Source organism: Coregonus lavaretus, assembly GCF_964263955.1.
Source record: "Coregonus lavaretus genome assembly, chromosome: 30".
Lineage (NCBI taxonomy): Eukaryota > Metazoa > Chordata > Actinopteri > Salmoniformes > Salmonidae > Coregonus > Coregonus lavaretus.
In genome coordinates this window covers 6,932,999-6,997,679 of record NC_140017.1, presented here as the reverse complement: position 1 = coordinate 6,997,679, position 64,681 = coordinate 6,932,999, and the positions used below count along the sequence as shown (strand labels likewise).

The following is a 64,681-nucleotide window of genomic DNA, read 5'->3' as shown; positions in this document are numbered from 1 at the left end:
ACACGGGCGCCCGGGCGAGATGAATGGAACCCCCTCATTGATGATTTGTTGGATATGAGTGACAGAGTGAAAAGAAGGAAGCCAATGGTGATTTTGAAACAGTTACAGAGTTTAATGGCTGTGATAGGAGAAAACTGAGGATGGATCAATAACATTGTAGTCACTCCACAATACTAACCTATATAATTGACAGAGTGAAAAGAAGGAAGCCTGTACAGAATATTCCAAAACATGCATCCTGTTTGCAACAAGGCACTAAAGTAATACTGCAAAAAATTTGGCAAAGCAATTAACTGATAGTCCTGAATACGATGTGTTATGTTTGGGGCAAATCCAATACAACACATTACTGAGTACCACTCTCCATATTTTCAAGTATAGTGGTGGCTGCAACATGTTATGGGTATGCTTGTAATCGTTAAGGACTGGGGAGTTTTTCAGCATAAAAAATAAATGAAATGGAGCTAAGCACAGGCAAAATCCTAGAGGAAAACCTGGTTCAGTCAGCTTTCCACCAGACACTGGGAGATTAATTCACCTTTCAGCAGGACAATAACCTAAAACACAAGGCCAACTCTGCACTGGAGTTGCTTACCAAGAAGACAGTGAATGTTCCTGAAAGGCCGAGTTAGTTTTGACTTAAATCTATTTGAAAATCTATGTCAAGAACTGAAAATTGTTGTCTAGCAATGATCAACAACCTTCCCTACTCAGTTGCTTGAAGAATTTTGAAAAGAATAATCGGCAAATGTTGCAAAATCCAGGTGTGGAAAGCACTTAGAGACTTAGAGACTTACCCAGAAAGACTCACAGCTGTAACCGATGCCAAAGGTGCTTCTACAAAGTATTGACTCAGGGGTGTGAATACTTATGTAAATTAGATATTTATATATTTCATTTTCAATACATTTGCAAACATTTCTAAAAACATGTTTTCACTTTGTTATTATGGGGTATTGTGTGTAGATGGGTGAGAAAACCCCCCAATTTTATCCATTTTGAATTCAGGCTGTAACACAACAAAATATGGAGTAAGTCAAGGGGTATGAAGACTTTCTGAAGGCACTGTATATGAATCTGAAAAGTTTTTCACATAAACGTTTTTCCATTTTATTTTATGACCCCAAACCCAACCTCTAACTGTTTTATGCGCTCTTTATCTTATATATTTGTTGCTTTCCCCCCACCGATGATGTCATGAAGCGCTTCCCGGGTGCAACAAAGGGACAAGTGGGAACGGCTTACAACAGTAAAATGGCTGAATTGAGAATTCAATAAATGTTTTAGTGTTTAGTGTTTTTTTTCTAATGTTTTATTACCATGACTACAAGTATCACTGAAATAATGCTCCCGTAACATATGTTAACACATATTGTTAACATGTATTGTGATATATAAGGGACATATATGTAATAAACATTTGAATAATATGAGTCAAACATTAGATGAGCATATAAGGTAACATACATTATGACATACAAGGGACATATGTAATAAACATTTGAATGTGTCACATATAAGAGTATATAAGTATTATACACTACCGGTCAAAAGTGTTAGAACACCTACTCATATTTTTTTTTTTTTTTTTTTTTTACTATTTTCTACATTGTAGAATAATAGTGAATACATCAAAACTATGAAATAACACATATGGAATCATGTAGTAACCAAAAAAGTGTTAAACAAATCAAAATATATTTTATATTTAGCCACCCTTTGCCTTGATGACAGCTTTGCACACTCTTGGCATTCTCTCAACCAGATTCACCTGGAATGTTTTTCCAACAGTCTTGAAGGAGTTCCCACATATGCTGAGCACTTGTTGGCTGCTTTTCCTTCACTCTGCCGTCTGACTCATCCAAAACCATCTCAATTTGGTTGAGGTCGGGGGATTGTGGAGGCCAGGTCATCTGATGCAGCACTCCATCACTCTCCTTCTTGGTAAAATAGCCCTTACACAGCCTGGAGGTGTGTTGGGTCATTGTCCTGTTGAAAAACAAATGATAGTCCCACTAAGCCCAAACCAGATGGGATGGCGTATCGCTGCAGAATGCTGTGGTAGCCATGCTGGTTAAGTGTGCCTTGAATTCTAAATATATCACAGACAGTGTCACCAGCAAAGCACCCCAACACCATAACACCTCCTCCTCCATGCTTTACGGTGGGAAATACACATGCGGAGATCATCCGTTCACCAACACCGTGTCTCACAAAGACACAGTGGTTGGAACCAAAAATATCAAATTTGGACTCCAGACCAAAGGTCTAATGTCCGTCCATTGCTCGTGTTTCTTGGCCCAAGCAGGTCTCTTCTTCTTATTGGTGTCCTTTAGTAGTGGTTTCGTTGCAGCAATTCGACCATGAAGGCCTGATTCACACAGTCTCCTCTGAACAGTTGATGCTGAGATGTGTCTGTTACTTGAACTCTATTAAGCATTTATTTGGGCTGCAATTTCTGAGGCTGGTAACTCTAATGAACTTATCCTCTGCAGCAGAGGCAACTCTGGGTCTTCCATTCCTGTGGTGGTCCTCATGAGAGCCAGTTTCATCATAGCGCTTGATGGTTTTTGCAACTGCACTTGAAGAAACGTTCAAAGTTCTTGAACTTTTCCGTATTGACTGACCTTGTCTTAAAGTAATGATGGACTGTCATTTCTCTTTGTTATTTGAGCTGTTCTTGCCATAATATGGACTTGGTCTTTTACCAAATACGGCTATCTTGTCACAACACAACTGATTGGCTCAAACACATTAAGGAAGGAAATTCCACAAATGAACTTTTAAGAAGGCACACCTGTTAATTGAAATGGATTCCAGGTGACTACTTCATGAAGCTGGTTGAGAGAATGCCAAGCGTGTGCAAAGCTGTCATCAAGGCAAAGGGTGGCTATTTGAAGAATCTCAAATATTTGTTTAACACTTTTTTGGTTACTACATGATACCATATGTGTTATTTCATAGTTTTGATGTCTTCACTATTATTCTACAATGTAGAAAATAGTAAAAACAAAGAAAAACCCTTGAATGAGAAGGTGTGCCCAAACTTTTGACTGGTACTGTATATGAAAACGGCAAATTCTTGTATATATATATACTTATATGTACCTATATGTGTGGATACATATACAGTTGAAGTCGGAAGTTTACATACACAGCCAAATACATTTAAACGCAGTTTTTCACAATTCCTGACATTTAATCCTAGTAAAAATGCCCTGTCTTAGGTCAGTTAGGATCACCACTTTATTTTTAGAATGTGAAATTAAGAACAAAAGTAGAGAGAATGATTTATTTCAGCTTTTATTTCTTTCATCACATTCCCAGTGGGTCAGAAGTTTACATACACTCAATTAGTATTTGGTAGCATTGCCTTTAAATTGTTTAACTTGGGGCAACATTTTCAGGTAGCCTTCCACAAGCTTCCCACAATAAGTTGGGTGAATTTTTGCCCATTCCTCCTGACAGAGCTGGTGTAAGTGAGTCAGGTTTGTAGGCCAACTTGCTCACACACGCTTTTTCAGTTCTGCCCACACATTTTCTATAGGATTGAGGTCAGGGCTTTCTGATGGCCACTCCAATACCTTGACTTAGTTGTCCTTAAGCCATTTTGCCACAGCTTTGGAAGTGTGCTTGGGGTCATTGTCCATTTGGAAGACCCATTTGCGACCAAGCTTTAACTTCCTGACTGATGTCTTGAGATGTTGCTTCAATATATCTACATAATTTTCCTTCCTCATGATGCCGTCTATTTTGTGAAGTGCACCAGTCTCTCCTGCAGCAAAGCACCCCCACAGCATGATGCTGCCACCCCCGTGCTTCACGGTTGGGATGGTGTTCTTCGGCTTGCAAGCAATCCCCTTTTTCCTCCAAACATAACAATGGTCATTATGGCCAAACAGTTCTATTTTTGTTTCATCAGACCAGACCACATTTCTCCAAAAAGTACAATCTTTGTCCCCATGTGCAGTTGCAAACCGTAGTCTGGTTTTTTTATGGTGGTTTTGGAGCAGTGGCTTCTTCCTTGGTGAGCGGCCTTTCAGGTTATGTCGATATGGGACTCGTTTTACTGTGGATATAAATACTTTTGTACCTGTTTCCTCCAGCATCTTCACAAGGTCCTTTGCTGTTGTTCTGGGATTGATTTGCACTTTTCGCATCAAAGTACGTTAATCTCTAGGAGACAGAATGCGTCTCCTTCCTGAGCGGTATGACGGCTGCGTGGTCCCATGGTGTTTATACTTGCGTACTATTGTTTGTACAGATGAACGTGGTACCTTCAGGCGTTTGGAAATTGCTCCCAAGGATGAACCAGACTTGTGGAGGTCTACCATTTTTTTTCTGATGTCTTGGCTGATTTCTTTTGATTTTCCCATGATGTCAAGCAAAGAGGCACTGAGTTTGAAGGTAGGCCTTGAAATACATCCACAGGTACACCTCCAATTGACTCAAATAATGTCAATTAGCCTATCAGAAGCTTCTAAAGCCATGACATCATTTTCTGGAATATTCCAAGCTGTGTAAAGGCACAGTCAACTTAGTGTTTGTAAACTTCTGACCCACTGGAATTGTGATACAGTGAATTATAAGTGAAATAATCTGTCTGTAAACAATTGTTGGAAAAATTACTTGTGTCATGCACAAAGTAGATGTCCTAACCAACTTGCCAAAACTATAGTTTGTTAACAAGAAATTTGCGGAGTGGTTGAAAAACAAGTTTTAATGACTCCAACCTAAGTGTATATAAAACTTCTGACTTCAACTGTATAAGCTTATATTGGCATACTGTATGTTTCCACCATATACTGTATGCCCATATAAAACATATAAGTAATATATATGTACAGTGAGTGAAAAAAGTATTTGATCCCCTGCTGATTTTGTACGTTTGCCCACTGAAAAAGAAGTGATCAGTCTATAATTTTAATGGTCAAAAGTTTTGAGAATGACACAAGTATTGGTCTTCACAAAGTTTGCTGCTTCAGTGTTTTTAGATATGTTTGTCAGATGTTACTATGGTATACTGAAGTATATTTACAAGCATTCCATAAGTGTCAAAGGCTTTTATTGACAGTTACATTAAGTTTATGCAAAGAGTCTTTTTCAAGACCTCTGCAATCCGCCCTGGCATGCTGTCAATTAACTTCTGGGACACATCCTGACTGATGGCAGCCCATTCTTGCATAATCAATGCTTGGAGTTTGTCAGAATTTGTGGGGTTTTGTTTGTCCACCCACCTCTTGAGGATTGACCACAAGTTCTCAATGGGATTAAGGTCTGGGGAGTTTCCTGGCCATGGACCCAAAATGTCAATGTTTTGTTCCCCGAGCCACTTAGTTATCACTTTTGCCTTATGGCAAGGTGCTCCATCATGCTGGAAAAGGCATTGTTCGTCACCAAACTGTTCTTGGATGGTTGAGAGAAGTTGCTCTCGGAGGATGTGTTGGTACCATTCTTTATTCATGGCTGTGTTCTTAGGCAAGATTGTGAGTGAGCCCACTCCCTTGGCTGAGAAGCAACCCCACACATGAATGGTCTCAGGATGCTTTACTGTTGGCATGACACAGGACTGATGGTAGCGCTCACCTTGTCTTCTCCGGACAAGCTTTTTTCCGGATGCCCCAAACAATCGGAATGGGGATTCATCAGAGAAAATGACTTTACCCCAGTCCTCAGCAGTCCAATCCCTGTACCTTTTTCAGAATATCAGTCTGTCCCTGATGTTTTTCCTGGAGAGAAGTGGCTTCCTCGCTGCCCTTCTTGACACCAGGCCATCCTCCAAAAGTCCTCACTGTGCGTGCAGATGCACTCACACCTGCCTGCTGCCATTCCTGAGCAAGCTCTGCACTGGTGGTGCGCCGATCCCGCAGCTGAATCAACTTTAGGAGACGGTCCTGGCGCTTGCTGGACTTTCTTGGGCGCCCTGAAGCCTTCATTACAACAATTGAACCTCTCTCCTTGAAGTTCTTGATTATCCGATAAATGGTTGATTTAGGTGCAATCTTACTAGCAGCAATATCATTGCCTGTGAAGCCCTTTTTGTGCAAAGCAATGATGACGGCACGTGTTTCCTTGCAGGTAACCATGGTTAACAGAGGAAGAACAATGATTTCAAGCACCACCCTCCTTTTAAAGCAGGGGTGTCAAACGTACGGCCCGCGGGCCGGATCAGGCCCGCAAACGGGTTTAATCCGGCCCGCGAGATGATAAAAAAAAATTAAAAAAAAATTGTAAAGTATAAATATGCGCTGCAATTTTTCAATAATATAAACTGCTGTTCCAATTGCGTCCACTGGATGGCGCAATAGCAATTGTGTTAAGCAAGCAAACTGTTTATACCGGGGCAGAGCAAGTAGGTCAAGCACGTGCAGCCAATGAGCTACTTTGTTTTGCCCGCGATATTTATTACAGCTTCTACTTTTAACATTATGTGCTTTGGCACCCTCATTGCCCCAATATGTCTCTGTCAAAAAATAGAAAAGTGGACGCAGAGTGCAGAGTGTTCCAAGAAAAATGGTCATCCTATTTAATCACGGAATTGAATGGGAAAGCTGTATGTTTGGTGTGTTCAGAGCATGTTGCAGTGCTGAAAGAATATAACCTTTGTCGCCACTATGTGAGTCTTCATGCCGACAAATATGACAACTTTCAAGGACAGCGGAGATGAGAGAAGGTGAATGAACTGTTGGCGGGTCTGAAGAAACAGCAGTCTGTGTTTACTCACAGCCGAGACATCAGTGACGCTGCAGTGAAAGCTAGCTACCTCATTGCTAATGAAATCGCAGTGGCTTCAAAACCATTTAGTGAGGGTGAATTTGTAAAAACATGCATGATGAAGGCAGCGGAGATTGTGTGCCCTGAAAAGCGGCAGGCTTTTGCAAATATCAGCCTGACAAGAAACACAGTTGCAGACAGGATTTCCGATCTTTCAGTGGATTTGGACAGCCAGTTGAAGCAAAAAGTAAAGTCATTTATTGCGTTTTCGGTTGCAATTGATGAAAGCACGGACATTACAGATGTTGCACAACTGGCCATTTTTTCATCCGCGGAGTTGATGACACATTGACCGTCACCGAGGAGTTCGTGGAGTTGGTGCCGATGACAGATACAACGACAGCAGCTGATATTTTTACCGCACTCGTCGGCGCGCTGGACAGGGTCGGAGTGGACTGGTCCCGCGCTGTCAGCCTGGCTACAGATGGTGCGCCCTCAATGATCGGGAAAAAGCAGGCGTTGTGACAAAGTTCAGAGAGAAAGTGCAATCTGCAAATGGAGGACGTGATTTTTTGACTTTTCACTGTATTTTGCACCAGGAGGCTTTGTGTTGCAAGTCATTAAAGATGGATAACGTCATGAAGGTGGTCATCCAAACTGTTAATTTCATCCGATCCAGAAGCCTGAATCACCGTCAGTTTGACAGCCTTCTCAGAGAGAAAGACCACATCTATGGCCTGCCATACCACACTGAGGTAAGATGGTTAAGCCGAGGTGCTGTGCTGAGGCGTTTCTTTGATTTACGAGAAGAAATTGAACAGTTCATGGAAGAAAAGGGCAAACCAGTGTTAGAATTTCATTCCGCAGAATGGATGCCGGACCTTGCATTTATGGTGGATGTTACAGAGCACCTGAATAACTTGAACAAACAGCTGCAAGGGCGCAACAAAGTTGTCACGCAGTATTATGACAGCATACGTTCTTTCAAGTTGAAGCTGTCATTGTGGGAGACGCAACTTGCCGGTGGTGATGCAGCTCACTTCCCCTGTCTGAAAAATGTGTGCGCGACCCAACATGTGGCAGACATGAAGCGGTTCAAAGATAAAATAACGGGACTGTTACGGGAGTTTGAGCAACGCTTTCAGATTTATGTTTATATGTTTTTATGTTGATGTGCTATTGTTTTTAATTGATTTTATTTTATTTGTATATTTAACCTATTCTTGACTCTGTGGTTCTTGCACTTGTTTGGGGAACAGGATTTCATTATTTTTTATCTACATTTCTGCCTGAGAAATGACACCCTGATATAGTTCTGTGATCTGTGATATACTTCTGTGAATCACTGAGGCATTGTGTGTTTGTGTGTTCTTTGTCCTCAGAACTTTCAAATAACTTGAGGTGTTTTATGATTAATAGTGATGTTGTGCTTTTGGACACTGTCCTCAGGCTCCAGCTTTATGTTTATATGTTTTTATGTTGATGTACTATTGTTTTTAATTGATTTTATTTTATTTGTATATTTAACCTATTCTTGACTGTGGTTCTTGCACTTGTTTGGGGAACAGGATTTCATTATTTTTATCTACATTTCTGCCTGAGAAATGACACCCTGATATAGTTCTGTGATCTGTGATATACTTCTGTGAATCACTGAGGCATTGTGTGTTTGTGTGTTCTTTGTCCTCAGAACTTTCAAATAACTTGAGGTGTTTTATGATTAATAGTGATGTTGTGCTTTTGGACACTGTCCTCAGGCTCCAGCTTTATGTTTATATGTTTTTATGTTGATGTGCTATTGTTTTTAATTTATTTTATTTTATTTGTATATTTAACCTATTCTTGACTCTGTGGTTCTTGCACTTGTTTGGGGAACAGGATTTCATTATTTTTATCTACATTTCTGCCTGAGAAATGACACCCTGATATAGTTCTGTGATCTGTGAAACAGTTCTGTTAATCACTGAGGCATTGTGTGTTTGTGTGTTCTTTGTCCTCAGAACTTTCAAATAACTTGAGGTGTTTTATGATTAATAGTGATGTTGTGCATTTGGACACTGTCCTCAGGCTCCAGCTTTATGTTTATATGTTTTTATGTTGATGTGCTATTGTTTTTAATTGATTTTATTTTATTTGTATATTTAACCTATTCTTGACTCTGTGGTTCTTGCACTTGTTTGAGGAACAGGATTTCATTATTTTTATCTACATTTCTGCCTGAGAAATGACACCCTGATATAGTTCTGTGATCTGTGATATACTTCTGTGAATCACTGAGGCATTGTGTGTTTGTGTGTTATTTGTCCTCAGAACTTTCAAATAACTTGAGGTGTTTTATGATTAATAGTGATGTTGTGCTTTTGGACACTGTCCTCAGGCTCCAGCTTTATGTTTATATGTTTTTATGTTGATGTACTATTGTTTTTAATTGATTTTATTTTATTCGTATATTTAACCTATTCTTGACTCTGTGGTTCTTGCACTTGTTTGGGGAACAGGATTTCATTATTTTTATCGACATTTCTGCCTGAGAAATGACACCCTGATATAGTTCGGTGATCTGTGAAACAGTTCTGTTAATCACTGAGGCATTGTGTGTTTGTGTGTTCTTTTTCTTTAGAATTTTCAAATAAACTTGACGTGTTTTATGATTAATAGTGATGTTGTGCTTGTACTATTTTGGACACACTGTCCTCAGGCTCCAGCTTTATGTTGTATGTTGATCGTATTAAAACAAAGAAAACAATCTGAAGTTGTTGTTTTTAAGTTATATATACCATGATTTTTCCGGTCCGGCCCACTTGGGAATAGATTTTCCTCCATGTGGCCCCTGAGCTAAAATGAGTTTGACACCCCTGTTTTAAAGCTTCCAGTCTGTTATTCTATCTCAATCAGCATGACAGAGTGATCTCCAGCCTTGTCCTCATCAACACTCTCACCTGTGTTAACGAGAGAATCACTGACATGATGGCAGCTGGTCCTTTTGTGGCAGGGCTGAAATGCAGTGGAAATGTTTTTGGGGGATTAAGTTCATTTCCATCGCAAAGAGGGACTTTGCAATTAATTGTAATTCATCTGATCACTCTTCATAACATTCTGGAGTATAAGCAAATTTCCATCATAAAAACTGAGGCAGCAGACATTGTGAAAATTAATATTTGTGTCATTCTCAAAACTTTTGAACACGACTGTATATTGCCATATATTACTTTTCCGTACCGATGCACCAAGTCTGGAACCAATAGGACCCCGAACAGCTTCTACCCCCAAGCCATAAGACTGATAGTCCAGGCTATTGGTTAACTATTTAACTATCTGCATTGACCCTTTTTGGGTCTTTTGACTCATCACATACGCTGCTGTTACTGTTTATTATCTATCCTGTTGCCGAGTCACTTTATCCTTACCTATATTTACATATCTCAATTACTTCATAACCCTGCACATCGACTCGGTACTGGTACCCCGTGTTACTCGTTGTGTATTTATTCCTTGTGTTCTTATTTTTCTATTTTTTTCTCTCTGCATTGTTGGGAAGACCCCGTAGTAAGCATTTCACTGTTAGTCTTCATCTGTTGTTTACAAAAAATCTGTAAGGGTATGGCTTCTAATTGATGAAGTAGCTGAGATGAAAGTGCAAAATGTTTTTGACAAATAGTTAACAGATTTAAAATTAGATTTATTTTCAACTGCACAATATTTCTCTTTCTGCCATCTGAAATAAGGAATGTATCATAAATTACATAATATTGTGTTATACAGGTGATTAAGTTATAGTGTAAATATAGTTTAAGTAATGACTGTTATACACATAAATGATTAATTAACTATAATCAAAGAAAGACTGTTAAAATTATTGTAATTGAAGTATTTCAGAATGTCCTGTGTGTTTCAGGTACAATTGCAGGTGCATTGCACCTATTTAGCACTTTAAAATGTAATTAAAAGTCAAATTTTTCATAGCAGACGAAAACAGTGTTAATAACTGTCTTGTAAAATGTTGTTGTAGCAATTTATGCTTTGCGTTTTCATAATTTTGGCACCAATCATGATCCATGGCTGACCTACCTATGAGCACGGTCCTTCTGTTCATGTCAGGTTGTTTATGGGCAGTTTTACTAAATAAAGCAGCCTAGCTACTTTATGATAGACATTAAACCACGTGTATGTGTAGTCGCAGTTATATTTTTTATTGTGTTAAATACCTAGCTAGTTGTTTCTTTCAATTATTGTATAGTTAAGAAAACGATATGAAAATTGATCTATTTTTGTGGCAGTCGCCACACTTTATAGCTAACGTTAAAACGTGGCTAGCCAGCGAGCTTGCTTCGACCACGTCACGTTGTAAGACATGAAATGTAGCTAGCTAGATAATTTAATTTCCAGTCTGCCATTTGGGATTTGTCAACTAAATGTAATTTATGTATATTGGCATAGCTGTTAAATTAAAAGTTAGCTAGCTATGCTCTCTCTGATCAGTCTGACTGCCTGCGAGTTCGTGGCTTGCCAGTTAGCTGGCTGCTACACATGTTTTATGTGGACTAACGTTGAATGGGATCATAGAATTAGGAATTTAATCGGATCTCTGAGATTGATCAAGCATCAGTAGCTAAGGACTGTTAGGTGTTTTTCGGGGCACGGCCCTGGAACCTGTTTAGTTCAGCTATGGCTATAGACGGTTTGACTAGAAACGTTGAAGAAATGCATATTCTGTGCCAATGTATGTCCACCCCGCAACATGGATACGGATGTTTTTCATCGTGGTGAGTGGCGGTGGATTATGGGATATGCTGGTTCAGGGCCACGCCCACTGAGCGCTCTGATCTTAGGGCAGACAGGCAGAGTGTAAAATGGCGCACAGCTGTCGGTGGCGGTTCCCCGCTCGGCCCGGAGGGAGCAGCAACTTAGGCACCGGGAGGAGAGCAGGCCGAATCCGGGTCTCTGCCTCCCTCCGAAGTGGCACGAGCACCCACCCGAACACGCTTGGGCTCCGTCCCGGCTTTGATGCTGCGTTACAGGTCTCATCTGCTATCGGTTGCAACCTGCAGACATTTCGGGATGTTTTGGGGGAGTCGAGTGGTTCAAGCAGCGGGGAGGTAAGCGAAAGACCAACTTGATTGTGGTTGGTTGTTAGCTAACTTATTAACGTTAAATAGCTGCAAGGTGGAAGGTAACATGAAGTGCGTACACCCGGTAGCAATGTTATACAGTAACGTTAGTACCAAGGAGTTGGATGCTGCTGCCTCCGTATTCGGTGTTAGGAGTGTGACCTAACTTGTCAACGCCAAGTAGCTAACTTTTTGTTTGGCCTTGATACCCTCACTGGGTATCAAGCCCATCAACATGCTTCAATCCATGTGCTGCTGTTACTACCCATTTCACAGTGATACACCACACAAGTCACAACAAGGAAGCCCGTTTAGGATCAGTAGCTAACGTTAGCTGAGTAGCACCAACGGTGTTGATGTTGCGAAGAGTTAAAAGTTGCCTGGTGGCTTTCTAGCCACAATTTGGCCAAAGTGAAGAATTGATCGGCTCTCTAGTTGTCCAATATTGCCACAGAGGCGAAAATAGAGATATGGGATATAGAGCTAGAGTAGCTAGTTAGCGGCCATCGTTGGCTTAGTTGTGGAGTGCGGTGACTTGTAGGGATGGAGCCTCATATCTCACCATCAACTCATCTTCAGAGGTCAGAATTAGGTCCTACGAGCCAGTTTACAACAGTAGCTAGCTAACTTGGTCGTTATTTAGCTAACGTTAGCTCAGTTTTAGGTTAATGTCTGATGTTACATTGATTAAAAGTAACAGGGGACCTCCCGGTTCGCGAGCGAGGCTCCTGTTTGAAAACAAAACATGTCAACTTGGGGAGGACAAGGAACCTGAACTTCATATTTTTGATTCTTGCTAAGGCATCTAGCTAGCTAACATTATTTATACTCAATAACTCGTTTGAATTGCCCTAGCGTAGTAACGTTTTTGCAAGCATTAGTTAGCTTAGCATTAAACGCCTATGAAGAGTTGAAGAAGCTACCGTTATCACTAGCTTGCTGCGAGGTGTCAGTGCATAATGCTAATATTGGCTAACCTTCGAACGAGGCTATTTACCTTGCCTAAATTATCAGCTAGCTAGCTATTATTCGTCTTTCTGCCTTGATCCACGCATCTAAAGTTACTAGGTAGACGCTAGTTGGAAACAACGTTATCGAATTAGCAATTTGGGTATGACTAATGGTCTGTTTAGCTTGCTAGGTGATGGATGTAGCTTGTAGTAGAACTCGCACATTTGGCTAAGTGTTTAGCTCGTGAACCTCTACCATGCTACGCACTACGCAACGGTAACTAGCTATTGCTGATACATAGGAAAATGGGAGGTGGACATGTTTCCCCCCCCCTTTTCACAGTGCGTAGTACCAAAATAATGTTGGAATTGTGGACATCTGATGACGTTGCTAGCGAACTACAATTTCTGGTGGGATTCGCCAGTATCATGTATGTTTGATGTGTGTTACGCCAAATTCCATCGTTCTAGTACTGACGGTGAGCTACAATAACGAGCCTTTTGACGGACCTTGTGATGTGGGAGTGTGTTCGGTTTAGCGAGCTACCATCTTTATTTTTTCATGATGAGCACGCGTTCAATGCAGTGGGAGTAGACCCTAGTGTTGTAGTAGATCATACATGGAGGTTAACTCAACACTTTATGAACATTGTAAGATGTACTGTTATATTAGAGTACTTATTGGTGTTATTCAGGTTTGATGTTTAGATCACATTTTGAATGTTCTCCAGTCAATTACTCCCTCATGTGTATGATTTCAATGAGCCCATTATCATGATAAGACCTATTGGGGAAACTGGAAACACTGTTTCTGCCCTGTGTACACATCTCCTACCATCACTAGTAGATTAGCCGAAAGGTTAATAGAATCTACTTTGATGTTGGCAAGTGCTATTGAAATTAGTCCCTCTGCCTGGGCTAACACTTTTTAGGAAGGGGGATAAACATGCCCCCCTCCCTCTATCCCAAGACACACAAGAGGGGGAGGGGGGGGGGGGGAAACGCACTATCTGGGATGCGGTGGGACAGACTGCCAAAATCCCTGTGGAACTTGCCGCTCATGGAAGTTGCAGACACAGCGTTGTGATTTCATTCAGAGTGGATGTTGTGCCTGGGTAGGATTGTTCTGGCTCATCACAGCCTGCTGAGCTCACAGAGCAGCCGGACACTGAGCCCCTCCTTCCAGGCAGACCCAAATCCACTTCAGCCACACAGGGGCCGTCTGAGCTCAACTTTTCTTCTGACAGCTGCCACTTTGGAATAGATTAGCCAAGCCTTTGAGATCCCTCAAAAGAGGGTTTGTAGACTATTGTTGTTCAAATGGCAGCATTTGTAGGCTATTGAATTTGGTGTCAAAGTATTTATTTTATTGATCCAGACAAATGATGGTTGTTTATTTAAGCGCCCATCTGTCAAAGTTGTCTTTTTGGGGACATTTGTTTGTCCTAAAAAAAAAAAGTCACTCACTTTTGTTTTGTGTTTCTTAGAATTGAACCCCCAGCTCTCTTGACTCAGATTAAGACCAATGTCAATCCCTCACACAAGTGCAGCTGAATAGATGTTATCAAACGGAACGCTTTGCCCCACTGGTTTTTGCAAAATGTTGTGTTTTGGTGAAAGGGGTCCAGCAGGTGTTTGCCCTATTTATATGGCTGAGCTTTGTCTGCTTTTATTCCAGCTTTCATGAAGTGCAGACGGCTGAAAGAGCACAGGCAAGGATATCAAAGGGTGAAGAGGGAAGCCTCCTCCCCCAGGGACTACGCTGGGGGGAGAATTAGTCACAGGCCCTCCCATCCACAGCTTTATTCTGCTCTAACAGGCGGCCAAAAGGTTTTCACCTCTGCTTTCAGAGCTGTGAGAAAGCCGTCAATTGTGTGTGTGTGTGTGTGTGTGTGTGTGTGTGGGGCTGGTCCCCCAGATGTTATGTACCTTATTGCACCTCGCAGGAGGTGCTTCTTCAGCTTTGTTTTGATTAGGGTGCCGGTGGAGCTGCCTCTCCCTGCCACTGTGGGTGTGAGGTGTTGGGAACATGAGCCATCAATCCTAGCAGCATCAGTGTTTTGGCACCCGAGAGAGACTAATATCAACCTTTTTGTGGGACACTCAGAATTCCTCCTTTTATTTCTTGAATTCTTCCGAGACCAACCATTGCAGTCATTGGCCAGAGCAATCTGAGAGGAATTCCCCAGTGGCCTTTTAGTAGGAATGTGTCACCGGAAGGGCAGATACAGTATGATCTCCCCAATTGAAATTCAAAGGAGGGGTGAAGTATCCATAGTAAATCGGAGTGAAGCTTCTAGCCGTTCATTTGGTTGTTCAGAGGTATCAGTGTGGATTTAGAGGGACTGCTGCTCCAAATTACTATCATAATGAGAATATGATCAGGAGGCGCATTTGTCTGTACCCAGCTCCAGGCCATTTTGAAATATTTTTTTTTGGGTTGGATTTAGTCTTGTAGCCGACATTGAATAATACAGTTGAGTAGTACGAAATATCATGTGATTTAAAAAATAAGAATAATAATCTTGCCCTACATTCATTGGATCAATCTCAATTGTTAAATCAACAGATTTTGAGTTCTCCCTGTGCTCGTAATCGTATTCCCTGACCACATTCACAATTTCGAGACTTGCTTTGCACAGTTTCTCGACATATATTTATTTTCTGACATCTCTCGCCATTGACTTGGGTTTAAACATCACAGTCCCGCAGTGAAGGACTGTCTGAAACTTCAAACGGCAGATTTCTTGCAAGATGATTATACAGCATGGAATTCTTTAGAATTCTGATGAAAGCGTCAGTTAGAAACTGTAACTTAACAATGCTAGTAATTAAATGGGACTTGAGGTTCTCTAGACATTGAGATTCCCTGGAAGTTTGGAGCTGAATTCTACCGCTTTTAAATATCCCAGGGCTGAGAGTTAATGATCAGTTGCACTACTTGATGTGGATATGTGGGGGTTACAGGGATTGTGTGTGTGTGGAGCATCAGCGGTCCTGAAGAGCAGAGCAGCCCTCAGTGACTCTTATTTACCTTGCGTTTAAAGCGAGCTACTGCTGGGACTTCTCTTCTCTGCCTGGTGTTTTAAAATTACAGTAAATGTTGAAAGTAGATGAATACATTTTAATAAAACTTTAGCTGAACATCACTAACTGGTGGGGGTTTTTCAGGTTATCTTCTGATTTTAAAGAACAGTCATATTGGGATTCTCACCTCGCCAACATACACCCGTGTACTAGTGAGGCATAACAGAATACCTCAAACCACTTTTACATCCGGTCTGATGGTTCTGCGCTTGCAGGGGACAGGCCCAACTAGCAGACCGAAACATGAACATCTCCGCAATGAATCGGACCTGTTGCTCTGTCTTAACCAGTCTATGAGGAAAGACTAGGCAATACGTGATGTGGAAGTGTAGGTAAAAATGTGCATGTTGGGGATGGAAAACAAACGGAAGCAGGGGGTAAGAAAATATGAAGAGTCTGAGTACACAACACAAGCTTTTCTTGTCACTCCTCCAACAAGAGCCTTCCGACTAGGTTATGCATGCTACCTCTCATCCCCCCCCTCTCTCCCTGACTGTACTGCTACTTTGTGTTTTACTACAGTAGCATTTAGGGCCTTGCTCAAGAGCACATAGACAGGATTTTCACCTTGTCGCCTTGGGGATTTGAACCAGCTACCTTTCGGTTAACAATGTTCTTAACCGCTAGGCTTTCTGCTGTCCCCTGTCCTAGTCGTAGCAGGTGGCTCCCTGTCCTGCAAGCAAGCCCATAAGCCCATTGGTTTCGCAGCACGCTGCTCTCCCCGGCCTGCCTGTGGGCATGGAGCGAGTGTGTGTGCGTCTCTAGCGCATGTCTGGCTGCACGGGGGAGTGAGAGGCTTGTGTGGGAGGCTTGTTTAGATTGGGATCTAGCTTGCTTCTGTGCGAGCATGTTCAACCCCAACCTCTCTTTTATCCCCGCGGTCCCCCTAGAGACATGCACAGGCTCCGATGCTGTACCAGGTGGTCAAGACGAACCACCCCCCCCCCCCCCACACACACACACACACACACACACACCCTCCTTTTCTGCCCATCCCCGTTTCCTCTTCCTCCTTCCCTCTCCTGTTTTGGCTCTGTTTACATCTAGCGGCGTGGTTCACGCGAAGGGAGGAGGAGTGTGTATGTGAGTGAGAGAGTGCCAGGGAGGCAGAGCCATGATGTAACTGAGCTTCTCGCATTTGTCGCGTTCCGCCCCCTTACCACCCTGCAACCAACCAACACCTATATCAACCTGCCTGAGAAGATGCTAATAAACGCTGTCTGTATAAAACTGTAGCACAGTCTATCAGTGTCAGAGTTGAAGTGAAAGATGGATAGATCGAAATATTCAGGTGTCATTAGGCAACATGATTAAAAATGAATGAATTTGAAAAAGCAAAGCGAATAATTTATGAGGCTGCTACTATATTGCAAATTATCGACACTTGTCGTCGTCACCAAAAATCTAGGCTATATGCCAAATGAAATTGCCACTGACTGAATGTTGCCTAATCACTATATTACTAGTAAATGTGACGTTAACATGTTGGAAGTGCTATTCAGGTTGGAGTTAAGACTGTAGTGGAGTTAAGACTGTGGACTCCTAGACAGCAGCTGCTCTACAAACCGGGCCGAAGGGACTTAAACTACAGCTCCACATGCTGCTATAAATACAGATGATGAATTGACACACCCCCACCCCTCTGGCACGAGGAGTGACACAAAAGACTTCCAAAGGAACTCTGAGATATGAATCATCTCACCAGCCCCGCAGGGTTGGTTGGCTGGGGATTCACTGTGGCTAGTGGGGGTAAGGCCTAGTTACGGTGGGATGCAAAGATGGGCGTCTAAGACCTATGTGTTTTCTGACATGCATGTATGAGTTATCTTTGGCCTCTCAAGTTGCCCAAGTCTAATGGTCAGTACAACTGACGGTCATAAACGACAATGCTTTTGCTAGTTAAGCTAGGCGTACCATAGAATATACATTTGCTGTTAAACTTACAGGCATTTTGCAGTTGATGAGCGGGGTCCCACTTTGGTGTTGGAGGACATTGAGTCTGTCAGTCTCCTGTTTTTATCTGCTTGATCTATAATTACTGTTACACACTCATCCTGTGGCCCAGACGTAATTACAAATGGAGGGTCCTGGAGACTGAGTAATATTCTTTTTCTGTCCAATTCCAAGTGAGCGGAGTGGATCTTTTAACTGGTGCTGTGAGTGTGACGCGTTTATATCCTGATATAAAACATCCCACACCCCACTGTAGAGACTGCGCTGATTAGGTCCACCATCATCATGTACAGTTGTAGACGAGGGCACCATATGGCACCCTATTCCCTATCTAGTGCACTACTTTTGACCAAAGCCCTATGGGCCCTGGTCAAAAGTAGTGTACTAAACAGGCAATAGGGTTCCATTTGAGGTGCAGCCTAGGCCTAGTCAACTGAGAGCACCATTGGATGTTGTTGACCTCACTATGAGTCATGTTTTAACATGCTGTCTGGGTTGCTTTGGAATTATTGCCTTCAGGTAACTCCTATAGCTAGAGATGGTCTCGTTCACTGTGCCTAACCTCAACATGAGGAGAGAGTGAAACATTTAGAGGGAAGTAAAATGAGTACCCTACTAAGTGAATGTGTGTGTATTATGTCAGGAGATGAGTTGGGCCCATCAGGCCCCCTCAAAGATTACCTGACTGAGTGGGTGACATCACAGCTGATATAAGGCAGCCTAGCAACCGCTGCTGCTAAGGATACCTGTGTGCCCTGATAGGACTTCCTGGAAGTTAAGAAAAACAAATGTCATGCTAACATCAAAGCGGTGACCCGATCCTGTAGGTTCATGCTCTACAACATTCGCAGAGTACGACCCTACGTTACACAGGAAGCGGCACAGGTCCTAATCCAGGCACTTGTCATCTCCCGTCTGGATTACTGCAACTTGCTGTTGACTGGGCTCCCTGCCTGTGCCATTAAATCCCTACAACTCATCCAGAACGCTGCAGCCCGTCTGGTGTTCAACCTTCCCAAGTTCTCTCACGTCACCCCGCTCCTCCGCACACTCCACTGGCTTCCAGTTGAAGCTCGCATCTGCTACAAGACCATTGTGCTTGCCTACGGAGCTGTGAGGGGAACGGCACCTCCGTACCTTCAGGCTCTGATCAGTCCCTACACCCAAACGAGGGCATTGCGTTCATCCACCTCTGGCCTGCTGGCCCCCCTACCTCTGCGGAAGCACAGTTCCCGCTCAGCCCAGTCATCCTGTTAATGCAGAATTCTGAGTTTTACACTCAGGGAAAAAAAGAGAATGCATAAGAAATATCTTGCTGCGTTTTGTAAGCACAGGTCTTAAAAGCTTCTTATTGTAACGTCTGTTCGGCATCAGACACATTTTGTGCTTCAGTTGCACTTCTCCAGGATGAGAATTCACCAACCGGCATTCTATCAGCAGACCACGCTCTGACTGATGTGGAGCTACATTTCTCCGGTACTTTTCTCGGTGTAGCCTACTTTTTTCAGGTAAAATGAAAGATTAACTTCAAGCAAAACAGGAAATGTATCTGGCTACATGCTTTCCATGGCTTCTGTACTCACCGTTCACCCATGACTGCGTGGCCAAGCATGACTCCAACGCCACCATTAAGTTTGCCGACGACACAACGGCGGTAGGCCTGATCACCGACAACGATGAGACAGCCTATTGGGAGGAGGTCAGAGACCTGGAAGTGTGGTGCCAGGACAACAACCTCTCCCTCAACGTGATCAAGACAAAGGAGATGATCGTGGACTACAGGAAAAGGAGGCCCGAGCACGCCCCCATTCTCATCGACAGGGCTGTAGTGGAGCAGGTTGTGAGCTTCAAGTTCCTTGGTGTCCACAACACCAACAAACTATCATGGTCCAAACACACCAAGACAGTCGTGAAGAGGGCACGACAAAGCCTATTTCCCCCTCAGGAGACTGAAAAGATTTGGCATGCGTCCTCAGATCCTCAAAAAGGTCTACAGCTGCACCATCAAGAGCATCCTGATTGGTTGCATCACAGCCTGGTATGGCAACTGCTCGGCCTCCGACCACAAGGCGCTACAGAGGGTAGTGCGTACGGCCCAGTACATCACTGGGGCCAAGCTCCCTGCCATCCAGGACCTCTATACCAGGCGGTGTCAGAGGAAGACCCTAAAAATTGCCAAAGACTCCAGCCACCCTAGTCATAGACTGTTCTCTCTGCTACCGCACGGCAAGTGGTACCGGAGCACCAAGTCTAGGTCCAAAAGGCTTCTGAACAGCTTCTACCCCCAAGCCATAAGACTGCTGAACAGCTATTCAAATGGCTACCCAGACTATTTGCGTTGACCCCAACTACACGTTGTTTATTATCTAAGCATAGTGACTTTACCTTTACCTACATGTACATATTACCTCGACTAACCTTTACCCCCGCACATTGACTTGGTACCAGTACCCCTTGTATATAGCCTCGTTATTGTTTCTCTTTTATTTTTTTATTTAGTTTATTTAGTAAATATTTTTTCTTAACTGCATTGTTGGTTAAGGGCTTGTAAGTAAGCATTTCACAGTAAGGGCTATACCTGTTGCATTCGGCGCATGTAACAAATAAAATGTGATTTCATAACATTTAGAAATATCATGGCCATGCCTAGTTTTTGCAAAAAATACCTTGCTTTTTCATTGTAAGCTCATTTACTTATGTGGTTGCTAACCAAATAGCGTTGCACTTCTGTTGTCATCTGATGAAAATGAAGCTATTTTCCGCCTAATGTTTCGCGCTGATGTCTTTTCTGTGAAGGGAAAAGTATAGTTGCATGTCCCTGATCACTCTATCGAAGCAACAAAAAAAAAAAACGACTTTCAATATAAAACACAGGTGAAATGGTTTAAAACGCAGATTGTTTGATGGTCTGTGTTTGGAAATGCAGATTTCTGAACTCTAACACGACCCCTGCTTTAGTTGCTTTTAGCTTTTCGCTCCTGGGCTCTTCTCAGATATTTCAGACGGTGAGACCTTTTTTCCAGAGGGTGACTAATCCGCTTAGCATATACCTAAAACAGGAAGACTTGACTGACTTGTGGTTTTGGCGGCACTGTCAGTTACTCCACTCTAGCGTTCTGACAGCGCCTTCTCCAGCAGCTTAAGGCACCTAATCTGGAAAGCATAGGGAAACTGAATGACTGGAACCCGACTGGAGTGAGTCAGCAGCAAGGTGAAAGTGAGACTGGACTACCGTTATTGACAAGGGGACTAAACTCTGTCCTTGTTTTGAGTGGTTTCAGTACGGGATGACTGTACAGAGCTAGGCCTGAACATTGTGGCTTTGAATTCTTCATCTGTTATTCACTCATCACTTTGACCTGTAAATAAAGATTACTCATTCTCTTATTTGATTGAAGTATTTTGGCAAACGTATTTACTTTTTTGTGTTTCTTGTCTTTTCCCACCATAGGAAGGAACATTTGGAGGGTTTGGTACAGTCAGTGAACACCGAAGAATACGGAGTCCGTCAAGGACGTTGGCAGGTGAGGTGTTTTTATTTATATACACTACATGACCAAAAGTATGTGGACGGACACCTGCTCGTCCAACATTTCATTCCAAAATCATGGGCATTAATATGGAGTTGGTCCCCCCTTTGCTGCTATAACAGCCTCCACTCTTCTGGCAAGGCTTTCCACTAGATGTTGGAACATTGCTGCAGGGACTTGCTTCCATTCAGCCACGAGCATTAGTGAGAGGCACTGATGTTGGGCGATTAGGCCTGGTTTGTCGAGAGTGGTGTGGAAGAACTTGACTGGCCTGCACAGAGCCCTGACCTTAACTCCATCGAACACCTTTGGGATGAATTGGAACACTGAATGCGAGCCAGGCCTAATTTTCCATCATCCGTGCCCGACCTCACTAATGCTCTTGTGGCTGAATGGAACCAAGTCCTTGCAGCAATGTTCCAACATCTAGTGGAACGCCTTCCCAGAAGAGTGGAGGCTGTTATAGCAGCAAAGGGGGGACCAACTCCAATGTTAATTCGCACTGCTTTGCGTTATCTTGGCCAAGTCGCAGTTGTAAATGAGAACTTGTTCTCAACTAGCTTACCTGGTTAAATAAAGGTTAAAAAAAAGTTTAGCCCCACTTATTTGAAACCTGTTATTTTCTCTGTTTTGTACCAGTTACTCCCACGCAGGAGAAGAAGCCCAGAGGCCGACCCCCGCGGGCCCAGACTGCACAAAAAGGGGCCGCAGGCGCCGGCCCTTCACCCTCGTCTGCCTCAGGGAAACCTGAGGGCCAGGAGCGGCCTGCGGAGAAGGCCAAGCGGCTGCCTGGGAGGCCGCCTGGCTCCGGAGAGAAGAGGAGAGGCCGTCCTCCAGCCTCTGGCACCCAGAGGAGTTGGCAGGCCCGCAGCCATGCAGCCAACGACAATGACAGCAGGCAGGCGGGACAGGAGCATGGCTCCACGGCTGCACACCGCAAGGACAGGGCCGAGGACAAGAAGGAGAGGAAGGCCACAAAGAGAACGCCCCTGGGCTCCGTGCAGCAGCAGCACGACACAGAGGCCAAGCCTCCCAAAGCGAGCCGCGAGTCCAAGGTGACCAAACTGAAGCGGCTGCGCGAGGTCAAACTGAGCCCGCTCAAGTCGCGACTCAAGGCCATCGCCAGGAAGTGTGTGCCGGTGCCTGGCGTGCCCCGGCGCAGACGAGGACGGCCTCCCTCTGCTGAGCGCCTCAAAGCCGAGGCTGCTGCTGCTGCTCAGGCCTCTGGTTCAGATGAAACCAAACCAAAGGCCTTGAGGGTCCGCCGGGACGGAGATACGGACCCCCACACTCCTCAACAGCAGTCTAAGCTCAGGGTGTCCCATGTTGCTGAGGAGGACGACAGCCCCGACGTCCACAGCTCCTCCCCGCCCTCCAGCCCGCTCGCCTCATCCTCTCCCTCCAAGCTGGGCAGGCCGCTGAACCTGAGAACCAGCCCTCGCCACATCAAGCCCGTGCGGATCGTTCCCCCCTCCAAACGCACTGATGCCGCAATCGCCAAGCAGCTGCTGCAGCGCGCCAAGAAAGGTGCGCAGAAAAAGAAACTGTTGGAGAAGGAGGCGGTGGCCATAGGAGGGCAAGGGGGCGCTGGCATGGAGACGGGTATCCGGAGGAGGAGAAGAACGCAGCTGAAGAACATCAGGCAGTTCATCATGCCCGTGGTGAGCACTGTCTCACTGCGCATCATCAAAACCCCAAAGCGCTTCATCGAGGACGAGGGCAGCTTCGGCGCCCCTCACCCCCACATGAAGATGGCACGGTTTGATGCTGTCCCGCCCCCCGTCGCTGCTCCCCAGCCCGCCTCGGCCTCCTCCCCCATACGGCCGTCTACAGCTGCAGTCACCACCGCCGCTGCTACAGCCGTGACCGCAGCTCCGGTCGACACCCTGCCTCCCCCCGCCGCTGTCACAACCAGCAGCGCTACGGCCGTGGGGGCCAGCCTGCTCAACAACCGCTGCAACAACAGCACCAGCAACGGGCGCTTCAGCAGCAGCGCCGCCTCGTGTGGCTCCAGCGCCATGTCCCAGCACTCCTCCCAGTCGTCCCGCTCCAGCAGCCCCAGCCTGGACGATTCGTCGTGCGACTCCCAGGCTTCGGAGGGCACTCAGGCCCTGTCCGAGCCCGAAGACGAGCATGACGACGAGCGAGACCACTCCCAGGGAGAGAGGGAGGGGGACTTGCTGCACACCTCCAGGCCACCGTCGGAGCCCGAGCAGGAGCAGCGGGTGCTGATTGAGAGGGGCCGGCGGGGACGCAGAGGGCAGGGTGTGGGCAGGGGCAGCCTTGGGGCGAGGGGCAGAGGCAGCCTGGCCACCGGCGGGAAGAAGGCTATCATCAGCCCGGCCACAGGAGTGTTGATGTCCAACTCTCAACAGGCTGCCTCCACCGCCTCCTCCTCCTCCTCGTCCCCCCCGCCTCCCCCTCTCCTTAGCCCCCCGCAGCAGGCCCAGTCAGGCTCCAACACGGTGGAGCATCACCCCCACTCCCCTTGGATCCTGCCCCACCCATTTCTCCAAGGCCCGTCATTGGTGCTCTCCAGCCTGCAGGACAAGCGCAGGTCCATCCTGAGAGAGCCCACCTTCCGCTGGACATCTCGGTCTCGCACCGAGCAGCAGTACTTCTCCTCTGCTAAGTACGCCAAGGAGGGCCTTATCCGCAAGCCCATCTTCGACAATTTCCGCCCTCCCCCTCTCACGGCCCAAGACGTAGGTCTAATGCCCCATGGTGCCGGGGGGGTTGCTCCAGCGGGTTACCCCACGCCAGGCAGTGGCGGTGGGTCCGGGGCGGGCACCCGCTTATTCTCCCCACTGCATCATCACCACCAGCAGCACCCCTCGTCCCGCTTTGAGTCGACGCTCCAGAAGCGCAGCCCGCTGCTGCGCGCTCCACGCTTTACTCCCAGCGAGGCGCACTCGCGCATCTTTGAGTCGGTCACCCTGCAGTCGTCATCGGGGAGCAGCCCGGGATCGCTGTCCCCCCTCCAGTCCTCCCCAAAGTCGGGCCGGTCAGTGAGACGCAGGAGGAGGAAGACCCTGGGACCCCTGCGCGGTCAGCCCCGGTCCCCATCACACTCCATGACCACGCGGAGCAGCCAGCCAGGGGCCCCGCCAGGAAAGGGCCCCTCTGAACTATGTGTGCTGACAGGCTCTGTCTCCACCGGTGCCATCAGCACCAGTAACTCCTCCAGCTCTCTGCCCACTAGTGCCTTAACGCCTGCCCATTTCAGCACCTTCTCACCGGGCCCCCTGGGCCTCTCTACACAAGGGCCTTCCTCCTCCTGCGACGGACACAGAGCAGCCGGGAGTCTTGGTGGCGGTGCGGGCGGCAACTCCTCCTCTTCCCAACTCTTCCCCCTCTTCACTTCCAGTCCCCAGGAGACGGGCCGCGGTGCCGGGAAAGGGGGGAGAGAGAGGAGCACCTCGGCTTCCCGGGACTCGGCTCCTGTCAGGGAGATGGAAAGGGAGACTGAGAAAAGCAGAGAGCGTGAGAAGGAGAACAAAAGGGAGGGTAGAAAAGATTGGGAGAGGAGAGGGAAGGCGTCCACTCCAGACGCCTCACCTAATACGACCCCCAGCCTGTTTGCCGTGGAGGGGAGGGAAGGGGAGGAGGCTCTGACCTCCCTCGCTCCTAAAAAGACACCTGGGAGGAAGAAGTCAGCGTCCGTAGACTCTGGTACAGAGACGGCACCCGTAGACAGGGCTGTAGTCCACTCTATTCCCCTTATCTTGACCAAGGGCCGCCTATCCAAAAAGACCCGGCCCTCGGAGAGGGGGCCAGAGGCTGAGCCTGGGGAGAAGGAGAAAAAAAGTGCCCCTGCCCAGCAGACAGGCCTTCCCCCAGGGCAGACCGGCAGCAAGAAGCCCCTGGCGGCCCCGTCCCTGGGCTCCATGCTGGCGCACGCCGAGAAGCTGCCTGTGGCCGACAAGCGGGTGGCGGGCCTGCTGAAGAAGGCCAAAGCGCAGTTGTTCAAGATCGAGAAAAGCAAGTCGTTAAAGTCTCCAGACCATCCTAAAGTTCAGGTTAGTTCCCCTCCTCCTCCCCCTGCTCCTCTCCCCTCCACTGACTAGGCTATTTCTGTTGGGTTTTTTTAACACGGAAAGGGTTTTGATATGTCTCATCGTTGTCTCAACACAACCACGATAAAATCATTTGACATGATTCTGAGAATGTTTTGCTGCCATAAATAGCATTGTGAGTGTTTGAACACAGACTGAAACTTGATAGCAGGAATGTCCCTGAAAGGGGGTTATGCAAGAGGAATTCTGCCAAGCCACCTTGTACATCCGTGCACAAATGCTGTTAAAGTACTCTCCTTTAGAAAACACTTGAAGATGTGTATCACAATGTGTATCTGTTGACCGGTAAGAGCGCCCGGAGGATGATGGTTTACAGATTAGGGCTGTCACGATACCAGTATGGTGATACTTGATTTTCCACCACATAAAAATAACTTGAAGCAGACTGAACTCTATGGTCCTTTAAAAAAACCTGCTGTATGTAAAATATTGTATGATGGGCTATAGCTTGGAAAAGAAACAAATGTGAGTGGGTGATAACAGAAGGCTGTGTGTTCTCAACAACTATTTCCCACAATAAATATACGTCTGTAGCCCCTTCAGAGACTCATTTGGAAGAGGGTTAACATTGATCAGATGTCGTTTTTTAAACTTGAAATACACAGTCCCAGAATTCAAGTTATACTGTACTGATGTTGTTGGCTTTGCTCCACCAGAGCCAGGAGAGCGACTCTTCGGAGACGTCGGTGCGAGGGCCGCGCATCAAGCACGTGTGTCGCCGTGCCGCTGTGGCCCTGGGCCGCAACCGGGCCGTGTTCCCCGACGACATGCCCACCCTCAGTGCCTTGCCGTGGGAGGAGAGAGAAAAGATCCTGTCTTCCATGGGGAACGATGGTGAGATCCGTGTTAAACGGGCACGTCCCCTTTTGAATATTTGTAATGAAGTATGACCCACTCGCATACTCAAATGCTCCTCCAACACATCAAGGAAGTCATGGCGTTTGAGGGTAAGGACCGTACCTTATTCTGTTTCATATGTTTCTGGCCTGGCACCCCGTTACAAGAGTGATTTCCTATTTCCAAGTGGGACCTTTTTCGTAGTCACCATATTGTGCGGCGAATGCTCCCCCCCTCGTAGACAAATCTTCAGTGGCGGGCTCGGAAGAGGCGGAGCCCCAGTCCCCTCCCATCAAGCCGGTGATGAGGCACACCAAGACTATCCAGGAGGGAGGGGCGGCGCCCAGAAAGGGGCGGCGGTCGCGGCGCTGCGGGCAGTGTCCCGGCTGCCAGGTCCCTGAGGACTGCGGAGTCTGCACCAACTGCCTGGACAAGCCCAAGTTCGGGGGCCGCAATATCAAGAAGCAGTGTTGCAAGTAAGAATGAAATTATGTTTACTTGAGTTGAGTGATTTCCCAGCCTCACTAATTTAACGCCACAATGTTTGAATATGTGACTGACTGTATGCGTGTATGTCACAGGGTCCGAAAGTGTCAGAACTTGCAGTGGATGCCTTCCAAGATTTTTCTCCAGAAGCAAGTGAAAGGTCAGTGTCTTTCATAAAGCCTTATGCATAAAACCACAGTGTCTTCACAGTTCTCAGTGTAATTGACGGGATTGTATCATTTTGAATTTTTAGGCAAAAAAGACAAGAAGAAGAACAAACTGTCAGAGAAAAAGGAGGCCGTACCCCCCGTCAAGGACCCAACAAGCACGGAGCCCAGTCTTAAACCGACCCCGCCCCCTTTAAAGGAGGAGCCCCCTCGCAAAAAGAGTGAAACCCCTCCCCCGAAGTCAGGTGAGGAGAAGCAAAAACAGCCGCCGCCGTTGCTGCCACCGTTGCAGTCCCCCCCAGCCGACAACCCTACCGCCCAAAACGACCAGCCCCCCAAAACCCCCAGCGGCGCCACCGCCCCTGGGCATGACCAGAAACATCCTGAAACGGTACCAACAGGTGCTGCTAGTAAGAAGGAACGCAAGCCGCAGCAGCCCACCCCTCCATCCTCCCCTTCCTCCTCCTCGTCGCTCCAGAGCTCCCCCTCCCCACTAACGCCCCTGCAGCCCCCACAGCAGCAGAGGCCCCAGCCCACCCAGGGGCCTGCAAAAAAGGAGGGAGGGGCTCCCAAGTCTCCACCCACAGAAGCCAAGAGGAAGCCCCAGCAGCAGTGCCTGGCCACGCCCATCACAGACACAGGTAGGAGGAGCATGATATCTTCAATTGTAATGGTTATGATTACCCCTTTGTGGAATGGCTATAAAATTGCTGTTTTCCATTGTAATTTCCCTTGCACACTAGTGTATCCATCTGTTAACACTATGAAATAATATAATTACATTTATCTGATGCGGTGTAAAGCAGTGATTTGCTCTAAATGGGATAGTAGCTAACGTTGGTACTCTGATAACGTGTGTCCCCTCAGCACCCGAAGGGAAACCAATGAGGAAACCGACTCCTCGCTCTGTCCCGCCACCACCTAAACCCACCAAACCAAAAGAGAAGGTATGTTCTGCACTAGGGCTGTTGCGGTGACCGTGTTACCGCCACACCTGCAGTCATGAGTCATGACCGCAGTAAAATTCCACGTGACCGTTGAGTCACGGTAATCTCCTCTAATGTACTCTGGACATGCGTTGGTAGTACCCAACTCGCTAACGACCATCAGGTCGCTAATGGCCTGGTACTCAGCGCTCTATTGTCCCTCTAACCACTCGACATGAATCAAAACAGTGTAGTGCTTTTAAAACTCATCTCACTGTGATGATACGTTTGAAGAAAGAAGTTCAACAACCGATTTGAAACTGAGTGGAAAACCTGGTCGTTATGGATGATGTTTCAAAGCCTAACAACGAAATGGACTGAGCTTTCTAAGGTGATGATTAATTCAAAACACCCATACGCATATCAGAGTTTATGTATACGGCATAGGCCAATATGAGCCCAAGGACGAATTTTTTAAACAAAATTAAAATAATGATTGTGTCGTTATTCAATACATAGCCTACCACATATTACGCACAGCAGAAAAACATCAAACTAAACTGATTTTAATTGGTCTAGCCTATACTGTGAGTAATCACCTTTGTGTGGACTGTATGCATATTGGATGGACTGGTTACCTTATGCTGCGCTCCAAACGATCTATCCACAAGTCTGGGAGAGAATGTATAGGCCTAGGCGACGCTGTTGGTGTATTGATTGTGCAGGACTGCTTACCGTTATAGTGAATTTATATTTCAGTTGGAATGGCCTAGTAATAGGGCATTTCTTTATATTTTCATAATTAATAGGCTGGCACATTTACCTTTTAGCTACAGAATATCTCACCACTGTGCGTTTCCATCCCCTCTACTTGATTCCTTTCTCCAGCGCGCACAGAGAGGAGCTGTCTGCAAATGATGATCAATTGATAGAACAGTGCGTTCAACCTGTGCAAGGAACAGAGCGCACGCTTTTTTATGACTTTCTCAAATCATCAATAGCCTATAGTCGCACCATGCAGCCCATATATTTTTTGATTTCTAAGACATTTTAAGGTTTGTATCATTCACAATTAAAGTTGCCAAATAACTCTAAATCTAGCGTATAAGACCTGTTTTAAATTGTCATTTTTACACTCGCTCTGCAATGGGAAAAATATCCAATTAGGTTTTTCTTACTATAAAATCATATTAAATAATGGCACGGGACTTATAAGCATATCTTGTCTGCTAAATTAGCAAGCCTACAGCCTATGGCATGGCACATAGCCAGATAACAGTAGGCCAACTCATATTCTGTTCTTCTGAAATACATCTTCTTCATATCATGTTTCTTTAGACCTGCTTTAAATAAATAACAGATGTATTGTGATGGTGTATATTACATAGATTTATTAGACTTCCTTAAATGTAGAGATTCCAAAGGCGCGCATCAGCAGTTTGTATGCGGCTTGTAGCCTATGCGTGGAGGCCTGGTAAAGCGAAATCTGGTCAATTACCATGAGACCGGCAGTCTTTTGCATGACAGTAACCAGCTGACCAAATTTCATGACCGCCACAGCCCTATTCTGCAGTTCCCTTTATGACGTGATGTATTTGTAAGGCGATGCCAAAGGCAAATGTCCATCTTTGGTTGGACAATAAAGTGATATACAATTTATATTCCATAAATCCCATGCATGCCCTCATCCCTGACCCCTCTCTCCTCCACCTCCCTCTCCCCAGCAGCAGAAGCCGTTGGCCACCAAACCTGAGAGCAGTACTTTAAACTTGCTGAGCACTCCCTCGACTGGGGGCACCGCCAAGCAGAAAGTGCCCAGCGACGGAGTGCACAGAATCAGAGTGGATTTTAAGAAGGACCATGACGTGGAAAATGTGTGGGCCACCGGCGGCCTCAGCCTCCTCACCTCCGTGCCAATCACCCCGCGGGTCGTCTGCTTCCTCTGTGCCAGCAGTGGCAACGTCGAGGTGAGTCACAAGCTCCTCTTGCTCTCTCTCTACCCCTGTGCTCACTCTCACTCTCTCTCTCACACACACACACACACACACACACACACACACACACACACACAACATAGGTGAGGACAGGCTGGCCTCGCTCTCAAAATGAGGGAAAAGGAGAACTTCTTTGTATTTCAAAATAAGAATGGAATAAAGTGAGCTACTCATCTAACATAACGTGGTGGTACACCCCCTGGACAGGATGCTAGTCTTATCACAGGGTTGTACCGGACCGCACCAGCGGGCCCACTTCAAGCATTCAACATATGACATATCAAAGTCTACGAATAGGTTTGGGCGATATCCAGATTTTCAGACCGTTTCTGTACCATACCGGGGTAGACGGTATTACCAAAGCAATTTAGGCAACATGGATCTTGATCCAGGAGGGGGTTGATTGTCTCTGCTGTAACCAAGAAGCTTGATTTTGCCATCTAGCCACTTAGCTAGCAAGTTAGCCAACTAAATGCATAGCTGGAGCCCTGAGCTGGAGATAATTTATTTGGCACCCCTGCAGCCCCTGTGAGGGTATTGAAAATCATACCGTCGGTATGTCTAAATACCCCAGTATACGGTATATTGCCCGAGCCTAGCTACGAATACTCAGATGGCACATAGGCCACATGGTTTAGACCCATAGTGGTCGTCTTCAGGCAGTTCAAAGTGTCTGAATAATACCTCTCTCACACACAGCCTTTTATAACCAAATATCCCACTTTAGTACCCATTTTATTAATTTCAACCATACTGACTGAACACTCCCAACTGACTGTGCTGCACTGACTCTCCTCTCCCCATTCCTTCTCCTCCTCCAGTTTGTCTTCTGCCAGGTGTGCTGCGAGCCCTTCCATCTCTTCTGCTTGGGGGAGACTGAGCGCCCTCTGGAGGAGCAGTGGGAGAACTGGTGTTGCCGCCGCTGCCGCTTCTGCCACACCTGTGGCCGCCAGCACCAGAAGACTAAAGTAAGCCTCGCCCTTTCGAACGATTTGAGTCTGAGTAACAAAGGCTATTAGGGGTTTGGGAGTTTGTATTTGGTTTATCACTATCCCTGTTATGTCTGGCTCTATTCAATGTCTTCCACCAAGAGGTAGAGAAAGATTTATGTTTCAGGCAAGAGCTTCAAAGTTAGTCTAATTACAAAGTCTGAGGCAAGATAGTAATTAAGTTGCTAACTTGCTTCTCTCCACCTCTTCTTCCCCAAGCAGCAACTTCTGGAGTGTGAGAAGTGCCGAAACAGCTATCACCCCGAGTGCCTGGGACCCAACCATCCCACCAGACCCACCAAGAAGAAACGAGTCTGGGTATGCATCACGCCATCCTTCTCCTCCTTCCTCCTCCAAGCAGTAAAATGTTTTTTTTTTGTTAGTGTGTATTCGGCCAGCAGACCCAAAGGTTAGGGCTAGTCATAGGGATCGAAATTGGTTCCGTTTAGGATAAGGTTTAGACCGTGTAACTGCCACCTGGCGACATAGCGTTTATCGTATATCCGACTGCCTTTTGTTTAACCATGAATTGTCTCTCCCATGTGTCCTTGTGTCCAGATCTGCACCAAGTGTGTGCGCTGTAAGAGTTGCGGGGCCACAAAACCTGGGAAGGCCTGGGATGCCCAGTGGTCACATGACTTCTCCTTATGTCATGACTGTGCCAAACTCTTTGCTAAAGGTGAGTCACAAGCAGGGATCTAAATTAACATTTTATATATATATTTTTAATTTAGGAGCACCACATGGAATTTAGGAGCACTAGAAAATCATTTTTACAACATTGATTGAGATACAGCCTGTATTGGGCCTATAAGAATTCTAGCTACTTTGTGCCCTAGAAACTAATATGTAACACTGTAAATAAATAATTTGTTTATTATAAAAGCTAAAATGTTGATAAGAATACCTGTCATTGAAATTGCTACAGAAGACGAAGATGTTTCTAGTTGGCAAAGTCCAGGTAGTCCATTCTGGTTTCAGTCAATTTTGTTCCGTTTGATCCCTAATGAACACGAACCTGTCTCCTCAGTACTATGAAAAGGGTTGAGTAGGGTTTGGGGAGAGTGTTTAGTGTTCTATGACACAACGACTTGTTTTCCAGGTAACTTCTGCCCCCTTTGCGATAAGTGCTATGACGAGGACGACTACGAGAGCAAGATGATGCAGTGTGGGAGGTGCGACCACTGGGTCCACTCCAAGTGTGAGAACCTCACAGGTTAGCGGGCGCTCTTGCTTCACAACTCTACTCACTGGAAACGATGTCTGTTTCTCAACACCTCTCCTGTTATGAAGTGATACAGACTTGAACTTGGCACCATTCTTTCTTTTGGCTGCTATATGTTCACTACATAGGGGTAGAGTACTTAAATGTGTTTATCAATTTCAACTTCTGTTGATATACCCCAAAACACTTGTAAAATGCCTTTCCTTAGTCATGTACTTGGCATGGATCTGTTGTCAACACTTTTGATACAGAGAATCGACCGATAACCAACCGATAAATGAGTGGAAAAAGTCAACCTCCCTCCCTGCTCCCTTGTCTCCCACTACCAGACGAGATGTACGAGTTGCTGTCCAAGCTGCCAGAGAGCGTGGCCTACACCTGCACCAACTGTACGAAGCGCCAGCCTGCCGAGTGGAGGACGGCCCTGGAGAAGGAGCTGCAGGGCTTGGTGCGCCAGGTCCTCACCGCGCTGCTCAACTCCCGCACCTCCACGCACCTGCTCCGCTACAGACAGGTGAGGACAGGATATCTGTGAGAAGGAGATATTGTGTTGCATGTTTAGGGCCAGGAGTTTTTCCTGACCACGTTGTAACTTGACTAGGGAAATACTTAAAGCTCTGGCTGCTCATGTGACAGGGTCAGGGAAAAACTCTGGGCCCTGGAATGTCAGCTTTAACTAGGGCCTAGAGTTTGTCCTGGTTTGGTTACATGACCAGGAAAAATAGCTGGCCCTACAGATTATACACATTTTCTTTGTTATCTTTCGCTCTCGTTAGGCTGTGATGAAGCCGCCTGAGTTGAACCCTGAGACTGAGGAGAGTTTACCCTCCCGCCGCTCCCCCGAGGGGCCCGACCCCCCAGTCCTGACCGAGGTCACGCCCCCCAATGACTCCCCCCTTGACCTGGAGTCAGTGGAGAAGAAGTTGGCCGCTGGGCGCTACAAGTCTGTGGTGAGTCTAAAATCACATCCCACTCGTGTTATCTCACAACCTCGCACCTTCAAAACACATTCAATCAACTGCCCCGCCGCAAAAGCTTTGATATTTTCAAACTGTGTAGTCTGTCATTTTAATCCTTTCATCCAATCAGCATCCGCCCAGCATTGCGTGATAACACTAGCTATGCGTGTATGAATGCACAGCCACATCATCCACAGACACCTGAGTAGTGGCATGAATGGTCAGCCCCGGGGAACTCTCTTCGCTCAGAGTTCAAACGCAGTTCAATCTCAGAGGGGGAGGGAGGGAGAGAGCAAGGGATGAGATGGAGGGCAGTGCGTCACTCACTCAGTGCTGTGTTTTCTCCTTTCTTTCAGCTTGAGTTCAGTGACGACATAGTGAAGATCATCCAGACGGCCATCAACTCAGACGGTGGGCAGCCGGAGAACAGGAAGGCTAATAGCATGGTCAAGTCCTTCTTTATCCGGGTGAGGAGAGAGTACAGGAATTAGCCTACAGAGTGCTTGCTCAAACTCAGCTTCAGTAGTAGTATTCACCCTGATTTGACTCCACTGGTAGACACAGGCTGCTTCCCAAATGGTAGGGTAATACTTTTGACCAGGAGCCATAGGGTTTCCCATAGTGTTCCCTACGGTGCCATTTGGGATTCACCTATAGCTGTTAAAGCCGGAGTCCTCAGTCTGTTTCTGCCCAACGACAGGGGTGATGTAACCATTTTCCAGTAAATAGACACTGCTATGGATGCACTGACATTACACAAGATTTGATTGATGGTTATAAACATATTTTGAAGCTATACATCATTTGTTTTATGGTTTGCTTTTGTTGCCATTTGAGTCATTTTGGGTTGTGGTAAGACAGTGGGGCTAAGCTCTTGACACATTTATAAGTTATATTCTTCAACTAGACAGCACCTATTTAAAGGACCAATGCAGCTGTTTTTATCTCAATATCAAATAATTTCTGTGTAACAATTAAGTACCTTACTGTGTTTTCAATTAAAATGGTCAAAAAGAAACAAAAATAGCTTCTTAGCAAAGGGACATTTCTCAAGCAAGAATTTTGCTAGCACTTTCAGTGGTCTGAGTGGGGAATGGAAAAATGAGATGTTATTGGCAGAGAGGTTTGGAAGTCTTTCGTATTGGTCTATTAACTAATTTACCGCATGTTGATGTCACTATGGAAGGCCAAAACTCCATCCCACCAAAACAGACATTTTAAGGTGGTCTTTTCAAAATAGCTCTTACACTAAAACGGCATTATCATAACTTTCACAGTATTATTCTAACCTCATAGTGTGGAAATGTATATAAAACATGGGAAAATCTGTTTTTTGCCTGCACTGGGCCTTTAACGTCTTTTTTCTCCCTGTCTCTGTTGCAGCAAATGGAGCGCGTGTTCCCTTGGTTCAAAGTCAAGGAGTCCAGATTCTGGGAAACGCACAAATTCTCCAACAAGTGAGTGTGAACCGCAACATATCAATGAGATTACACAAGACTAATAGATCGGTACACATGCTGCCTGTCGCATTAATGATTCATATTGCAAACAAATGACACTGACTGACCCGCTCGAGGAGCCAAGTCCATCTGTATGTTCGACTCTCCTCTTGCTCCCTAGTGCCTGGATATCATCTTTCCATAGCTCATGCATTGTGCATGCTCCCACTTCCATTGTGAGAAGGGTGCCACCCCCTGTGTCCCTTTTTGACATATGAGCTTTGAACACTCCTCTGCGGTCACCCTAAGGTTTTAGCCGTGCCTTTTTAGTCCCGCCGTTCAACCCCCATTTGTTCATTTAAATATTTCAAGCGCATGTAGCAGCTATTTCTCAATGCCAGAAACGCATATAGGAACTTGGAACACCCCAAGAAAACATTCCCAAATGAAAAACTCTTAAATACATTTTTATAATACTGTAATATTGTTCAGAAAAATTGGGTTTTAGGTTTACTCCAAATCAGCTTCAACTTCAGAAACAATCCCACAACACACCGCGGTCAGCGTCACACAGTGAGGAAATAAAAATCCATGCTCACCCTTCATAAACTCGTGGGTAAAATTTAGTAGTAGTAGCATAGTAGTATGGGGCTAGCTAGCAATTGCATTTTTATTAAAGATGGCCAAACTTTGTGTGGTAGCAGGGTGTAGCAACACTTGCTATGCAAATGTGACTATGCCTCTATGGCCACGCAAATTAGCTGTCTGCACCTGGGCTCTGTGTGTGTGTGTGTGTGGATGGCTCGTTGGATGGTGTCTGTGGCTCCGAGGGAGTTTTCTATAGAGCCTGCCTGCAGACTAAATTAAAATGCTGCTCAGATCGTGTATCTGTGGTCATTTTGGAGAAGTCCCGGAGACGGGCTTGCTTTGGTGGGGTGGATTTTGTTCAGTGGGAAAGTATTTCTTTTTATGATTATTTTAGGATCAGTTATCACAGTTGCTTCTTGTTGAAGAGGCATCAGCTAACGTTAGCACAGATCGAACAATGAGACAATATTTCACCAAATGTATAAATGTGAAGCATCCGCCTGGCGTATCCACTCACCAGCAAATATTGTAGTGAGAGGAAGCCCAGTGGCTGGCAGTGGGAGAAGATGGAACTAGATGGATTTGTGCTGACATTCTGCAAATTTTCTAATCGATTTAAACATTTGATCTCAATACAGTTATCTGTTCGCAAAACTGGACAAAGTTTTGTAGACTTTACCCTTTGCCAAAGTTTCAAAAAATTGCGTTGTTTAGAAAGAGTGCAAAGGCGAATTGATTTATTGCACACACACACTTCAGAGTAGGCGTTCCCTAACAGAAATATGCAAATGCATTATACAACGCGCCAATTGGATCTCGCTAGCTCGTGCTTGCCTCTGCCCACCTCCATGCTTGTTCTGCCCACTGACTAATTTGTTCCCATTTGAAATGACAGGCTGTGGTCTATCTTGGTTTAGTTATAAAACATCTTTGACATTAGCTTGCTATCTTCTTCCGCCATTTCTGAATTAATTTGTGTCTGTCTTTCTAGCTGGCATAATTAGTAGACTAGATTTTGTTTGTGTACTGGCTTATGTTGATAACAGCCAAGTTTGTCCCTGATATGGGCTAGTAAATATCCTAAAGCTAGACAGCGCTAGCCGCAAGCTAAAACTGGGGTGAGAGGGAGGAGAAAATTAACTTTCTGTTTCATCTGCTGCTGGGGTGATAATGTTCACTCAAATATGTTTTTTCCACATGTAATTGATAAAATGTGATTTTTATTCTATAAAGATTGTAATTGTGTCAATATGTTGTGAGTATGGTAGAAACATCCTCACAGCCGTTTTCCATACTAAAACATGAAGTACAACTTGGTATGGGCACCAGCTTACCATGTACAGTAGGCTCACTGTGTGAGTCATCAAAATTACGATCTTGCGTACAGACCTTTCCGGCAGACTTCGTGGTTTTTGTATGTGGGGAGCATAAATTGTACAGTTGTAAACTAACAAATAATTGTTCAAGTTAGAATCCATGTATATTAGTTAATAAACAGAACCAACTACATACATATCTGATAGTGTCCATTATCTGCTACCTGGACTTTTTTGTATTTTGGCTCGTTAAAGTTGTAAACCCAATTAGTCAGTCGTTCAGAAGATGATAAACGGTGTGGTTTAGAAATGGGTTTACATTTTGGATCGAGTACACTCTTGAATATTGACCGAATGCACTGCTTTGGGGTAGAGTCACTTGGGGTGTAACAGTTGTGTTGTGTTGTGTGTGTGAAACCTGTGCAATTATTGCAATCAATCTGTGTTAGACCCTGTTAAAATATTCTTACTCTACTTTCTTGAAGTACTGTGTTCACTGATCGAAATTGACATAATTGGTGAAATCAATGCAGTGGAAAACTTGCTTTCACCAATCCAATGTTAACCCTTCATCAAGGGTGGAAGGCAGGAAGGATGCATTTATAAAGGGTTCAAACAGGGTCTGTCTGTTTGTCTTGCAGCAGTGGCCTCCTCCCCAATGCCGTGCTGCCCCCCTCCCTGGACCACAACTATGCCCAGTGGCAGGAGCGCGAGGAGATCGCCCGCGCCGAGCAGCCCCTCAGGAAGAAGATCATCCCGGCCCCTTGCCCCAAGACCCCCGGAGAGCCCGACTTCCCCACCTCCCCCCCTCCGCCCCGGCCTCTACTTCCTCCACCACCCCCTATGCTCCACGGTGAGTCTGCTTAACACAACTAAAGGGCAACACCTAGGGACAAAAGTAGTGCACTATTCCCTATATAGGGAATATGGTGCCATTTGGGATACACACCTACACTAAGTATGCAATGGATAGACTTTCTGATACCGTTTCAGTTGCAGGAAATGACGCTGATGTGTTCGTGGCATTCTTCTCTCTCTCGCTCTCTCTCAGACCTGAGCCGTGAAGACAGTCCTGAGCTGCTCCCACCCCCTGGCATCAGCGACAACCGCCAGTGTGCGCTGTGTCTCAAGTACGGAGATGATAACATCAACGTAAGTCAAAGTTGTGCTAAACCCCGCCTTAGCAGTGGTACAGCTCTTGATCGTGTTCCCTGTTACTGAAACGTATCTTAGTGTTTTCTAAGTTCTTTGTGTGTCTGGTTTCAGGAGGGCGGCAGGCTACTGTACATCGGGCAGAACGAGTGGACCCACGTGAACTGTGCCCTGTGGTCAGCCGAGGTGTTCGAGGATGACGATGGCTCTCTGAAAAACGTCCACATGGCCGTGATCCGAGGGAAACAGTTGGTAAGACTTATAAACCAAAATACATATTCGTACTAGATGTATATTCTTACTAAATGTATATTCTTACTAAATTAATATACACTATATATACAAAAGTATGTTGAAATCCCTTCAAATTACTGGAGTCGGCTTTTTCAGCCACACCCGTTGCTGACAGGTGTATAAAATCGAGCACACAGCCATGCAATCTCCATAGACAAACATTGGCAGTAGAATGGCCTTACTGAAGAGCTCAGTGACTTTCAACGTGGCACCATCATAGGATGCCACCTCTCCAACAGGTCAGTTCGTCAAATTTCTGCCCTGCTAGAGCTGCCCCGGTCAACTGTAAGTGCTGTTATTGTGAAGTGGAAACGTCTAGGAGCAACAAGTTGTAGGCCATACAAACTCACAAAACGGGACCGCTGAGTGCTGAAGTGCGTAGCGTGTAAAAATCCTCTGTCCTCAGTCCAAACTGCCTCTGAAAGTAACGTCAGCACAATAACTGTTCGTCGGGAGCTTCATGAAATGGGTTTCCATGGCAGAGCAGCCTCACACAAGCCTAAGATTACCATGCGCAATGCCAAGAGTCGGCTGGAGTGGTGGTAAGCTCGCCGCCATTGGACTCTGGAGCAGTGAAAACGCGTTCTCTGGAGTGATGAATCACTCTTAACTATCTTAGCAGTCCGACGGATGAATCTGGGTTTGGTGGATGCCAGGAGAACGCTGCCTGCCCCAATGCATAGTGCCTACTGTAAAGTTTGGTGGAGGAGGAATAATGGTCTGGGGCTGTTTTTCATGGTTTGGGCTAGGCCCCTTAGTTCCAGTGAAGGGAAATCTTAACGCTACAGCATACAATGACATTCTAGACGATTCTGTGCTTTCAAATTTGTGGCAACAGTTTGGGGAAGGCCCTTTCCTGTTTCAGCATGACAATGCCCCCGTGCACAAAGTGAGGTCCGTACAGAAATGATTTGTCGAGAGTGGTGTGGAAGAACTTGACTGGCCTGCACAGAACCCTGACCTCAACCCCACCGAACACCTTTGGGATTAATTGGAACTTCTACTGCGAGCCAGGCCTAATCGCCCAACATCAGTGCCCGACCTCACTAATGCTCTTGTGGCTGAATGGAAGCAAGTCCGTGCAGCAATGTTCCAACATCTAGTGGAAAGCCTTTTCAGAAGAGTGGAGGATGTTATAGCAGCAAAGGGGGGACAAACTCCATGTTAATACCTGTGATTTTGGAATGAGATGTTCGACGAGCAGGTGTCCACATACGTTTGGTAATGTAGTGTATGTTTCACTTGAAAATGCTATTGTACTTGATTCTGTGCATAATTTACATGATGTATCTTCTATGCATGCCAGTTTGTCTTGGCTAAGAGTTGAGGAAAGACTGACTGCGTGAATTCTTGTTTTTTTATAAGAAACATGAATGTGTTGGAAATTGCATAGTCAACTTACACACAGCACTGACACACACATTTACCCCACCAGACATGCCACCAGGGGTCTTTTCACAGTCCCCAGGTCCAGAACAAATTCAAGGAAATGTACAGTCTTATATATATATATATATATATATATATATATATATATATATATATATATATATATATATATATATATATATATATATAGCGCAAATGAACAGCAAACCTGGTTTGAAAAAACAAATAAAGCAACGCCTCTCCCCCATGTGACCTACTTGTTGTGTGTATGTACGGACATGTATGTGTAATTGGTAGATGCACACACACCTAAATGTTAATTGTAAAGTATTTTGTCTGTCTTTTTCGTTATATGTTGGACCCCAGTAATTCTCGCTAATGGGGATCCTAATAAATCAAATTCTATTATGCATGCTCTCTTGATAAAAATACACTTTGATTGTATATTTATTATTACTAAAATGACCTTGTTGCTGTTGTTGATTACCTGTCTTCTAATGGCAGTGTCCTGTGCCGTGTGTTTTCCTCTCTGCAGCGCTGCGAGAACTGCCAGCGTCCGGGCGCAACCGTGGGCTGCTGCCTGACCTCCTGCACCAGAAACTACCACTTCATGTGCGCCCGGCAGCGCCACTGTGTCTTCCTGGAGGACAAGAAGGTCTACTGCCAGCGCCACCGGGACCTTATCAAAGGAGAGGTGAGATGCAAAGCAGAACTCCTTCCTTATCTTCTCTTACCCACCTGCAGCATCACACACAAACAAACATCTAGAAGATAAGATTCGAAAACTTGACAGATTAAAAACCCCCATTCATTTTTATTAAATGTCAATGTGTTTTTTTATTTTTTTACACTCTGGCTTACTGGTAAAAGATCAAAAGAACATGCATGCAATTAGCCCAGCCCTTATCTAAAGAAATCATACTGCAGCCTGGGTCAAACTGAGGTCACAGTGAGGAGAAGGGTGCACTTGTAGGTACTTTGTTTGAAATGTATGACTTCCTTGCCCAGGTGGTGTCTGAGTCTGGCTTTGAGGTTACGCGGAGGATCCTGGTGGACCTGGAGGGGATAAGCTTGCGGAGGAAGTTCCTGACCGGCCTTCAGCCGGAGAACATCCACATGATGATAGGTGAGTATGTTTATATTACCCCTCACAGCCATATATAGAGATCTCTGGATGAGTCTCAATCGGTACCCTATTCCCTTTATAGTACACTACTTTTGACCAGGGCCCTCAAAAGTAGTATACTATAAAGGGAATAGGGTGGCATTTGGGATACACACTCTATATATGGCTCTGCTTACTCTCTGTGTCTGTAACCTCTCCTCGGGGACCCCTAGCAACTGATCATATTTGGTCTATTCCAGAGCTAGGCAACACACGTGATTCAAATGGTCAACTGATCATCAAGCCCACGAATTAGGTGAATCAGCTATGCTAGTTCAGGGCTTTCCCAAAGTAGTGAAACGGACAGTGTTCTCCGTGGAGTTTTGAGACACTAGCTGGCCCAACAACATGTTTCTGAATTGCCTCCTTGGATTAGGGGTTCTAATTCTTTCTTTCTTCCATCGCAGGCTCCATGACCATCGATTGCCTTGGAATACTGACCGAGCTCTCGGATTGCGAACGCAAACTCTTCCCCATCGGCTACCAGTAAGTACACACAGTGCACATGTCTTATGTGAAGGAGTCAATGTACAATAAGACTGATTCCTTTGTTTGTTTCTGTCACAACAGGTGTTCCAGGGTGTACTGGAGCACTCTAGATGCCCGGAAGCGCTGTGTCTACACCTGCAGGATCCTGGTGTGTCGTCCCACTCTGGTGGAGCCTGACCTGAAGAGTGCTCTTCCAGAGGAGAACCGCACCATCTCCCACAGCCCTTTTACTCCCATCTCAGGTGTGTGAGCCAGAATGCATAATCACTGCATTATTAATTATAAAAACTGCATTTGGTGTTGTATGTAGCTGGCGTGTAAAAGCATTGAATACATTTATTTCTCATGTGCACAGGGCACAGCAGGTGTAAATAGTACAGTGAAATGCTTACTTGCAAGCTCTTCACTCAACAACAAACTTTCCATTGACAGATAAAGTCCTGTCTCCAGTGCCCGGCCCGTTTGACTCCCTGAAGCCCTCCGACCGCCTGTCCCTTCTGCCCTCCAGCCCCAATCCTCCTAAAGTTTACACACGGAATAGGCACCCCAGCTACCCCCCATGCCAGCGCTCCCCTGGCTCCAGACCACTTCCATCCCCAGGTATCTTCAAACTCTTTACCCCAAACTGTCATTGTAAACTACCATTCACACCTGGAGACATGCAGTATGGTAAAATGTGTTTGTGTCCATGTTTTTTTGCAGGTGGTTCCTCCCAGTTGGCCCATGAGATTGTGACGGTGGGGGACCCCCTTCTGAGTTCCGGCCTGAGGAGCATTGGCTCCAGGCGCCACAGCACCTCCTCCCTCTCCCCCCAGCCCAGACAGATGCTAGTCTCCCCTCCACTGGCCACCATGAACCAATTGGCCCTGCTCTCCTCTTCCGCCCCACCCCCTCCCCTCTCCTCCGCCTCCAGAGACCTGGGTCTGAGGGACACGGAGAAGGGAAAGCCGCCCGCCAGCGGCGTCCGAACGCAGAGCCACGAGACTAGCTCACTCAGCCCTGGAGGGGCACACAGCAGACACCACCACAGCATCTCTGAGATGAAGACAGACGTTGGGAAAGAAAGCGCGCCTGGCAAACAGGCTGTGGGAGAGAACCCCAAACTTTCCCCAACAGCCCCAGAGATGGCAGGAGCGAGCCAGGCCTCCCCACCACCAGGTACGGGCGTCCTGACAGGGCACCAAAGGGCCAGCAGCAGCAGCAGCTCCCAGGTGGAGAAGGGGAAGCAGGGCGGGAAAGACCCAGATCTGTCGGCTGGCGTCATGCTCCTCTCCCGCCACCGCGTCACCACGACCCTGTCCAAAGACAAAGGTGGTAGTAGTAGTAACCCGGCTAAGGAGGGAAGTGTTACCTTGGCGCCAGCCTCTAAAGATGCTGGAAAATTGGGGTCTCCCCAGCCTCCGTTCCACAAAAGCGGCGGGAGGAAGTCCCAGGACTATCTGTCGGGGCCAGCCCCTGCTGCCGACATGAAGCCCCTGTGGTCTTCGGAGGCCACGGCCGAGGAGGACGTCATCAAACAGCGCTCCCAAGCCACCCCGGCTGTCTCCTCCAGCCACGCGGTCCCCACCACCAAAGACAAGCACTCCAAAGTCCGAAACATCGACAGCCGAGAGACATGTAAAGAGAGGGAGAAGACTCCCCAGAACAGCAACAAGAACCCCAACAATGCTAAAGAGACTGGTGGAACCACTAACACGCCAACCCCGACTTCACAGAACAGCAAGGCCGCGACCCTCGGCAACAACACCAAAACCATTGGCAAGCAGGAAGTGGAAAAGCTGGAGAATCAAGGAAGAGGGCGATCTTCAAAGAGCAGGGAGAGATTTTCAAGCCCTGAGAAGAACAGCTCCAGCCTAGAGGCCATCAAGCAGCCCAGGTTAGCCTCAGAGAGAGGCATGAGGGCTTCGCAGGTTCAAGCAAGAGTAACAGCCAACGAAGTCGCCGCCGCTAGAGACAAGAAGCGGGCTATAGTCAAGGCGTCCCTGACGCCGCTGAAGACCGACCCTAACGGGACCAACACCGTGAGTACTTCCTCTGACTCCTGCATCACCCCTTCCATCTGTCCCGCGGGCCAGGAAGGACCCCCCCACCGCAGGTCTTCCTGCTCCATGCTCTTCTCACCATCGGCCCGCTCGGAGAGCTCCGAGTCGAACAGCCCGCCACCGCACCCTGAGGACTGCGAGGAGAAGCGCCTCCTGACTCACTGCACCGAGGACGAGGGGACCAGCGACAGGGACGACCACGCCCTGCTGGAGGAGGAAGGCGGCGACGGGGACAAACACCACGAGGACGACGGCGACTGTTCAGGTTCGGCCAAGCGGCGTTACCCGAGGCGCAGCGCCAGAGCCCGCTCCAACATGTTCTTCGGCCTGACGCCTTTCTACGGGGTGCGCTCCTATGGAGAGGAGGATATCCCCTTCTACAGCAGCAGCGGGGACGGGCCCGGGAAGAGGAAGGCCGGGGGCAGTAGGCGCTCGGCCGAAGGCCAGGTGGACGGCGCGGACGATAGGAGTACCTCGTCCTCGGGGGACAGCGGAGAAGAGGAGAAAGGGGGATTCAACCAGTGTTCCAACAAGGATCCGTACTATTACAACTTCACCCGCACCATCATCAACCCCGGCCCCGTGATGCCCTCAATCGAGGGGATTGACCAGTGCCTGGGGAGGGGCTCTCAGCTGCAGCGCTTCCTGAAAGACGAGGCAGAGGAGGAGGAGAGGGTTGTTGCCGCTGTGGATGAGGGAGTTCCCACCCGGAGCCTCCTGGGCCACCAGCAGATCGGCCAGCTGGACGGCGTAGACGACAGCTCAGAGAGTGACGCCAGCGCGAGCACCACCAACACCACCACCACGGCCACCGCTGCGTCCTCTTCCCACAAGAGCACTGGTAAGAGGAAGGGCAGAGAGAGGCACGCGGAGAAGCTGGAGCACGACTCTGGGAAGGAGGCGGACAACAGCAGCGGAGGGGGTGGGAGCAGCGGTAGCAGCAGCAACAACAGCCGAGAAGGGAGGAAGAGCCAGAAGGACAACTCCCTCCCTCTGGGTGGGGTGAAGTCGTCCCAGGGACAGGACCCCCTGGAGGCCCAGCTCTCACTTAACACTGACCTGCTCAAGTCGGACTCGGACAACAACAACAGTGACGACTGCGGCAACATCCTGCCCTCGGACATCATGGAGTTTGTCCTCAACACGCCCTCCATGCAGGCCCTGGGGCAGCAGCCTGAGGCCTCCTCCTCCGAGCTCCTCTCCCTGGACGAGGGCTACGGGGTGGGCGTCAACCGCCGCAAAGACATCCTCTTCGAGGACTTCCCCCAGCCGCTGGCCAGTGCTGAGCACGTGGAGAGCGGGGTGAGCACGTCCATCTCGGTGGAAGAGCCATACGGTCTGCCCCTGGAGCTGCCCTCTGACCTCTCTGTCCTGACCACTCGCAGCCCCACGGTCAACAACCAGAACCACGGTGGCCTCATCTCAGAGGGCTCGGAGCGCACCATGCTGTCCCTGGCAGCCTCGGACGAGACCATCGCAGCGAAAGGAGGCGTGGACAAGCAGCAGAGTAGAGGTGCCGGCGTGTCCCCTGAGAGCCAGCAGGAAGGAAGTGGAGGTAGCCGAGAATCTCAGGTAAGAGAAGGTCACATGACCCCGGAGCAGTTTGAGCACATAAACAGTCCCTCCCTGGGTCAGGTGGTAGAAGCAGGTAACCAGGATCTGACCAGGAGTTCTGGGACCCCTGTCCTACCCAGCTCCCCCACCTTGCCTCTCCAGGGACAGAAGTATATCCCTGCTGCATCTTCAGTCAGCCCCGGACCTTCCCATGTGGCCAGCACGGCCGTCCAGACCACCTCTCATTTAAAACCAGGCCCAGAAAAACTCATAGTGGTCAACCAGCATCTGCAGCCCCTCTACGTCCTACAGACTCTCCCCAATGGTGTCACTCAGAAGATCCAGATCACCCCATCGGTCAGCGCAACAGGAGTGATGGATACCATGACTCTAACCACAGGGCTCACCAGCGGGATAACCACCTCCCAGCCCATATTTCCTGCTGGGGGTAAAGTTCCCCATCACCCTCAGATCCATACTTTCACCGGCACCACCCAGACGGGCTTCCAGCCTGGCATTCCCAGCACCACCTCCGGCCTCCTGATCGGGGTGCCCTCCCACGAGCCCCAGATCCTGGTGACTGAGGCCGGACGGAGGCATGACCTGGCCCCCAACGTGACCATCGTGTCCAGCGCCACCTCCATCTCCACGTCCTCGGCCGTGCTCGCGTCTGGACACGGCAAGAAGCGACCCATCTCCCGTCTCCAGTCGCGGAAGACCAAGAAACTGGCCCGCTCCAGGAGCCAGCCCACCCTGGCCCCGTCTGAGGTGAGACCCAACATGACTCTGATCAACTTGTCCTCGCAGCAGATGGCCCAGTCCGGACTGGTCGAGCTGGGCACCCTGACCACGGCCGCCACCACTTCTCACCGCAAAGTCCCCAACATTATCAAGAGACCCAAATCGGGCATCATGTACTTTGAGCCCATCCAGCAGAGGATGCCTCTTCCCAGTGGGCAGCCTGGCATCCTGGGCCACGCCTCCTCCACCCACCTGCTGCCCTGCACTGTCTCTGGGCTCAACCCCAACCAGTCAGCAGTGCTGAACATGGTGACTATGGCTCAGGCCAGCGGGCCCGGAGGCCTCATCACGCCAGGTTCTGTCTCTCTCAGCACCCCGGTGCTCAGCTCCGCCGAAATCACGGGACCCATCAGCAGCCTCCTCTTCAAAGCCAGCCCGCACAACCTGGGCCTACCGGAGCAACAGATGCTCCTCCAGTCTGGAGCTCCTCTGATGTCCCAGCTTTGCAGCCCCGTCCAGACCTCCATTGCCAGCAGCATCTGCGTGCTTCCCTCCCATCAGACCATCAGCATGTCCGTCAGCCAACAGGTGGACCCGGAGAGCGCCGCCTTCCAGCGGCAGCAGCACCCGCCAAACGCCAGCGGACAACCTGTGGCTCTGGCCCCCAGCCCAGTCCCACAGGACTCCGACAAGGGACACCTGGTCGGAGTGCTCTCCCAGAGTTCCAGCTCTCAAAGCTCACGCACCATGCCTATATCCAGGTCCTCCTCAGAGCAGAAACAAGAGCTGAAGTCTAGCGCTACAGCAACGTCATCCACGGGCTCGGGGAAAGGCAAGCAGAAAGCCAAGCGGACGAGGCAGAGTCCAGACAAGGCCAGCGGGAAGAAACACAAGGGTTGGCAGGCAGAGCCGCCTCAGGAGGCGCAGGGAGACCGGGCCACCTCCACTCCTGGGTAAGATCACATAACCGATAACTCATGAAATAATCAACTAGGACTAAACTGATTTCACTAAGTATGTGTTATCATACTACAGTTGCCACCTGCTACATATCCATATTTTAATTCCCTTTGCCACTGCAGGTCTAGAGAGCCAGTCTCTCCCGAGCCTCTGGACACAGGCAAGCCCAGAGAGAGGGGCACCAGCAAAAGGTGAGTAATGCAAGCTTGTCACCCCTTACCATTTCTATACTATTAATATGTCAATGGGTAATGAGATTAATTTGAAATTGTATTTTATTTGCAGTGTTTATTCTGCCAAGTCTGCTGAACTTCCTGCTCTAACCAGTGAGTTCCCTGAGGAGAAAGGCGAGACCACCGTGGGCTCTCTACTGGTGGCCACCCCTGACCAGGAGGGTAGCCACAGGGACTCTTCTATGGACAGCAAGCCCAAGAAGGGACTCATCTTTGAGATCTGCAGCGATGACGGCTTCCAGATCCGCTGCGAGAGTATCGAAGGTATCCGCAGTCCTGACCTTATCCTCTTGTTCCGTGTTTCCATGTAGCTGGGTTGTTATGACACTCGGAAATAGCGCTAAAGTTATTGAAGTGAATGTGTAACAGTCAAGAGCTCTTATTTCAAAATCCTCGTACAGATTAAGTAAACTAAATGTGTACTTTTAATACTAACACAGAGATGAGACACTAAGCTGACCTGTCTTGTCTTCTCCCTCTGACCCACAGAGGCCTGGAAGTCCCTGACAGATAAAGTCCAGGAGGCCCGCTCCAACGCCAGACTCAAAGAGCTCTCCTTTGAAGGTAAAGTGCCTTTTATCAGATTTTATTTTGTTTATGCAGGTTCAACTACTTTCAAGAATCAAATGGTGACTCATCACTAACTTTTTCCCCCTCTGTACTCCTCCACTCCTTCCTTTGTGTTCTCGCTTTCTTTCTCTCGATCGTATCTCTTTTTCTCTCTCAGGAGTGAACGGTCTGCGGATGCTGGGGGTCCTCCACGATGCTGTGGTGTTCCTGCTGGAGCAGCTGTATGGTTCCAGGCACTGTCGCAACTACCGCTTCCGCTTCCACAAGCCCGAGGAGGCGGACGAGCCCCCCATCAACCCCCATGGCTCGGCCCGCGCCGAGCTCCACCACAGGTACAGACACTCCCAAAAGATGGATAGCTAAGTCACACACAGCCCTCTTCCAATACTTAAAAAGTGCATGGTATAGATTGGATTGGTATCCAGACAAATGTACAGTTTTTTGTATTTCTTATTATAACAAGAGAGGTCCCTTCTCCTGCCTGGACCAGCCTCCATGTGCATCCTTCCTTCCTTCCATCCTTCCATCCTTCCTTCCTTCCTTCCTTCCTTCATCCCTTAAAGTAATCACTGAGCCGTGACTGGACAGGAGAAGACCATGTAGCGGAAACCTTGCGTTCACCTGAAGAATCATGTCTAATTAGTAATTACTTGAGGAAGGATGCACTTCGAAAGTTTTTGAACTGGGCCCCTGTCTCTATTAGCTTTCCTTTGATTGTTGAAGAAATGCAGATCTATGCGTGATCTATGCATTCTACTTCAGCCATGAATATTTTGTGAGCCGTTTGTAGTCTGGCTCTCTTAACTGATGTTTTGGAGCTGATATATGCTGATAACTGTGTATCCCCGTTACCAAATCTCAAGTCACTATTTGGGAGAGGTCCTTCCTATGGTTAAGAGAGTGTGCATCATTGAGTTGTATTTGCCTGCGTCATCTGACCTGTGTGTGTCTGCTCCATCTGTTTGCCTCACCACAGGAGGTCTGTGTTTGACATGTTCAACTTCCTGGCCTCCAAGCACCGCCAGCCTCCCGAGTACAACCCCCACGAGGAGGACGAGGAGGTGCAGCTCAAGTCTGCTCGGTGAGTCACTCCGCCCTGTTACGCAATTCCTGTTTTTAGTTTATTTTTACGTCAGAAAATCAGGAGAACTCTCTCTTTATTCACCATCTCATCATTACAATGGACTTGTAGTCTTTCTTCTTGGTTTTCTGATCACATCCCCGTATCCACCTGTCAGAGCCTCTGGGTGCTGGTAGACTATTCTTCCTTCAGTCGGACTCTAACACACTGTGCTACTGTTGTTTTTCAGCCGGGCCACCAGCATGGACCTCCCCGTGCCCATGAGGTTCCGACACCTGAAGAGAACGTCCAAGGAGGCGGTGGGGGTCTACAGGTTAGGGAAACGCTGGCTACGTAATGTTTTAAGTTATACGAAATCCAAATTCAGTGGGATGGTTTTAACGAGAAAATGAACTAATACTGTAGCTTTGCTGTAGCTAAGTCGTTGTCCCAGAGAGTTTAAAGGTTAAAAGGTGAAACCCTTTGGTGAACCAGTGGTCACTGAGCTCCTGTGTGTCCTCCCCTCACAGGTCAGCCATACACGGCCGAGGTCTGTTCTGCAAGAGGAGCATCGACGTGGGGGAGATGGTGATCGAGTACTCGGGCAACGTCATCCGCTCTGTCCTCACCGACAAACGGGAGAAGTACTACGACGGCAAGGTGAGAATAGAGGCCAGGCCTCAATGGAACACAGTCCTCTTTGCTCATTTGCTTTGAGTCTGAACAGGGCCACGTTTAATAGGCAAACGTTGTGGAACGTTGCAGATCGAAATGTCATGAATAGAACTTCCGTGTGTCCTTATTCTACTTGTCAGAGGCATGTTTGTTGTACATAATAAAGGTATTTCTATCTGAATGTTCTATAATGTTGGGCCCTGCTGAATGTGGTTTTCATGTGTCAACACCACCCTATTAACCAGTCAGGATCTTTAGTAATTTGATAATGGCTTTGTTGACTGTAATCCTCAGCCAATGGTGTCTCACTCTCTTATTTTCCTGTCCCTCCCTCTACAGGGTGTTGGCTGTTATATGTTCCGCATCGACGACTACGAAGTGGTGGACGCCACCGTGCACGGCAACGCCGCCCGCTTCATCAACCACTCGTGCGAGCCCAATTGCTACTCACGTGTCATCAACGTGGACGGGCAGAAGCACATCGTCATCTTCGCAACGCGCAAGATCTACCGCGGCGAGGAGCTCACCTACGACTACAAGTTCCCCATCGAGGAGCCGGGCAATAAGCTTCCATGCAACTGCGGAACCAAGAAGTGCCGCAAGTTCCTCAACTAGCCCTACCACTCTGCTGTGTGATGGTAGTGGTGTTAGCGGCCCTTCTCCCACTCTGCCGTAGCAGTCCCCTCGACTAGCGAGGAGCCATCCATGCACTGCCAGGTCTTAGAGTGCAGAATGATGCTTCCAGTACTGCCCTCCCTTGTTGCTGTGTGGCTTGGGCAGAAAGAGGCGAGCTACAGACCGGGTTAAGTTCGATACGAGCAGGTCTCTGTTTTGGGCAGGGACATTTTTGAACGAGAACTACTTTATTATTGTGCCTCTTTGGTTGTTTTGTTTACTTTTGGATCGGATGGTTTCAGACTCTGAGAAGTCAAAGGAAATGGTAACTGTGTAAGATTAGCCATTTTTAACATTTTCTGTCTCTGAATGATACAAAAAGATTTTTTTAAATTGCCCTTTCATTCTAAATTTTAACATCACCTCACATTATTTTTCTAGAGATTATCTCAATTCTGTGTGAGCATAGAATCCATTGATTATGTTCACAAAAAAATAGAATAATTGCCACCTTGTATGAGTTCCATTTTAAACACCAAAGTGCAATTTGTGGAAGGGAATTTTCTCTGCATTTTAGAAAAAGAACGAAGACGTATTATAACTGATCAGAGGACGCTTTTCTCTTGGCCTCATCTGTTTATATACATCTGCCTGTCGGAATGTGCATCCTGTGCAACCTTTGGAGTAGCCGCGATACCATAAAGATTTGCTTGGGCTGCTTTGCTGTGTATTCACAGACACTGTAAATAGTTCTTATGCCTGTCCAGAGCAACAAGTCACAAGATGTGTTAGGAAGAGAAACACTAGAGGGAGCCGGAGTCAAATCGATAGAAAGAATCCTGTAGATGATTTATTTTCAAGTGTTATGTTATTGATCGTTAATGATAACGGCAAGTGTACTTGTACTGAGTCATTGTTAGAGACGTAGTAGAAGTCGAGCGGTGGTCATTGGATAAAGTTGTGCCCGTGACTAGCAAGCTTGGCTGAGATTCTGGTGGACTGACAACAGAGGGACAAACTTTTATTTAGTTTTTTTGCTTTAGTAAATGTTATTGTTGGTTTTGTATAGGAAAATGATAAAGACAGAGCCATCGATTTGTATCGCAGGTATGCACACGTTATGTCTTTTGAAATTTGGTTAGAACAGAGTCCGGAATTACAGCAATGAGAACCAAATGTCATCCCCCCCCTAAATCTGATTTCCCCTTAATCCCATTTTAAGATTGAAATTATTCTTATTATGGCCTATTTCATGAATTACTGTTGCATAGGAATAGTTTTTTTATTTGTATTGAACCGAGGCGTTTGAAGTCTTGTCTCTTCTGACCCTTTTTTTATGGGTAGAAAAATATCATGCTTGCTTTGAGAATGTAAATAATATGTATATTTTTCTATACAAACGACTAAAAAGCACTCACTAGTGAATAGCACTTAATGTTATGAAATTGTATTTATATTTTTAAGAAATCGTATTTATTTTATTGCCATTTTTGTAGGAAATAGAGGTTTACATACACTAATGCTTGGTCTCTCCATTTTTATTGAGCTGCCTTTTTCAAAGCTGTTTTTTTGTTGGTGTTAATTTCATTTGTAGCCTGAATGTTTCTTTTTGGATTCCAAAGACTGACGCTGTCGCTCCCTGCTGAGCCCAGTCCACCAGTAGCTCTATTCGGCAATCTGTCAATCAAGGACATTTCCAATGACTGCCTGTTAGCAGCATGGCAGTATTATATGCACTTGAGGGAGTCCATTAGAGTGCTGATCTATTAGAATAGCTGTCTGATAACTCCCCTTTTCCAGCCTTAATTCCACACACCACGCGGAGGCTCCAGCCAGGCCATTCAGACCTGGGTGTCTCACTGTGTGTAATTCGTTCACTTTCAGCTGTTTTTCAATACGTTTCTCTACAAATTTCAACGTCTCCCTTTCTGCATCAAACACTCTCCAAAATCCGCTAACTAAGGACGTAAGACACGGTTAACGCCTATAGCCACATCAGTGCTCCAAGATTCCCCATGAATTGCACCTCCATGGTTTTGTTCTGTCAGAAAGTGGTGCCTTCATATTAATACTGTCAAATGTTTTATCACGTTTCTATTCGACTCCCTCGTAAAGTACAGCATTTTGTTTTATGGCATTTACAGGAGACAGGCTACACATGGAAAGCTTTTTAGAAGCTCGGTAGAAGCTGATAAAGTTAGGAAAGGCTAGAAGAGGCTAACCCTTACCATTGACCACAATACAACCTCTGTAGGAGTTCATCATCCGCTCGCTTGATCTCTCGCTTTGCCTTCGTTGTAACTGAGCACGCTTCGTTTGGTGAACTCTGTGACTCGTAGATTGACAGTAGTAGTCCCAGTTTTGGTGGGACATCAGTGTACAAAAAGTGGCTAGGTTGATGACGGGCATGTATTTCCTCTCATACCTCGGACGAAGCTCACCAAATTGCAACTCTGGCTCCAGTTGTCCTATAGCGAGCCACTTCAGGCCAGTGACTTTATTTGTCCCTTTTGTTATGTTTTTGGTTTGTAATCCGTATTGCCTCGTACTCCGACTTTATCTTGTAAGGCCGTCGCAGAATCTCTCCAACCCTTACCCTGCCCAGGCTGTGAAGTGAAACCATAACTTTGCCAACACATTGCACTTCAACTGTGACAGAGGCACTGACTTAACATGGGAAACGACTTTCTACTCCTTGTAAACCCAATGGGTTCCTATGTTTAAAAACCACAAGCACAGATACAGTTTGTTAGCTCCCTTAGGAATTGTGGCCCCCAGCAAAGTGCACTTCTGCTCGACCTTCCCCCAAGTGTGTTAGGGACGTTAGAGTGCAGGGACCACTTTGGAAGCCAACAGTTAACACTCTCCTCCACCTCCTTGCAGCCTGGGTTTTGCCAGCTAATTCAGGGATACAGTTTTGGTTCAGCTCTCGCTGTCCTCCCATCCTGGCTAGCCTTAGGGTGAGGCACAGGGTCATGCTGAATTCTGCTGCTAGGTCTTTAATGAATGTATATACAAAAACTGAATTGTGAAGATTTCTGATATCAACTACGTTTGTTTTTGAGTTCTAAAAACCACAAAAAGACCGGGAAGATGACCTTACAGGACAGTTGTTTGTTTCATTTCAGAGGGAAAAAGATTGAGGGACAGCATTCTAGCTTAACGTCAAACTGAATAAACTAACAGACTTCAAAGATAGCTTTGGTAATCCTTTTACTGATCCCAAAGGCTCTGACTCCTCTACAGATCCATAGCAGGAAAGTGTCAGATGTTTCAATACTTGGTGAACAACAACAACAACCCATTAGTCAAGTGTTTTAAATGGCAGATACTCTGTTGTTTCTTGGACTTCATAAAACCATGCCACACCAGTGGCCCTTGTCCTTCACTTGTAATTATGCTATATATACATAAAAACATATACCGAAATAGTAACATGTACTTCAGTATCTATACAATATACGGAATGGACAGACAAACTTAGTTACAGTAGCATACAGCAGGTTTATAATGGTTAATAGCAATGTTCAATGTCCTCTATAATGGTTTTGTGTTACAGTATCAGTTTAGAATAACTAACGTACATCATCTTTGTATATTGATATCCAGTACCAGTTTTCCTGTGCCTGTGTACGTTCCTTTGGTGGGAGTGTTGCAGTTTCGTATTTTTTTTTCTCGAAAATATACATTATTTATGTAATGAGATGTATAAAGTGGTTGTGAACTTCTTGAGGTCAGCCATTTTGTTTTTGTGTTTGATTGTTGTAGTGAATGTTTTTGTTTTTATTCTTTGTACATTTCTAACAGGGATTTTAGACTGCTTACTTGATGTGGTATAATTGAGTTGAATTTTTGGAGACCAGGAAAAAACAAAATGTTATTTTACCCTCTTCCATGTCTCCCTTGCCACCCATCTCTTTGGAAGCTTTGGTTGTACTTATGTACTATTTTATAGAAAGTTTTGATGATGAAAATATGTTTTATTTATTTATTTTGTGTATTGGAACATCCATGAATTTATTTACAGGTCAAGGTAGTTGCTGGAACCTGCTTGAAAGAAGTTGGAAAAGAATACTTAACTGTATTTGTAATTTTATAATTGTTCCTTGTGTATAGAACTTATCAGCCTGAGATGGGAAGTGGCATCAAGGGGAGTTGGCGGTAGGGCTTGGAAATGGTTAAACGGCTCTCTTCTTATGCCTTGAATATACCTTTGTCTTATTAACACTTACTCCTGAACTCCATGAGAATAATAATAATAATAATAATAGTATTTTTCCCTATTGGTTGTACATCAGTGTTCTCTCATGTGTCACAGAAATGAAGGAAAGTTGAACCACATTAGTAAACCACAAACTACTTAAGGTTGAATGTATAATTAGGAAACAATTGTACATAACTGTAAAAAGAAAAGTTTCTAATCATGTTTATTTTCTATGCACTTTTTTTATTTAAGTGATAGTTTAAATAATAAACATGTCCCGTTTACTCTTTCTTCAGACTCTCCTTTTCTTTTTACTTGTTCTGTCACCTAGAATATAGTCTTCATATTGGTATTAGTTAGTGATAACATGCTGGGCCCGGTTTCCCGATTGCGATGCAACGTAGGCTTACGAGTTAACGATGCATTGTTCCTACAATGGCCGAAGATGTAACATGCGTTTCCCAAAACACCACGCAGAAAGAACGTTCGCTAAGTGCGTTGGTTGGCGCATGTGGCGATACTGATAGGATCGAAAGAAAGACGGTGCTGCGCTCTGATCAGATTTCTCCATTCAAATCTTAACCTTTAACATTAGAATTATTCCACAACACATACGACGTATCAGCTCCTAGAGAGATATCACCTTATGACTGCAAGTATTGAGGCGGCTTATTCTAATGCTTACTCTATAATGATGCACTAAAATGCATTCATTTGGCACATCAGTCATCTCGGTTTTAATTTGAACCATATTTTTAACCTTTGCTTGTTAAATTGCAAAGATATTGGCAACTTTATTTGTAGTCAACTTCGTTCAGAGAGGCAGATAAACAGCTTGATTCTATGTTTAGTGGAGGTCTTCTGTGTATAAAGTGACACGGTAGGGAAAAAACACATCTAACGACACACTTAGCTGTTCTGAGGCAGTCGGTAAATAAAAGTGCAACTTTAGTAATGATGGTTTTGGGAAACAGCTCGGAGATTTAACAATGTTCCTAGGAAGGTTCTAATGATGAACTTAGCCTTAAGATGCTTTTGGGAAACCGCGCCCAGATCTGTGTCACTCTCCTTTCTCAATTTCTATGTTTATGAACCCCATAAAAAGTGTCCCACTGACGTAAAGTGCTAAGTTGTATCAAGTTTATCTAGCTTGTAAACTCAACTTGATTTCCTCAGTTGACATAACTTATTTTTAAGGCAGCAGGGTAATGCCAAAGTATAACAAAGCCAAGATTAAGTTGTCAACTCAGAATACAAATCTAGGTCATAATTACTTACATTGTAATCCAAGTTCATTTACATTACATTTTAATCGTTTAGCAGACGCTCTTATCCAGAGCAACTTACAGTTAGTGAGTGCATACATTATTTTTTATTTTATTTTTCATACTGGCCCCCCGTGGGAATCGAACCCACAACCCTAGCGTTGCAAACGCCATGCTCTACCAACCGAATTAAGTTCCTACAACTTAAAATGTTATGCAAGCTAGGTAACTCATCTTTTTTTTAAAAGTTGAAACCGCTAACATTTTTATAAGGTGTCATAGTATTGATAAAACAAGCATACTGAACATGTTCAATATTGTGGTTACAATGACACCCACTCCGGGAACCTGTGCTGGAATGCTTTGAACGTAGATTTAGCGCTCCAAAAACATTACTGTGTTGCCACAGAGATCTGAACATAACTCTACCCTCTTTGCTTTTTGATTAGATTGGTTTGTAACGATACTGAACAAATGTGTGGTAGCAGATAACCATCCATTTAGTCAATAGAGAAAGCAGTTTGTGTTATAGAAATAATAGCCTAATCTGGTTCATGTAGTGTAGATACCAATTCAAGAGAAACAATTATTTTAGACACGGAACAAAAATATAAATGCAACATGCAACAATTTCAAAGATGTTACTGAGTTACAGTTCATATAAGGTAATCAGTCAATTGAAATAAATAAATTAGGCCCTAATCTATGGATTTCATGTGACTGGGAAAACAGATATGCAACAGATACCTTAATAAAGGTAGGGGGCGTGGATCAGAAAACCAGTCAGTCTCTGGTGTGACCACCATTTGCCTCATGCAGCGTGACATCTCCTTCGCATAGAGTTGATCAAGCTGTTGATTGTGGAATGTTGTTCCACTACTCTTCAATACCTGTGCGAAGTTGCTGGATATTGGCGGGAACTGGAAGGCGCTATCGTACACGTCGTTCCAGAGCATCCCAAACATGCTCAATGGGTGACATGTCTGGTGAGTACGCAGGCCATGGAAGAACTGGGACATTTTCATCTTCCAGGACTTGTGTACAAATCCTTGCGACATGGGGCCATGCATTATCATGCTGAAACGTGATGGCACGGCAATGGGCCTCAGGATCTCATTACAGTATCTCGTGCATTAAAATTGGCATTGATCAAATGGAATTGTGTTCGTTGCCCAAAGCTTATGCCTGCCGATACCATAACCCCACCGCCACCATGGGGCACTCTGTTCACAACGTTGACATCAGCAAACTGTTCGCCCACACAACGCCATACACTCTGTCTGCTCTGTGCCCAGTACAGTTGAAACAGGGATTCATCAGTGAAGAGCACACTTCTCCAGCGTGCTAGTGGCCATCGAAGGTGAGCATTTTCCCACTGAAGTCGGTTACGAAGCCGAACTGCAGTCAGGTCATTACCCTGGTGAGGATGACGAGCACGCAGATGAGCTTCTCTGAGACTTATTCGGTTGTGCAAACCCACAGTTTCATCAGTTGTCCAGGTGGCTGGTCTCAGACGATCCCGCAGGTGAAGAAGCCGGATGTGGAGGTCCTGGGCTGGCGTGGTTACACGTGGTCTGCGGTTCTGTGGCTAGTTGGACGTACTGCCAAATTCTCTAAAACAACGTTGGAAGGCGGCTTATGGTAGAGAAATTAACATTAAATTATCTGGCAACAGCTCTGGTGGACATTCCTGCAGTCAGCATGCCAATTGCACACTCCCTCAAAACTTGAAACATCTGTGGCATTGTGTTATGTGACAGAACTGCACATTTTAGAGTGGCCTTTTATTGTCCCCAGCACAAGGTGCATCTGTGTAATGATCATGTTGTTTAATCAGCTTCTTGATATGCCACACCTGTCAGGTAGATGGATTATTTCTGCAAAGGAGAAATGCTCACTAACAGGGATGTAAACAAATTTGTGCACAAAAGTTGAGAGAAATAAGCTTTTTGTACATATGGAACATTTCTGGGATATTTTATTTAGCTCATTAAACATGGGACCATGGGACACTTTATTCATAAGAATATTTGGTGTAGGGGCATACAGTGCATTCGGAAAGTATTCAGACACCTTCCCTTTTTCCACATTTTGTTACATTACAGCCTTATTCTAAAATGGATAAAATACAAGTTTGTACCAAGTTTTTTCTCATTAACAGATACACAATACCCCATAATGACAAAGCAAAAACAGGTTTTTAGAAATTTTTGCAAATGTATTACAAATAAAAAATAGAAATACCTTATTTACATACGTATTCAGACCCTTCGCTATGAGACTCGAAATTGAGCTCAGGTTCATCCTGTTTCCATTGATCATCCTTGAGATGTTTCTACAGCTTGATTGGAGTCCACCTGTGGTAAATTCAATTGATTGGGCATGATTTGGAAAGGCAGAATAGATCTTTGATATTGGTCATAGGAACAAAGTACCAAATCCAGCTGACACCAAACACATAGTGAGTCAGCGCCAGAGCAGTGTTGGGGTTTAGTGCTCCAAGACACAACAAAAGGTGGCACCTGAGATATATTCCTGCCAGCAGCCCTCTGATTGAGCACATCACATTTCACTAGATATTCTTCTCCCAGACCTGGGATTCCTCGGATCAGCTAACCAGATTGCTCGCCCAAACCCCCCTGATACTAGCGTGTCTCTACCTTCAAAGCTTAATTCACATACTCATTCCTCAGATGGAGCGAGAGAGCTGGAGGAAAGAAATTGAGATATAAAGTTAAGAAGAGTGTGGATGCAGAGATGAAGGAAGACACTGAAGGTTCTCTATGGACTGTTGGAGATGATCCAGAAGGAGTGAGAGAAGATCAAGATAAAGGAGGTGTTAGAGAAGGGATTGGAGAGGACAAAGGAGGAAATGAAGAGGAAGGAAGAGGAGGTTGAGAGGAAGGAGGAGGAGGGAAGAGGAGGTTGAGAGGGAGGACGAGGAGGGAGGAGGAGGAGGAGGTTGAGAGGGAGGAGGAGGTGGTGGCAATGCTGAAAGATGTAGTGGAGAAGGATAAAGAGAGAGTGAGGAAGGAGGACAATGACGTCGAGAAGAAGAAGGAGGAGGTAGATATGAAAGACAAGAGGCTGGATAGACAGGAAGAGAAAGAAGCTGGAAATATTGGAGAAAGTTGGAGTTGGAAAAGGAGAAAGAATAAGATCGTGAAAAGGTTGAAAGTGAATGAGAGATGGAAGAAATATACAAGAAGTGGAAGACCAAGATGACGAGAGAATTGATTGAGGTTGGGGAAGAGAAGATAAACGAGAGACATAAAGAGAGACGAGGATGTGGACAGACTTGTGGTAGGAGTGATGGAGAAGATGTGATGAGAGAGAGAGGAGATGTTTAAGAAGGAGTTGGAGAAAGTTAAGCTGGAGAAGGAAGTCCAGCGAGAGGGGGGAAATGAAGGAGAAGAAAGAGAAGCGGATAAAGGTGGAGTTGGAAGAGAGATGAAGAGTCAGAGAGTGGATTGAGAGAATGGAGGAGAAGACGATAGAGAGAGAGTAAATCGAGAGAAAAGGGGAGGGTTGAATGAGAAGATGAAGGAGACTGAGAAGAGAGAGAGGATGAAGGAGGAAATAGAAAATAAAGAAGGAAAGGGAGAGAGAGGGAGTCCATGGAGAAGAGGGTCAATAATGAAATGGAGCAGGTGAGAGATTATGGAAGGAGAGAAGGAAGGAGGAGAAAATGAAAGAGAAGGAAGAATACAAGGAGGCATTGAAAGAGCTGGGAAATAAATAAAAAAACTGGAGAATGTAAGACAGAACCTGGAGGATGTGAGACTGTGTGTGGAGAGGGCAAGAGAGGCTCAGAGAGAGAGCGAGACTATGCGATGAAGATTAGAGAGTTGCAGGATGAGGGGAAGGAATTGGTCTGCAGACTTATCAAGACAAATAAACAGACTGGATGGAAAATACAGGTACAGATACTTCACATAACCAGACAGTTCACTCAAATGACCTTCTGTAAGTACTCTGGTTTGTATCCTCCACATAGCCAGAGCTATAGGAACAGAATAATAATACTATACAGGTATTATTTACAAACATTAGCTGGTATTCATAACCAGAGCCACTATTCAGTTGAGATTAAATGGACCCCAGGTAGTATGCTCTTGTTTGGATGGATAAACCACCTTGAAGTATTGATGCTGTTCTATAGAAATAACTTAACTGTGTCTTTCACATTCAGATTCCCAGATGGGACAGCTACAGTGACCTCATCAAAAGGGAGTAGAATGGAAGGAGGAACACACACGCATATTTATTCTCAAATGATAAATAAAGGCATGCAAATGCAAAGTGGTTATTTATTGGAACCTTATGAAATGACAATTGAAGAGCAGGAAATCTTACCTGACCTCAGCCTTTAACACATGCAAGAGCATGGTTTATTTTATTACCGGCAAGTGCCAATATGTTGGTATGGTGACTGACTAGAGAGGATAAGAAACAGGGGTTGATTCAAATACTTGATCTGCACATTATTTAGTTTGCCTGGTAGTAAAATGGAAACATTGGAATAGTCACAAATAGCAAACTAAGGTGAATCAAGCACACCTGAACAAAAATATAAACGCAACATGCAACAATTTCAAAGATTTTACAGTCCATATGAGGAAATCAGTCAATTGAAATAAATTCATTAGGCCCTAATCTATGGATTTCACATGACTGGGAATACAGATATGCATCTGTTGGTCACAGATACCTTAAAACAAAATGGGCCTCAGGATTTCGTCACGTTATTTTTGTAGAATTCAAATTGCCATCGATAAAATGCAATTGTGTTCGTTGTCTGTAGCTTGTGCCTGCCCATACCATAACCCCACAGCCACCATAGGGAACTCTGTTCACAACATTGACATCAGCAAACCGCTCGCCCACACTACGCCGTACACATGGTCTGCGGTTGTGAGGCTGGTTGGACGTACTGCCAAATTCTCAAAACGTTGCCAAAGAACATTACATTCTCTGGCAACAGCTCTGGTAGACATTTTTGCAGTCAGCATGCCAATTGCACACTCCCTCAAAACTTGAGACATCTGTGGCATTGTGTTGTGACAAAACTGCACATTTTAGAGTGGCCTTTTATTGTCCCCAGCACAAGGTGCACCTGTGTAATGATCATACTGTTTAATCAGCTTCTTGATATGCCACACCTGTCAGGTGGATGGATTATCTTGGCAAAGGAGAAATGTTCACTAACAGGGATGTAAACTAATTTGTGCACAAAATCTGAGCTAAATAAGCTTTTTGTGCATATGAGCAATTTCTGGGATAATTTATTTCAGCTCATGAGACATGGGACCAACACTTTACATGTTGCATTTATATTTTTGTTCAGCATACCTTCATTTGACATGTATTCTACCCAGGTGGTCTTGTGAAAAAATGACTGCCTAAAAAAGTTACACTATTGACAAAGTGCACGATATATTCAGCGCAGAATTTATAACTTTGAAATGTTATAGTTTCCAGACATTTGTGAGTCATTCATGCCACTCGCTTAGGGCCTCCAAAATGCTGGGGTCCGCCTTGGTTCAGTCTGTCATGATTATTTAAATAATTCCCTTTTCTGTAGAAATGAAAGGATAATCTAGGGCAGGGATCATCAGCTACTCTAGATTCAGCCGCGGCAAGATTTCTTCTTGAGCAGATAGTCAGGGGGGCCTGAAGATAATTACAAATAATTTGTAGACTGCAAATTGACCGTAAGAAGCCCAAACAGATATCATATTTGACTAAAACATAATAATTTCAAAACCTTGCTTACATTTGTATCCGATCACATATTGTATGTCTCTCTATTAATGCGTGGGAATACTTTGGAACAGATTCCCAAAATTAAAATCACAAATAAGAGAAATATTTTTTTTTGCTAAAAAGAACTTGGTTGGCCAAATGAAATAATTTGTTAGAACTTACAAAACCATTGCTGTATCTGAACGTGCCTCTGTAGTAGTTTGGCGTTTTAACAGGCCGTTATTGAGCAGGGGACAAAATGTGCTGATTGTCTAATGGTAATTGAAACCATGTATGAATCTGTTCCACCTCAGTGCAGTTACGGCTACTGGCCTCAACGCGAGGCTTGTGAAGTCCTCTGTGAAACAGTTTAATTGCCTCAAGAGTGAAAATGAAAAGTTAAGGTCTGGGATTTCAAAGAGCAATTGCCAGCCCCTTCTTGTCCCATAACAGTGAAGTAGACCAAACCAAACCCATGTGTAGAAACATGGAGGGTTCCACCCTAAATGTGACCAAGCCTCAGCAGTTCCATTAATGTAGTCTGTACCTGTAGCGGTGTCATCAGTGACTTACTACTAACTCAAGGTGGTGCCTTTGTAAATGCTGTAGCAGAATTTAGGGATACATACATGCTGGTTTGCATGGAGAGACAGCGATCAAAGTGAGCGATAGTTCAGTAAAATAGGTGAAATCCTCTTTAAGAGTGGCTGCAAATGGTTAAGTGAGATGTTTTCCTCGACTATTTCACATTCCTCAATCAGCTCAAAACTGACATGAGGAAAGGATTCAAGCCAAAGTCTCTATTGTTTCAATTTCTGAAGAAAATCGAAGGTAAGAAAAACGTTGCTTCCCTCTAAGATAACATAACTTCAAGTATCTCCCTGTATCTTTACTCTCATGAAACTGATCAACTATCTCCGCGTTAAGGCCTTACTGCTTTTTGAGGAGTTCACAATATGACGCGTAGGCGGTAACAGCAGTTAACAGTATTGCTAGAGTTTTCCAGGACTTTGCCTCAGTGTATCGTGGTTACATATCCCTGACCAGTGACCACAACCCTCTGATCTCTCCCACTGTTTATGTTTGGGAAAGAAATTCCTCCAGTGTCAAATCTTAAATTCTGATGTAATCTGCCAACCTTTTATCCTCACTGCACCTCCTTTTCCCACTCACCTCCTTTTCCCACTCACTCGCTTTCCTGATGTCTCCCTCTCTCTTGTTTTGATCCTCCTCTGATCCTCCTCTTTTAGTTTGAGTTATTGAAGACATTTCCTTTCTATTATTTGTGCTGGAGAGAGTTCAAATATTTCCCTCCTACTCTGTCTCTCCCTCCCTCTCTCCCACCCACCCTCCCTTTCTAATTTTCTTTCATTACCGTTTCCTTTCAAGACTGAGAGTTCTCTTTTTTTCCCCAGCCTCTTTGGCTGAAGCAGAAAATATAACGTTTACTGTTTTCACTTCAGCACAAGGCAAAGACTGCTGCTCCTGAGGACTTTTGGACGTTAACTGGTAAACTTTATTTTCAAATAATACTGGATTGAAAATAGTTGTATATGTTCGCTGTCTGCTGTGAGTAGGTGTGGTTCAACATTATCTACAATAAGTAAAATGATCTATTTTCCATTGAATTTTTTTTGCTTGCCACGCAAACAGTCAGTAAAGGAATTGAGTGTGTTTCACAGGCAATTAATTTTGTTTTGCAAATGCATTGATGAATTCCTATGTAATTGGAATATAAATGTTTTATTGAAGTAACAAATAATGTAGCCTATTTGTCACACTGTCTATCCTATTCAAATAGTATACATTTTTCTAACCAGTGATAGACTGCTGCTATCCTCATCAGAAACGTGCTATACTGTGATTCTTTGTGATACTGCTAACATGCTCACATCCCCTGTATGTTATTGGATGATTAGTTGCTCAAAAAGTTGCAACTATACATACCAATGTATTACTGTCCTTTGCATATCGTACTCCCACACAAAAAAATGGAGTTTGTGGTCCTTATAGGAAATAGGGATATAGAAATCTGCAGCTTCTCAGATTCCAGTGTTTATCCTGTCTGTCTGTTCTTCCTCAGAATGCTGACACAGCTTTTGGCTAGTTTCTCCACAGGCCAGCCCTCTCTGCTCGGTACAGGTCTTTAAATGCTGTCATAAAGAATACAGCAGCTGTGGCTGAAATATACCACTGACTCACGACAGCTGCAATGAGCTGAAAATAACCTGGAAGACAGTATATTGAGGATTTCATATTTTCTGGCCTTAAAGTAATATTTGCTTGTAGTGAGCAAACTACAGGCTGGAAGTCCTTACTCGAAGATAGTTCTATCGGATTTCTAAAATGGGCGTTTGAATATGGGCATATTCTGTGGTAGTAATTTTCAATTTTCAATGTGAGCATTCTTTTGTGTGATCAAGTTGCACAGTTTTCTACCACATGGTCCACTCTTGCTATCAGCGAATTGATTGTGAGGTGCTCTGGAGACATGCCCTGTCGTTCCCAGTGTCTGTTTTTTCAGGCCTTGTGAGGCTTGTCCTGTGCTCCAGTCCCATGGTAGCCAACAGTGTTAGTCTGTAGACATCCTGTCAGACAGTCCCTCACAGCTGGCTCCTCTCTTTCCCAGCACTGCTAAAAGAGGGGGCGGAGACAGAGACACAGGAACACCCTCAGGCTCTCACTCACTCACACACAGACAGACACAGACACAGACAATCCTGAACTCACACCAAAGGAAAGCAGGGATTAACACTGAGCTTTTGTTTTGAACAGTGTAAATAATGATTGCTTCCATTCTGGCACTGCTGCTCTCGTTGACATTTAATGTGAAACAGCTGTTTTAAAAACTGGGAGAAGAAGTGTAGGCTACTGATGCCAACAGATACTTAAATTTTTTACATTTTAGTCATTTAGCAGACGCTCTTATCCAGAGTGATTTACTGTAGTGAGTGCATTCATTTTCATACTGTTTTTCCATACTGGTCCCCCGTGGGAATCGAACCCACAACCCTGGCGTTGCAAGCGCCATGCTCTACCAACTACCAACTGAGCCACACGGGACCTATATAAGATATGGTCATAATCTGATTGCCTTTTAAAGGTGTAATGCCTGTTGGCCATACAGTGCATTCGGAAAGTATTCAGACCCCTTCCCTTTTTCCAACATTTTGCTACGTTACAGCCTTTTTCTAAAATGGATTTTTTTTTAATCCTCATCAATCTACACACAATACACCATAATGACAAAGCGAAAACAGATTTTAGAAATGTTTGCAAATGTATTACAAATAAAAAACATAAGTATTTAGACCCTTTGCTATGAGACTTGAAAATTGACAGTTGACAGTACATGTCAGAGCAAAAACCAAACCATGAGGTCGAAGAAATTGTCCACAGAGCTCCGAGACAGGATTGTGTCAAGGCGCAGATCTGGGGAAGGGTACCAAAAAATTTCTGAATCTGAAGGTCCCCAAGAACATAATGGCCTCCAAGTTTGGAACCACCAAGACTCTTCCTAAAGCTGGCCGCCCGGCCAAACTCAGCAATCGGGGGAGAACGGCCTTGGTCAGGGAGGTGATCAAGAACCCAATGGTCATCTCTGACAGAGCTCCAGAGTTCCTCTGTGGAGATGGTTGTCCTTCTGGAAGGTTCACCCATCTCTGCAGCACTCCACCAATCAGGCCTTTATGGTAGAGTGGCCAGACGGAAGCCACTCCTCAGTAAAAGTTACATGACAGGAGTTTGCCAAAAGGAACCTAAAGGAGGAAACCTGGCACCATCCCTACGGTGAAGTATGGTGGCGGCAGCATCATGCTGTGGGGATGTTTTTCAGCGCCAGGTACAGTGGGGAGAACAAGTATTTGATACACTGCCAATTTTGCAGGTTTTCCTACTTACAAAGCATGTAGAGGTCTGTAATTTTTATCATAGGTACACTTCAACTGTGAGAGACGGAATCTAAACAAAAACAAAAATCCAGAAAATCACATTGTATGATTTTTAAGTAATTAATTTGCATTTTATTGCATGACATAAGTATTTGATCACCTACCAACCAGTAAGAATTCCGGCTCTCACAGACCTGTTAGTTTTTCTTTAAGAAGCCCTCCTGTTCTCCACTCATTACCCGTATTAACTGCACCTGTTTGAACTCGTTACCTGTATAAAAGACACCTGTCCAC

The 64,681-nt window shown here is 45.7% G+C and overlaps 2 protein-coding genes across 3 annotated transcripts in view; both read left to right on the top strand.

Annotated features, from left to right (window-relative positions):
- The first annotated feature begins 11,560 nt into the window (after positions 1–11,560).
- On the top strand, positions 11,561–53,777 carry LOC311106000 (histone-lysine N-methyltransferase 2A-like). Its single transcript, XM_084148257.1, has 34 exons — positions 11,561–11,810; positions 21,264–21,336; positions 21,982–25,361; positions 26,075–26,252; positions 26,497–26,731; positions 26,837–26,901; positions 26,995–27,549; positions 27,776–27,855; positions 29,559–29,801; positions 30,650–30,796; positions 31,037–31,135; positions 31,376–31,496; positions 31,920–32,033; positions 32,372–32,556; positions 32,819–32,992; positions 33,358–33,468; positions 34,385–34,458; positions 36,986–37,197; positions 37,396–37,496; positions 37,611–37,748; positions 39,715–39,873; positions 40,188–40,305; positions 40,752–40,830; positions 40,915–41,075; positions 41,266–41,433; positions 41,536–46,123; positions 46,253–46,321; positions 46,416–46,627; positions 46,853–46,927; positions 47,091–47,265; positions 47,910–48,014; positions 48,244–48,327; positions 48,524–48,653; positions 49,008–53,777. The coding sequence occupies exons 1-34, from the start codon at positions 11,565–11,567 to the stop codon at positions 49,281–49,283; spliced, it is 12,930 nt and encodes a 4,309-aa protein (XP_084004383.1). The 5' UTR covers positions 11,561–11,564; the 3' UTR covers positions 49,284–53,777.
- Positions 53,778–61,839: 8,062 nt separating this feature from the next.
- LOC311105512 (complement C1q tumor necrosis factor-related protein 5-like) overlaps positions 61,840–64,681 on the top strand; it is a 6,887-nt gene continuing 4,045 nt past the window's right edge. The window contains exon 1 of one of the 2 annotated variants that reach the window (XM_084147685.1): positions 61,840–62,006. The gene's annotated coding sequence lies outside the window, so the exon portion shown is untranslated. The remainder of the gene's footprint in view (positions 62,007–64,681) is intronic. The other variant, XM_084147684.1, reaches the window with a different exon arrangement.

Excerpts from the sequence above, each read along its gene's own strand:
- LOC311106000 (XM_084148257.1), top strand. The coding sequence starts at position 11,565 with ATGGCGCACAGCTGTCGGTGGCGGTTCCCCGCTCGGCCCGGAGGGAGC. Across the intron at positions 26,732-26,836 it reads ATCAAGAAGCAGTGTTGCAA|GGTCCGAAAGTGTCAGAACT; the intron begins GTAAGAATGAAA and ends TGTATGTCACAG. Across the intron at positions 39,874-40,187 it reads GGGACCTTATCAAAGGAGAG|GTGGTGTCTGAGTCTGGCTT; the intron begins GTGAGATGCAAA and ends TTCCTTGCCCAG.